General features: G+C 49.7%; 2 protein-coding genes and 1 non-coding gene across 7 annotated transcripts; all 3 read right to left on the reverse strand.

The window, feature by feature from the left end:
• Positions 1 to 20090: 20090 nt before the first annotated feature.
• On the reverse strand, positions 20091 to 47326 carry ATP8B2 (ATPase phospholipid transporting 8B2). Of its 5 annotated transcripts, none has more exons than XM_009182195.4 (28): positions 47224 to 47326; positions 44168 to 44235; positions 41870 to 41928; positions 41395 to 41508; positions 41177 to 41275; positions 40816 to 40877; positions 40643 to 40715; positions 40296 to 40366; positions 39590 to 39669; positions 38041 to 38199; positions 37715 to 37803; positions 34735 to 34931; positions 31142 to 31350; positions 29632 to 29675; positions 29190 to 29355; positions 28850 to 29038; positions 28593 to 28708; positions 28108 to 28272; positions 27911 to 28022; positions 27665 to 27770; positions 27378 to 27522; positions 27007 to 27190; positions 26616 to 26839; positions 26274 to 26357; positions 25690 to 25935; positions 25408 to 25546; positions 22807 to 22937; positions 21718 to 22545 (listed from the first exon to the last, which is right to left on the reverse strand). In XM_009182195.4, exons 2-28 carry the CDS (start codon positions 44196 to 44198, stop codon positions 22267 to 22269), a joined length of 3573 nt encoding a protein of 1190 aa, XP_009180459.1. In that variant the 5' UTR covers positions 44199 to 44235; positions 47224 to 47326; the 3' UTR covers positions 21718 to 22266. The 5 variants fall into 5 exon arrangements, with proteins under 5 accessions (XP_021779945.1, XP_009180443.1, XP_021779947.1 ...); XM_009182186.2 differs by lacking the exon at positions 47224 to 47326 and adding an exon at positions 46642 to 46819; XM_021924253.2 differs by lacking the exon at positions 47224 to 47326 and having other exon boundaries at positions 20091 to 22545.
• On the reverse strand, positions 33471 to 33530 carry LOC116272112. The gene has a single exon (XR_004180824.1). It is a non-coding gene; the product is annotated as a U7 small nuclear RNA (small nuclear RNA).
• Positions 47327 to 47854: 528 nt separating the features above from the next.
• AQP10 (aquaporin 10) lies at positions 47855 to 51090 on the reverse strand. The gene is made up of 6 exons (XM_031653265.1): positions 50809 to 51090; positions 50294 to 50420; positions 49247 to 49384; positions 49007 to 49125; positions 48560 to 48777; positions 47855 to 48084 (listed from the first exon to the last, which is right to left on the reverse strand). Exons 1-6 carry the CDS (start codon positions 50911 to 50913, stop codon positions 47886 to 47888), a joined length of 906 nt encoding a protein of 301 aa, XP_031509125.1. The 5' UTR covers positions 50914 to 51090; the 3' UTR covers positions 47855 to 47885.
• Between the last annotated feature and the right edge of the window lie 18813 nt (positions 51091 to 69903).

The raw sequence follows: 69903 nt of genomic DNA on the forward strand, positions 1-69903 counted from the left end.
CTTAAAGTATAATAATAAAAAAAAGTGTGTGTGTGTGTGTGTGTGTGTGTGTGTGTGTATATATAAATGTATATCCAGTGGAAAAAAATTCTTTTCTATTTTTTTTTTTCTGTTTTTTGATACAGGGTCTTGCTCTGTCATCCAGAATGCAGTACAGTGGTATAATAATAGCTCACTGGCCAGGCATGGTGGCTCACGCATGTAATCCCAGCACTTTGGAAGGCTGAGGTGGGTGGATCACGAGGTCAAGAGATTGAGACCATCCTAGTCAACTTGGTGAAATCCTGTCTCTATTAAAGATACAAAAATTAGCTGGGAGTGGTGGCGGGCACCTGTAGTCCCAGCTACTTGGGAGGCTGAGGCAGGAGAATCGCTTGAACCTGGGAGGTAGAGGTTGCAGTGAGCCCAGATTGTGCCACTGCACTCCAGTCTGGTGACAGAGAAAGACTCCATCTCAAGAAAATAAATAAATAAATAATAAATAAAATAAATATTTATGTTATACAACATGATGTTTTGAAATACGTATGCACTGTGGAATGGCTAAATCAATCTAGCAACTGCATTATCTCACATACTTTTCATTTTTTTGTGATGGGAACATTTAAAAATCTGCTTATTGATTTTCATATACATAATATATATTAAATTCTTTTTTTATACAGACAGGATTTTGCTATGCTGTCCAGGCTGGTCTTGCACTCCTAGGCTCAAGGAGTCTGCCCTCCCTGGTCTCCCAAAGTGCTAGGAATACAGGCATGAGCAAATATGCCGGCCAATAGACATTATTATTAACTACAGTCACCATTTGGCATGATAGATCTCTGTCTTAATTGAAATTTTGAGCCACGGGCAGTGACTCATGCCTATAATCCCAGCACTTTGGGAGGCTGAGGTGGGAGGATCACTTGAGCCCAGGAGTTCTAGGCTGTAGTGAGCCGTGATGATGCCACTGCATCATCATGAGACACAGCAAGACCCTGTTTCAAAAAAAAAACCAAAAAAATTAAAAAGACAAAATAATTATACTAAAAACAAAGATTGTTGAGAACACAATTGGATATCTACATGTAAAAGACTGAAGCTGGGGCTGGGCATGGTGGCTCACTCCTGTAATCCCAGCACTTTGGGAGGCCAAGGCAGGTGATCACTTGAGGTCAGGAGTTCAAGACCAGCCTGGCCCAAACAGTGAATTTTTGTATTTCTACAAAAAATACAAAAATTAGTAGGGCATGGTGTAATCCATGCCTGTAATCCATGCCTGTAATCCCAGCTACTGGGGAGGCTGAGGCAAGATGATTACTTGAGCCTAGGAGTTTGAGACCATAGTGAGCTAGAAATTAAAAAATATATATATATAAAAAATAAATATATATATATATGTTGAGACTGTATCTCTCTGTCAGTCAAGCTAGAGTTCAGGGGCAAAGTCACAGTTCACTGTAAACTTGACCTTCAAGCCATCCTCCCAACTCAGCCTCCTGAGTAACTGGAACCACAGGCAGGCACCACAACACCTGGCTAATTATTTATGTATTTATGTATTTATTTATTTATTTAGAGACAAAATCTCACTCTGTCGCCCAGGCTAGAGTGCAGTGGTGTGATCTCCGCTCACTGCAACTTCTGCCTCCTGCATTCAAATGATTCTCCTGCCTCAACCTCCCCAAGCAGCTGGGACTACAGGCGCCCACCACCATTCCTGGCTAATTTTTGCATTTTTAGTAGAGACAGGATTTCACCACGTTAGCTAGGCTGGTCTCAAAACCCTGACCTCAAGTGATCCACCAGCCTTGGCCTCCCAAAGTGCTGGGATTACAGATGTGAGCTACCATACCCAGCCCATAATAATTATTTTATTTTATTTTATTTATTTTGAGATGGAGTCTCTCTCTGTTGCCCAGGCTGGAGTGCAGTGGCATGATCTTGTCTCACTGCAACCTGTGCCTCCCGGGTTCAAGTGATTCTCATTTCTCAGCCTCCCTAGTAGCTGGGATTACAGGCACCCGCCATCACGCCCTGCTAATTTTTGTTTTTGTTTTTGTTTTTGTGGTGAAACAGAGTTTCGCTCATGTTACCCAGGCTGGAGTGCAGTGAGTGATCTCGGCTCCCTGCAACCTCCGCCTACTGGGTTCAAGCGATTCTTCTGCCTCAGCCTCCCGAGTAGCCTGGATTACATACATGCACCACCACGCCTGACTAATTTTTTTGTATTTTTTAGTAGAGACGTGATTTCTCCATGTTGGTCAAACTGGTCCCAAACTCCCAACCTCAGGTGATCCGCCCGCCTCAGGCTCCCAAAGTGTTGGGATTACAGGCGTGAGCCACCATGCCTGGCCCAATTTTTGTATTTTTAGTTAAGTCGGGGTTTCGCCACATTGGTCAGGCTGGTCTTGCACTCCTGACCTCAGGTGACCCACCCACCTCAGCCTCAAAAAGTGCTGGGATTACGGGTGTGAGCCACCAGGCCTGGTAATAATTTTTTTTTTTTTTTTTTTTTTTTTTTGAGATGCAGTCTTGCTGTCGCCCAGGCTGGAGTGCAGTGGCGCAATCTCGGCTCCCTACAAGCTCCGCCTCCCAGGTTCATGCCATTCTCCTGCCTCAGCCTCCGGAGTAGCTGGAACTACAGGTGCCTACCACCATGCCCGGTTAATTTTTTGTGTTTTTTTTTAGTAGAGATGAGGTTTCACCGTGTTAGCCAGGATGGTCTCGATCTCCTGACCTCGTGATCCGCCCGCCTCGGCCTCCCAAAGTGCTGGGATTACAGGCGTGAGCCACTGCGCCCAGCTGCCAGCAATAATTATTTCAAAAAGGAAAGTAGGCCGGGGAATGGAAAATGAATATGAAATGGTGCAGCTGCTGTGGAAAACAATTTGGCAGTTTCTCAATAAGTTAAACATAGCATTGCCATATGACCAGCAATTTTACTCCTAGTATATAACCAAAATAATTGAAAACAGGTGTTCAAATCAAAACTTGCACAAAAATGTTTTGTTTTGTTTTGTTTTTTGAGACAGAATTTTGCACTTGTTGCCCTGGCTAGAGTGCAATGGCGTGATCTCAGTTCACTGCAATCTCCACCCCCGGGTTCAAGAGATTCTCCTGCTTCAGCCTCCCAAGTAGCTGGGATTACAGGCACCCATCACCACACCTAGCTAAGTTTTGTACTTTTAGTAGAGGTGGGGTTTCACCATTTTGGCCAGGCTAGTCTCAAACTCCAGACCTCAGGTGATCCACCTGCCTCAGCCTCCCAAAGTGCTGGGATTATAGGCTTGAGCCACCGCGCCCGGCAGCACATGAATGTTTATAGCAGCCCTATTCACACTAGCCAAAGGTGGAAACAAAACCAAAAGCAGTGGTGCGCCTGTAGTCCCAGCTATTCAGGAGTTTGAGGAGGGAGGATCGCTTGAGCCCAGTAGTTTCAGGCTGTACGGTATGGTATGATCATGCCTATGAATAGCCATTGCACTCAGCCTGGACAACGTAGCAAGACTGTCTCTAAACAAAATGGTTTTTTGGCTGGGCATGGTGGCTCACACCTGTAATCCCAGCACTTTGGGAGGCCGAGGTGGACAGATTACGAGGTCAGGAGTTTGGGACCAGCCTGGCCAGCATGGTGAAACCCCGTCTCTACTAAAACTACAAAAAATTTGCAGGGCATGGTGGTGTGCACCTGTAATCCCAGCTACTCAGCAGGCTGAGTCAAGAGAATGACTTGAACCCAGGAAGTGGAGGTTGCAGTGAACTGAGATCCTGCCACTGTACCCCTGTACCCCTGTACCCCAGCCTGGGCGATAGAGCGAGACTTTGTCTCAAAAAAAAAAAAAAAAAAGAAAAGAAAAGAAAGAAAAAAAGGCATTTTTTTGGCATAGGATCTGTCTCTGTCACCCAGGCTGGAGTGCAGTGGTGTGAACACACAGCAGCCTGGAACTCCTGGGCTCAAGTGATCCTCCTGCTTAATAGTGTCCTGAGTAGCTGGGACTACAAGCGTGCATCCCCATGCACGGCTAATTTTTCAATTTCTTTCTTTCTTTTTTTTTTTTTTTGTTTGAGACAGAGTCTCGCTTTGTCACCCAGCCTGGAGTGCAGTGGTGCGATCTCGGCTCACTGCAAGCTCTGCCTCCCGGGTTTAAGCTATTCTCCTGCCTCAGCCTCCCGAGTAGCTGGGACTACAGGCACCCGCCACCTCGCCCAGCTAGTTTTTGTATTTTTTAGTAGAGACGAGGTTTCACCACGTTAGCCAGGATGATTTCGATCTCCTGACCTCGTGATCTGCCCGTCTCGGCCTCCCAAAGTGCTGGGATTACAGGCTTGAGCCACCGCACCCGGCCTTTTTTTTTTTTTTGAGATTGAGTTTTACTCTTGTTTCCCAGGCTGGAGTGCAATGGCACGATCTCGGTTCACTACAACCCTACCTCCGCCTACTCAGGAGGCTGAGGCAGAAGAATTGTATTTTCAGTAGAGACGGAGATGGGGTTTCACCATATTGGCCAGCCTGGTCTCGAACTCCTGCCCCAGCCTCCCAAAGTGCTGGGATTACAGGCGTGAGCCACCGCACCCAGCCTCAACCGTTACCATTATCTAAGTCCCAGGGCTCTTTCATTACCCCAAGTAGAAACTTCAAACCTAGTAAGTAGCCACTGCCATGTCCCTCTCCCACCCCAGATCTGGGCAACCACTAATCTGCTTTTTGTTTCTATGGGTTATGCCTGTTATGGAAATTTCATACAAATGGAAATATAATTCTCCTGCCTCAGCCTCCTGAGTAGCTGGGATTACGGGCGCCCGCCACCACACCCAGCTAATTTTTGTATTTTTAGTAGAGATGGGACTTCGCCATGTTGGCCAGGCTGGTCTCCCGACCTCAGGTGATCCACCTGCCTTGGCCTCCCAAAATGCTGGGATTAGAGGCATGAGTCACCGCACCTTGTCTTTTAAAAATTTTTGTAGAGACTAGGTGTTTCCATGTTGCCCAGGGTATTCTCAAACTCTGGGGCTCAAGCCATCCTCCTGTCTTAGCCTCCCAAATTCTGGGATTACAAACTTGAGCCACCATCTTCAGCCTAAAAAAAATTTTTTTTAAGGTAGAAAAAACGTAAGATGTCCATCAGAGGAATGGATAATCAAAATATGGTATATTCATACAATGGAATATTATTTGACCATAGAAAGGATTAAGTAATAGTACATGATAAACTTTGAAATATTATGCTAAGTGAAAGAAGCCAGAGACACAAAAGGTCACATATTATATTTCCATTTGTATGAAATTTCCATAGTAGAAATAACCCACAGAAACAGAAAGCAGATGAGTGGTTGCCGAGATCTGGGGTGGCAGAGGAACATGGGAGGGGCCGTTTTCTAGGTATGAAGTTCCTACTTGGGTAATGAGAGACCTGAGACTTAGATAATGGTAATGGTTGAGGCCAGATGCAGTGGCTCACGCCTGTAATCCCAACACTTTGGGAGGCTGGGAAGGGGGAATCACAAGGTCAGGAGTTCGAGACCAGCCTGGCCAACATGGTGAAACCCCATCTCTACTCAAATACAAAAATTAGCCGGGTGTGGTGGTGCGCGCCTGTAGTACCAGCTACTTGGGAGGCTGAGGCAGAATAATTGCTTGAACCCAGGAGGCAGAGGTTGCATGAGCCAAGATCACGCCACTGCACTCCAGCCTGGGTGACAGAGCGAGACTCCATATCAAAAAAAAAAAAAAAAGCTAACGGTTGAACAACATTATGAATGTACTTAAAGCCACTTTGTTGTACACTTTGAAATGGTTACAATGGTAAATTTTATATTATCTATTTTATCATAATTTTAAAAATATTGAGGACTCCAAAGAGCCTTTGTTTATGTGAGTTATGTCTAAGAATATTTACCATATTAGAAATTAAAAGTGTCCAGGCACAGGCCAGGAGCAGTGGCTCACATCTGTAATTCCAGCACTTTGGGAGGTCAAAGTGATCAGGAGATCAAGATCAGTCTGGCCAACGTGGTGAAACTTTGTCTCTACTAAAAATGCCAAAATTAGCCCGGTGTGGTAGCGTGCGCCTGTAGAACCAGCTGCTCAGGAGGCTAAAGTGGGGAGAATCACTTGAGCCTGGGAGGCGGGGTAGAGATAGGGTTTTTAGTAGAGATAGGGTTTCACCATGTTGGCCAAGCTGGTCTTGGACTCCCGGCCTCAAGTGATCTCCTCTCCTGGGCCACCCAAAGTGCTGGGATTTTAGGCGTGTGCCACTGCGCCCAGACAATTTTTTTTTTTTTTTTTGAGACAGAATCTCTCTCTGTCACCCAGGCTAGAGTGCAGTGGTGAGATCTTGGCTCACTGCAACCTCTGACTCCTAGGTTCAAACGATTCTCCTGCCTCAGCCTCCCAAGTAGCTGGAATTACAGGTACATGCCACCACACCTGTCTAGTTTTTTAGTAGAGACAGGGTTTTGCCGTGTTGGCCAGGCTGCTCTTGAACTCCCAACCTCAGATGATCTGTCCACCTCGGCCTCCCAAAATGCTGGGATTACAGGCATGAGCCACTGTGCCCCACCAAATTTTTGTTTGTTTAAAATAAAGAGAAATAAGAGAGGCATTGTTTTACAATTTTTGCTTTTACTTTAATGTCTGGCTTATAAAAGACAATATGAATTTAATTTTGGCTTCTATATTCACTCTGTTCCTATATGATGGTTTAGTTGAAGTATACAAAGAAAGTTTGGCCCTACATAGATATGTAGCTGGAAAATGGAGAATTTTAATAGCCTTTTCAGATAATTGTGGATTTTCTTTTTTGATGTAAAACTCAACAAGCGGTAGTTTATTTTATTTTACTTTATTTATTTTTAACAAAGTTCTCACTCTATCTTCCAGGCTGGAGTGCAGTTGTATGATCGTGGCTCGCTGTAGCCTCCATCTCCTGGGCTCACATGTTCTGCCTGCCTTAGCCTCCAAGTAGCAAAGGCTCCAGGTATGCACTACCACACCCAATTAATTTTTTTTTTTTTGAGACAGGGTCTCTTTTGCCCAGGCTGGAGTGCAGTGGCTGATCTTGGCTCACTGCAAACTCTGCCTCCCAGGCTCAAGCAATCCTCCTGCCTCAGCACCCCCAAGTATTAATAACTGGGACTACAGGTATGCACCCCTACACCCAGCTAATTTTTTGTATGAGACCAGCTTTTGTCATGTTACCCAGGCAGGCCTCAAACTCTTAGGCTCAAGCGATCTGCCTGCCTTGGCCTTTCATAGTACTAGGATTACAGGCATAAGCCACCTCCCCTGGCCTAATTGTTTTATTTTTTGTAGCGACAGTGCTCTCACTTTGTTGCCCACTCTGGTCTCGAACTCTTGGCCTCAAGCAATCCACCCGCCTCAGACTCCCAAAGTGCTAGGATTACAGGCATGAGTTTGCACACCTGGCCAACAAGTGGTATTTCCTTAAGGACTAGTTGCAATATGGAATCGGAAACCAAATTTCAACTTCATAAAGTTTTCTTTTTTTTTTTTTTTTGAGACGGAGTCTCCTCTGTCTCCCAGGCTGGAGTCCAGTGGCGTGATCTTGGCTCACTGCAACCTCCACCTCCCGGGTTCAAGCGATTCTCCTGCCTCAGCCTCTCGAGTAGCTGGGATTACAGGTGCATGCCACCATGCCCGGCTAATTTTAAATTTTTTTTTAGTAGACACAGGGTTTCACCATATTGGCCAGGCTGTTCTCAAACTCCTGACCTCGTGATCCACCCATCTCAGCCTCCCAAAGTGTTGGGATTACAGGTGTGAGCCACCGCACCCGGCTAAGTTTTCATGTTTTTTGTACATGAAAATCCATTGTTCTGTCTTGCACATTAAGTGTTTTTTTTTAACTATACAAAATTTTGTAACATCATGCATTGGTTATTTGGAAAATACTGGGTCACTAAGTTATAAAGATTGTTGACATAATTCATCATACAATGTCAAAATATCACATTTGTTAATACCACCATTCTCATCAAAAGTCTTTTACATACTGGTAGCCAAGTAATAATGGTGAATACAGTTCAAGTAAATGTGATCAACAGTCTGAGTCTCGTGGAACTAATTTTCATTCTAGTGGTTTTGCATCAGCACGCTGACGTCATGAGGTCACCTACTGCGGAACTGAAATGATCCTAGGAATTCTGAGTCTTGGGTCCTTTGTTTCATTCTGTCCTCTGTGTTCCTAAGGTTATCTTTCTTGGATGTTTCTTCCAGAAGACCCTATTGGGGTCTGTACCATACAGCAAGGGCCCTGAGGCTTGTGTGAGAGGACAGCAAAAACCATCAGCTGATGGCATCCGGAATGACTTAGATTTGTAAACCCAAAATATCCGAGACAGGCCTCAACCAATTTAGAAAGTGTGTTTTGCTGGCTGGGCGTGTTGGCTCGCGCCTGTAATCCCAGCACTTTGGGAGGCCAAGGCAGGCGTATCTTGAGATCAGGAGATGGAGACCATCTTGACTAACATGGTGAAACCCCATCTCTACTAAAAATACAAAAGATTAGCCGAGTGTGGTGGCGAGCACCTGTAGTTCCAGCTACTCGGAAGCCTGAGGCAGGAGAATGGCGTGAACCTGGGAGGTGGAGCTTGCAGTGAGCTGAGATTGCGCCACTGCACTCCAGTCTGGGCAACAGAGTGTGACTCTGTCTCAAGAAAATTATTTTGCCAAGGTTAAGGACACATCCATGACACAGCCTCCGGAGGTCCTGAGGACATGTGCCCAAGGTGGTCGGGATACAGCCTGCTTTCATACATTTTAGGGAGCCATGAGACATCAATCAATATGTGCAAGATGTACACTGGCTCTGTCTGGTAAGGAGGGACAAGTCGAAGTAGGGGGGAGCGCTTCCAGATCATAGGTAGATAAGAGAAAAAAGTTGTATTCTTTTCAGTCCTTGATCAGCCTTTCACAGAGTACACAATTTATTCTGGCTCAGTGAATCTGCATTTTTACATTAACAATAGGGCAGAGGAAGCAATAAGATAAGAATTTGTCTCAAGTCAGCAGAGGGATGACTTTCTGTCCTGTACATGTGAAAATAAGCTAACAGTTTACATTGCCAGGGTGAAATTCAACAGAACTATTTTAGGATAAAGATTTTGAGGCCCACAAGGAATTTCCTTGTGGACAGATTGTGAGGGAGGTATGCAGCTCTTTTATCTTTGTAGCTATCTTATTTAGCAATAAAATGGGAGGCAGGTCTGCCTGATGCAATTCCCAGCTTGACTTTTCCCTTGGCTTAGTGACTCTGGGGTCCTGAGATTTACCTTCCTTTCACAGATAGATGGGTCACAGTGTCTGAAAACATCAGAAGGTCTTTTTATTTTTTATTTTTTGAGACAGGGTCTTGCTCTGTCACCAGGCTGAAGTGCAGCGGCGTAATCATTGCAACCTTGACCTCCTGGGTTCAAGCGATCCTCCCAGCTCAGCCCCACCGCCCGCCCTGCGCCCCCCAGTAGCTGGGACTACCGGCGAGTGCAACCATTCCTGGCTAATTTTTGTATTTTTTCTAGAGACGTGGTCTCACCATGTTGTCCAGGCTGGTCTTGAACTCCTGGGCTCAAGTGATCCTTCCGCCTCAGGCTCCCAAAGTGCTGGGATTACAGGCGTGAGCCACCGTGCCTGGCCAGGATGTCTTTTTATAAAAACATTTATTAGCAGTTATCATTCCATTTAGGTGAGTACAGTTGTTTATACTCTCCTTCTCTGAAATATTTAGTGGAAGTAAAGCAGCTTATCTGACCAGTAAAGCCAGCAAAGGAAATTTAGAAAGTTCAGATTAATTAAACTTTGCAAAAATAAAGTCTTGGATAAACTAATATTATGCAAACAATACTTTCCACACTGTAATAAAATTAGAAGAAGGTAAAAAGCAAGGTTGTGTTTTTTTTCTTCTTCTTCTCTTTTTCTTTTCTTTTTTTCTTTCTTTTTTTGAGACGGAGTTGTTTCACTCATGTCACCCAGGCTGGAGTGCGGTGGTGCAACCTCAGCTCACTGCAATCTCTGCCTCCCAGGTTAAAGCACATCTCCTGCCTCAGCCTCTCAAGTAGCTGGGACCACAGATGTGTACCACCATGCCCAGCTCAAGAGCTGTCCTCTAGGATGATCTAAAGCTATCCAATCAGTCTGTATTAGTCAACTCCAGCTGCTGTAACAAAATACTGGCCGGGGGCCGGGCGCGGTGGCTCAAGCCTGTAATCCCAGCACTTTGGGAGGCCGAGACGGGCGGATCACAGGGTCAGGAGATCGAGACCATCCTGGCTAACACGGTGAAACCCTGTCTCTACTAAAAAAAATACAAAAAACTAGCTGGGTGAAGTGGTGGGCGCCTGTAGTGCCAGCTACTCAGGAGGCTGAGGCAGGAGAATGGCTAAACTTGGGAGGTGGAGCTTGCAGTGAGCTGAGATCCGGCCACTGCACTCCAGCCTGGGCGACAGAGCGAGACTCCGTCTCAAAAAAAAAAAAATACTGGCCAGGAACAGTGGCTCATACCTATAATCCAGCACTTTGGGAGGCCAAGGCAGGCAGACCACTTGAGCTCAGGAATTTGAGATAAGACTGGGCAACATGGCAAGACCTTGTCCCTACAAAAATTACCTGGGCATGGTGGTGTGTGCCTATAGTTCCAGCTACTCAGGAGGCGGATGAAGGAGGATGGTTTGAGCCCCAAAGGCCGAGATTGCAGTCAGCCGAGACTGTGCCACTACACTGCAGCCTGGGTGATAGAGTGAGACTGTCTCAAAATCAAAACAAAATAAACAAACAAAAACAAATACAGTCACATTAGGGGTTATGACTTCAACATATGAATTGAGGGGGGGATACAATTTATTTCATAGCACAGTCTTATTTATCTAAAGATTTATTTTGACACACCTGGTTTACTTGAACTTTGATGCTTGTAACATATTTCTGTATTTATACATCAAATAGTAAAAACCAAATCAAAATTTTGATATCAAAAAGTTTTCAGCCCAGCATGGTAGTACAAACCTATAATCCCAGCTACTCAGGAGGATGAGGTGGGAAGATTGCTTGAGGCCAGGAGTTGGAGAACAGATTGGGCAACATAGCAAGACCCCATCCTGAAAAAAACAACCTTTTTAAATTAAAAAAATAAGAATTAAGCTCTTCTGTCATATAACAGATTTCCTCATTTATGAATACATACCATGCCTTTGATTCCCTTGCCTGTCATTGGCCACTGGCCCAGTGGAGACTTAGCACCATGATATGAGATGATACTTCAGACTTCTTGATAAGTCATGCTAGAATTCCTACGCAGTTCAGGGGTCTACATCCCACTACATCCCTTCATCATGCTGTTACCAGAAAGGGGTCCCAATCTAGACCCCAAGAGAGGGTTCTTAGATCTCGAGAAAGAAAGATTTTGAGGCAAATCAATAAAGTGAAAGCAAGTTTATTAAGAAAGTAAAGGAATAGGCCAGGCACCATGGCTCATGCCTGTAATCCCAGCACTTTGGGAGGCCGAGGCGGGCGGATAGTTTGAGCTCAGGAGTTTGAGATCAGCCTGGGCAACATGGCAAAACCCTGACTCTAGTAAAATACAAAAATTACCCAGGTATAGTGGTTCATGCCTATAATCTCATTTACTTGGGAGGCTGAGGCACGAGAATCTCTTGAACCCAAAAGGCAGAGGTTGCAGTGAGAGGTTGCAGTGAGATCACACCACTGCACTCCAGCCTGGGTGACAGAGTGAGACTCTGTCTCAAAAAAAAAAAAAAAAAAGAAAGAAAGTAAAAGAATAAAAGAATGGCTATTCCATAGGCAGAGCAGTGGCATGGGCTGCTCAACTGATAATATAACTTGGCTGTGTCCCCACCCAAATCTCATCTTGTAGTTCCCATAATCCCCACTTGTTATGGGAGGGACCTGGTGGGAGGTAATTGAATCATGGAGGCAGTTTCCCCCATTCTATTCTCATGATAGTAAGTACACACAAGATCTGATGGTTTTATAAGGGGCTTCCCGCTTCGCGTGGCTCTCATTCTTACCCTGGCTGCCACCATGTGGAGAAGGACATGTTTGCTTCCCCTTCTGCCATAATTGTAAGTCTCCTGAGGCCTCCCCAGCCATGCTGAACTGTGAGTCAATTAAACCTCTTTCCTTTATAAATTACCCAGTCTTGGGTATGTCTTTATTAGCAGCATGAGAACAGACTAATCAAGTAACAATTGATTATACTTATAGTTACTTCTTGATTATGTGCTAAACAGGGAGTGGACTATTCATGAGTTTTCCAGGAAAGAGGTGGGCAATTCCTGGAACTGAGGAGAGTATTACTCCCCCACCCCCCGCTTTTTTTTTTTTAACCATATAGGGTAACTTCCAGACGTTGCCATGGTATTTGTAAACTGTCATGGCACAGGTGGGAGTGTCTTTTAGCATGCTAATAATTAGCATATAATGAGCAGTGAGGACAACCGGAGGTCACTTGTGTCACCATCTTGGTTTTGGTGGGTTTTGGCTGGCTTCTTTACTGCATCCTATTTTATCAGCAAGGTCTTTGTGACCTGTATCTTGTGCTGACCTCCTAGCTCATCCTATAACTAAGAATGTCTAACCTCCTGGAAATGCAGCCCAGTAGGTCTCAGCCCTATTTTACCCAGACCCTATTCAAGATGGACTTGCTCTGGTTCAAACGCCTCTGACAATACCACCCAGACTCAGACAAGAAAGGCTACTGATGCAGGCTGATCTAGAGAGCTCCCCTCACCACCACCACCTCTGGCCATGCCCTTCCCATAAAATGATGAGTCAAAGGGGCCGACTGGACTTGCCCAGTTAGAGCCCACACTGCCTCCTTCTAGACCAGCGCACTCAAATTGTGGTCCTTGAACTACTGCCATTCAACAGACGGCTTATTACTGGACCACAATGAGCCAAGTACAGAAATGAAAAGCAGCAGAGGCTAGGCACCGTGGCTCACGCCTGTAATCCCAGCACTTTGGGAGGCCGAGGCAGGCGGATCACCTGAGGTTGGGAGTTCAAGACCAGCCTGACCAACATGGAGAAACCCTGTCTCTACTAAAAATACAAAAAAAATTAGCCAGGCATGGTGGTGCATGCTTGTAATCCCAGCTACTCAGGAGGCTGAGGCAGGAGAATCGCTTGAACCTGGGAGGCGGAGGTTGCAGTGAGCGGAGATGATGCCATTGCACTCCAGCCTGGGCAACAAGAGTGAAACTCCATCTCAAAAAAAAAAAAAAAAAGAAAGGAAGAAAAGAAAAGCAGTAGGGCACAGTGGCTCACACCTATAATCCCAGCATTTGGGAGGCCGAGGCAGGTGGATCACATGAGGTCAGGAGTTCGAGACCAGCCTGGCCAACATGGCAAAACCCCATCTCTATTAAAAATACAAAAATCAGGCCAGGTGCAGTGGCTTACATCTGTAATCACAGCACTTTGGGAGGCCAAGGCAGGCAGATCACAAAATCAGGAGATCGAGACCATCCTGACTAACACAGTGAAACCCATCTCTACTAAAAATACAAAAAATTAGCTGGGCTTGGTGGCGGGCGCCTGTAGTCCCAGCTACTCGGGAGGCTGAGGCAGAAGAATGGCATGTGCCCAGGAGATGGAGCTTGCAGTGAGCAGAAATTGCGCCACTGCACTCCAGCCTGAGCGACAGAGTGAGACTCCGTCCCAAAAAAAAAAAAAAAAAATTTGTTGGGCGTGCTGGCACCCACCTGTAGTCCCAGCTACTTGGCTACTCGGGAGGCTGAGGCAGGAGAATTGCTTGAACCCAGGAGGTGGAGGTTGCAGTGAGCCAAGATTGTGCCACTGCACTCCAGCCTGGGTGACAAAGTGAGACTCCACCTCAAAAAAAAAAAAAGAAAAGAAAAGAAATGAAAAGCCAAGCATTTAGAAACTTTCATCACAATTTGACTTTGCTGCAACATCCAAGCTCCTGATCATTTTCCATTTTCCAGGAATTTGTTTTCATTGTATTTTATAAAAGTATCAGCCAGCCTATCACAGATTGGAAATTTTATTTATTTATTTTCAAGAAGGGAAAGAAAGACTGGGCACAGTGGCTCACACCTGTAATCCCAGCACTTTGGAAGGCTGAGGTGGGCGGATCACTTGAGGTCAGGAGTTCAAAACCAGCCTGGCAAACATGGTGAAACCCCATCTCTACTAAAAATACAAAAACTAGCCTGGTGTAGTGCCGCACGCCTGTAATCCCAGCTACCTAGGAGGCTGAGGCAAGAGAATTGCTTGAACCCAGGAGGCAGAGGTTGCAGTGAGCCAAGATAGCACTACTACACTCCAGCCTGGGCAACAGAGTGAGACTCCGTCTCAAAAAAGAAAAAAAAAAAAAAAGAAAGGAAAGAAATTTAACAGATTGGAAACTTTAAAAGCTGGTCATTCACCTGAAGCACTGTTCTAGACTCTGGCATTTTTCTACCCAAATGGTGTTGAGTTCATTTCCAAGGTCTCTGCAGCCTTCTGCCTCAGGTATTCTCTGGCAAGCAGACCCGTCTGCCAGTGTGCACACCTGGCTCCAGTAAATGGCCAGGAACAGCTGTTTGCAGGTGTGCAGATGGAGCTTGGACTTGTGTGCTGGGGTGTGCTGCAGGAGCAAGGCCCCTCACAGTGCAGAATGGGACAGGGAGGGAAGTGGAAAGAGGAGGGGCAGGCTGGGAGCTGTAAGGCCAAAGGGGCAGGTTCTAAATTTAAACCTGCCATTCCAAGTTGTTAGCAAGATATATCTGTCAAGGTAGGAGGTCAGAGCATACTTTGATCTCATAACTCCTCTGTACTCAGACATGTGGTATGTGGGCCTCCATTTGCTACTTGCCCTGAGTACCATGAACATTTAGGGCAGGCCTGCCTCAGGCATCCCTAGGTGAACAGCTGAGGAGCCTATTAAACTGCATGCACTTTGTAAAAGTACATGAGCATTTCATCACATGGCTTCACTGGATTTTCAGAGGTGAACCTGAACCAAAAGGATGCAGAACCACAGTCCCAGACATTGCAGAAAATCTGACAGGCAGGGCAAGTTGGCCCGTTCCACTATGCTGGATCCAAAGCCGGGGTCCAAGGCTATCTCACCCACTTCTTTGCGTGAGGGTAGACCTAGAGAACAGCCAGCATCTGGGGGTACTAATGAGGTCTATAGTCTTCTGGTATCCTTTGTACCTCCACAGAATAGACTTTCTGCATTTCTAGAAATCTTCCCTTCCCCTGCAGAGGAGAACCAACCCCCGGGCCCAGACTCCTGCATGTTCGCTCCCATCCCCAGCGGTTCTCCAGGTGTTGTAGAAGCAGCAACTCAGCTGTGCAGCCACCTGCTTCCCGCCCCGGGGGTGTCCCTCCCTGCGTGGGGGGCTCAGGCACAGCAGAAGGCGCCCAGAAGGTTCTGGCAGAAGTGCTGCACCCAAGGTAGTGGGGGACCAGAAAAAGCGGCACCCCCAGCTTGTAGCTGTGCACTGCGGGGCTGCGAGTGAAATGAAGAGCAGCCCGTGAGCAAGGAGTGGGGAGTGAGACATGGTCCTTTCCTTCCACCTGTCACCCCCTCCTCACCTCCTGCATGCCCTTGAGTAAACCTGGGCATCCTCTCCTCCTTGCCCCAGTCCTGGGGCCCACACAAGTCCCTGCTGGGCCCCGGGAGACAGAAAACACGGCTCAGGCCTCCCAGTCCTATTCCCAGTAGCAGGGTGGAAGATTTCTGCAGAATTTCCAGCCCAGGCCAAATGCAGGCTGTGCTAGGCTGGAGGAACTCCCTCTTTCTGTGTCCAAAAACACTCCTTTCTTAAGAGGAGACACTCCATCACGTTTTGGAGAGAGAGAGTGCATGTGTGTGTCTGTGTGTGTGTGTTTTGTTTTGTTTTGTTATTTTATTTTTATAGAAAGGAGTCTTGCTCTGTCGCCCAGGCTGAAGTATAGCAGTGCGATCTCGGCTCACTACAACCTCTGCCTCCTGGGTTCAAGTCACTCTCCTGCCTCAGCCTCCCGAGTAAGTGGGATTACAGGGGCGTGCCAGGACACCCGGCTAATTTTTGTATTTTTAGTAGAGACAGGGTTTCACCATGTTGGCCAGACTGGTCTCGAACTCCTGGCCTCAAGCGATCTGCCTGCCTTGGTCTCCCAAAGTGCTGGAGTTACAGGCATGAGCCACTGTGCTGGGCCACTGTGTGTGTGTTTTTGTTTTGTTGTTGTTGTTGTTGTTGTTGTTTTTAGATGGAGTTTCGCTCTTGTTGCCCAGGCTACAGTGCAATGGCATGAGCTCGGCTCAATGCAACCTCCGCCTCCCAGGTTCAAATGATTCTCCTGCCTCAGCCTCCCGAGTAGCTGGGATTACAGGTGTCTGCCACCATGCCCAGCTAATTTTTTTGTATTTTTCGTATAGACAGGGTTAAGCCGTTTTGGTCAGGCTGGTCTCAAACTCCTGACCTCAGATGATCCACCCGCCTTGGCCTCTCAAAGTGCTGGGATTACAGGCGTGAGCTACAGCGCCCCGCCCAGTGTGTTTTAACAGACTAGTATTGGGAAAGACTTCCCTCTTTCAATCCGGCAAGATAAGTCTACACCCTCCCCAGGCGGGTGCTGGGCAGGGCAGCTCCCAGCAACTCACTGAGAACTGGAAAGTTTCCAGGAAGGGTTGGGAAGGTCAGACAGGTCATGTCTCTCACTGTGGTCAGGACACAGTCCTTCAAGATAGGACACTGGAACAGAGATAAGTGGGAGAACTCAGCTCCTTCCTTCAGTCACAGAGCCCAGTGTTTAGTGCATCTCCGTCAATGGCTTGCTCCCTTTGAAGTAGAGACTACAGTCGGTAGTCCTGGTGCTTTATCAGTGAGTCTCTCCCCCATGTTCTGCGGGGTGGCTACCACGGGACGCTGCAGCTGCCTGCCTGTTAATCTGAGCACTCTGGTCTCTCCAGTTTCTCTTTTGGGACCAAGGAAAGTGATACTGAACCTTCGTGGCAGAATTTCTTTGTGTTTTGAGTCCCAACCTAAATAGCCCCTCTTTGGGGACAGAAATATGGCTGTCGTGACCCTGCCTGGGTCACAATCACTGGGAAACAGTGGCTCAGGACATTGCAGCTTAATCATTTCGTGCTCCACATCAAAGAAGATGAAATATATGATTTACAGTGTTGTGGCCCCAGAGTGTTGTGGCACATGTTTTCTCCAGGACATGTGCGTCTGGCTTTGTTTTAGTGACTGGTGAGATTGTATGCTGCGCACTGAAATAGAGGAGCAACGGGTGTTGGGAAAAACAATGTTCAGTGTGGGGTATGTTGAATATGAGGTGGTGGTGGGTCGTCCTAGTGGAGAGGTCCAATGGATAATTGAATACAGGGTCTGGAGCGTGGAGTGAGAGGAAGAAGTCCAATCTAGAGGTGAACAATGGTGACTCTCCATTTAATTGTTAAATCTTATTTGTTTAAACAAATCTTATTTAAACCATGGATTTGCACGGGGACCTTCAAGGACCCTGAACAGACCAGAAAAGCTTAGAGCCAAGGATGGAGTCCTGGGGCATGGTGGGAAGAAGAACAGAGGAAGGAGCTCCAAGGAAGGAGATGGAAGGATCAACCAGAGAGGCAGCGGTTACCAAGAGAAGGTGGAACAAAGTCAGCAGAGGGCAGAGTTTCAAGGAGAAGGCAGCCAACACAGTCAAATGACTAAGAGATTGCAAGTCAGATCAGACCTGGAAATGCCTTCTGGACTTGGCCAACATGAAGGTCAAAGGTGATTTTAGTGAAAGCATTTCAGGGGCTGGTGAAGGAGACGCCAGATTACAGGCAAGTGGAGGAGATAAGAGAGAGGCTAATGGGAGGGACACAGACCACAACAGAGTTGATAGGGGTTAGGGGTCGGGTGAGGGGGAAGAAAACTGAGCAGGCTAATTTGGGGAAGGAAAGAATCAACGGAGGGGGAAATGAAGGCAAGGTCAAGAGAGGGTCCCGGTGAAGGACAATGGAAGGGGCAGTGGTGGGAGGAGGGGAGGGGCGGGGCCACAGGGAGCAGGTTAGGAGGGCCCAGCCTCCCTAGGCAGGGGAAAGGAAAGGGGAAGGCCGGCGCGCCTGTGCGCAGTGAGATTTGTAGGTGAGAGGAAAGCCGCAGAAGTTATTTTGCCCCGTGAAGTAGGAGGCAGAACCATCTGCTGAGAGCAGGGTGGGAGGTGGTGGCAGGAGTTGAGGGAGGGGCAGGAGAATGAGGTTCCCAGCATCTCCTAACCGTGCAGAGGCGCCTGCAGAGGGAGCCCGTGCAGCTGCCGCTCCTCTTGCTCCGTGGTTGTGTGCTGCCCTTCAGCATTCCACAGCTCACCCTGGGAGACGCTGGGCTGACCCAAGGCTGGAATGTTCCGGGGCAGAGCGACGAGTATCAGACCACGGGCTCCGGACTGGATTGGAAAGCAAGTTCACAAAAGTAAGCAAGCGACCAGGAGGAAAGGGAGGGGCCGTTGTTTGCGCTGGAAGCACAGATGGAAGGGGGAAGAACTGAAGAATATGGATGGCCAAATGCTGAATGAATTGGGAGAGTTCACAGGTGGAGCTCCTCCCGACGGCAGTGGGCGCCCATGGGTGTGTGCTGCTTTAGCGGAGTGGAGAGGAAGGCCTTTGGAGATAAGGAGCTCAGTGGAACAAAGCTGGGGTATCGGACGGACTTCACCTCCACGCACTCAGAAAAGGCACTAGGACGATGGGGCCCTAGGGGCTGGAAGCCACTCCAACAGGAGCCCAAGTGCTCAGTCAGCACAGGGAAGGAAGACCAGGGATGCCTGAGCCAGAGGGGAGAAAACGGGGAGCCGAGTGTCCCGAGCCTCCGTGGAGGCGTGTGTCTATATCGCGACGGAGAAAACGCGTCCCCAAGATGAAAGAAAGTTAAAATGACATTGGCCCTGCCGCTCAGACACACCTAATAGGATCCTGGGTGCAGGAGAGCCCGGGTCAGCGAGAGGAGCCAGGGAAGACATTCCCAGCGGCTGAACAGACCCCCAGCGGGAGGCCAGCGCAGTGCTGAAGACCTGTCTTGGGGGAGGGGTGGAGTTGGGGCTTCACCAGCCTCAAGGGATTAAGGCCTCTTTCTGTTTCGCGGGTGGGGGCGCTGAGGCCGGATGCCACTTGCTGCCCAAAGCTCAGGCTTCCAGACAGACCCCAAAGAAAGGCTGGTGTGGACTGGACAGCCTCTCCTGGGTGGAGGTGGGTGTCAGGTGGTGTTCCTGGGGGTCGGTGGCGGGATTTCCCGCCGGGGGCCGTTTCTCCTGAAGAGGGAAATAGATCTTATCTTCACATCTTTCCCCCACACACCCTCCGCCGCACTCCCCCCCCTTTTTTTTTTTAATACAGGCGGGGTCTCCCCATGTTGCCCAGGCTGGTCTTGAACTGGGCTGGGCTCAAGTGGTCCTCCTGCCTCAGCCTCCCAAAGTGCTTGGATTACAGGCTTTGAGCCACCGCATCCAGTCTACGTTTTTGAGAAGTAAGGATTGTTCTGGCTGGGTCAGGGGGAAATCAGCCTGTGGGTGGGGCTGGATCATGCTGATATTGACCATCAGTGGAGGAAGCCATACTTCTTTCTCCTCAGGCCAGCACTAACCCTAGCCCTGACTCCTAGGACCCCATCCTCATCCGCCCTCCCTTCCCTGGAGGAAAGCTCCCTTTAATGTAAGACTTAGCTTCCTTGATACTCACTTGAGAAGCCAGGAAGATGTAAGGCATGCAGAAAAGCGGGGCGTTAAAAAACAAAACCTTAAAATATTTATCACGTACTTTGCCAACACACACATCCATCTGGCGTGTGTCAGGGATTAGAGGCTGGCCTGTGTTTGGAGAAAGGTAAACAGTTCAAGGTCCTAGGCACCCAGCCAAAGTCCATACGATATGCCGTTCGGTGCCACCCACTGCCCCATCTTCATCTTCAGCTGAAACTCAGATCCCGGGAAGTATGCAAATGAGCGAGGTGCTATCCCCCACCAGTCAGATTCCAGTTTGTCCACGATATCCCAGATCTACCCACTCAATTACATTTAAGAGACAGTTTCTGTCTTTACTTTCACCACCAGCCTTGGTTAAACATCAGAAAAGAGACAAATTACACACTTCTCAGAAATTGAAATTTTATAAAAAGGCATTTTCTCTTATATCCATAAAATGATATAATTTTTGCAAGTATAGAAATGTGTCATAAATTATAATGTTCCTTAATTACAGCTCAATGCAACTTGGTACTTTCTTCCCTCCCTAAAAAACGAGAGAGAACCAAAAAATAATATATATATATAACTGTATATATATATTTATATAATATAGACAAACAAAATATGAAAAAAAATCATTTCCTCTTTGGTATAAAAATCAGACTCTCACCTTGAGAGACACACAGACAGACATGATACTGGGTTTGTAAACTGTGTGGCCAAAAGGGATTTCCCTGCCAAGACTTCCCCTCTCCCATTCCCTGCCCACCCACCCCCACCTCACTGCAGCCCCTCCAGTTCCTTCGGGGCTCCCACATGGAACATTTAAAATCCCCCTACCCACTCCCAGCTTCACACCATTCCTGAAGTATCCCCCGACCCACTACCAAAGAAGAGGAAAGGATTCTTCTCAAGGCTGATTAGGTAGCGACTAACTTGGGAAATACCTTATTTAGGGAATAGCTTCACAGGTGTGGACGAAGTAAAGGACAGGCTGTGGCCAAACTCCGACAGTGTCCCATCCAGACCAAGCCAGGCGCTGGCCTGGGCCTGGTTTTGCCCTTCTCCTCCTCTACTACCTGGCACAAGGACTCCACCACCTCCTGCCAGAGGCTGGGCCTGAGGGGCAGGGCTCCTTGCTTACTGAAGAAGGGAGCAGAGAGGCCGATTCCTGTTCCAGCCTCATCTCAGGTGCACAGTTTCCCCCTGTAGCCCCACCACAGGGCCCTGGGGTGTAGGTGCAAGAAAGTACCAGATGGGGAGGCAAAGGGAGGTCAAAAGGGAGTCTGCCAATAAACTTGGGTTTAAATTTAAAATCAAAGAAAACTACCCCTCCCCTAGCTGGGCATGGTGGCTCACGCCTGTAATCTCAGCACTTTGGGAGGCTGAGGTGGGCAGATCACGAGGTCAGGAGTTTGAGACCACCCTGGCCAACATGGTGAAACCCCATCTCTACTAAAAATACAAAAATTAGCCGAGCGTGGTGGTGTGCGCCTGTAATCTCAGCTACTCAGGAGGTTGAGGCAGGAGAATCGCTTGAACCCGGGAGGCAGAGGTTGCAGTGAGCCGAGATCGTGCCATTGCACTCTTGCCTGGATGACAAGAGTGAGACTCCATCTCAAAAAAAAAAGAAAAAGAAAAAAGAAAAGAAAACTACCCTTCCCCACCGACCAAATTTCAGACCCAGCTTTAGCTCACTAAGGATTTGGGGGCCACTTTCCTAGGCTCCAGCCCAAGGCCAGCAGGACTAAGGAATCCAGGAATTGATATGTATGTGTGTTAGGGGCAGAGGGCAGCACTTTACTCTCAAGGTGAGGAAGCAGACAGGACCAAACCCTCCTTTACACTCTCCCACCACCCTCTGCTGATGGGTACCTCCCTCTCTGGTCAGCTCCTCTGTCCCACAGAGCACTGGTCACTGCAGGGAGAGCTGACATGGATCCTCCCAAACCACCCCACAGCCGGCCAGACTGCGGCATCCCAGTGTGTGCCAGCCTCCTCTTCCCAGGAGAGTTAAGACACCAACCACAACATAAAAGTCACATAAAAGCCTCCTCCACTTGCCAAATAAAAAAGACAAAACCAAACTGGACACAACACAAATCAAGGAGAGACATACACAATGTGAGGGGCCGAGGCCCCCGCAGGTCTCTGGCTTCCCGGCATGGTACATTCTTGTGTAATTCAGGAACAGAGGCACTAGGGCCCCTCTGGGGAGTAGGAGTAAAAAAATAAGGAGATTATAGTCTCCCTGTGGGTCCCAAGCAGGGCAGGGGCAGACGCAATCTCTCACAGTTTTTTCTTGTTTTTGGTTCCACATCTGGTCCCCAACTGGGGCTGGCTCCCCGTGCCTCAGCCTCTGCTCTGCCCTTGGGTCTGCTCCCTCTAGCTCCCCAGCTGATGGAAGGGCCTGCAGCTGGGAACGGATGTCCCAGCCATGTGTGGTGGGACCAGCAGGGCAGAGTCTACCGGGGGGACAGGAGGCAAGGAGTGAGGACCAGCAGTTCCGAGACACTGTTCCCTCAGTGACTGGCCAGCCCTGAGTGCTCTGGTCACTGGCACAGGGCATCCATCTTCGGCCTTCAGCCCTTGAGAGGCTTGTCGGCACCGCCACTGGGGCTACTGGCACTGTCACTCTTTTTCCTGCGCAGGCTCTCAATCCAGCTAGAGCTGGAGCGGGTGGTGAAGCTGGAGAGCGCGAGGGAGCTCAGCCGCATGTTCTTGCCAGACATGATGAGCTCCCCGAAGCCCTCCTGGTGGGAGAAGGCATAGCCAGAGCGCCGGGAGCCCGTGCGGCCAACCCGCCGCATGCAGCGGTGCTGGGCTTTCTGCTTCTTCCTCACCAGCTGCGTGTAGCGGACCTGCAGAGGGGCACAGGGAAGAGCCCTCTGTCATCGTGGAGGTGTCAGACATCGCCAAGGAGAAGGGACCCACAGCACCCAGGACCAGGCTGACGCAGAGGCCTCCGCGGCCAGCTGCACACGGTGTCTGTCCCCAGGAAGAGCAGATAAGCACCAACACACTGAGCAGCCACACGGCCCCACAGAGCCCCCCAGGGTTCACACGAGGCCTTTCGGGACATCCCATCTCTGCCTCCCACAGCAGGTAGCCCAGCTTCTCACCGTGTCAGAGAGATCCGGCTTCAGGTTGAGCCTGAGGAATCTAAAGGCAACCACGGGCATGATGCAGACGACCGTGGTAAGCACGATGGTCAGCCACACCGTGGGCTGGGCCAAGGTGTTCTGGGCATTCCCTGGGGATGGAGAGGAGTCGGTGGCCTTGGGAGTCACAAGGCGGACACTCCCCATTCCCATTTCTGGCAGCTCCACTTCCCCACTCTCAAAGCCTAAGTCACCTCTGGCTTCCCGCTTCTCCAGGCTCACCCTCCAAATGTAGATCTCCAAATTTAGTTCCAAACTCCCTCAGAGCTCCAGACCTGCTGCTTCAATTGCCAGACTTGACATGTCTGTTGAACATCTACCAGGCATCTCGAATTTCCCGTGGCCCAAACTCAACTATTGTTTCCTTCCCTCAAATCTGATGCGGGTCTTTCTCAGCTCAGGAAATGCCACAACGCATTCAGTGGCTCCAACTAAAAACCCCGCAATGGATCTTGATTCATTTCTTTTTAAAATTTTGTTTTGTTTTTTACCTTGATTCATTTTTCTCTCTTCTTTGGACCCCACATTCAATCTGTTGGTTCCATTTTCAAAACATCTCTGGAATCCCACGGCCTTTTACTCTATTCTAAGCCCTCATCAGGCTCTCACCTCCTAACTAGTCTCCCATTTCCACCCTTGCCCCCTACGCTTTATTATCCACAAAACTGTAAGAGTGGCCCTTTAAAAACATTGTAAGCTTATGGTATTTCTCTGCTCAAAACCCTCCAATGGCTTCCTCTCACATTTAGATTAATATTAAAAATTCAAAGTTTTTAATATTTTAATAAACCCATAAGGGCTTAAATAATCCGGAATGATTCCACACCCCCACCCTCCAACTCATTTCCTCCACTCCTCCCCAGCTCCACGTGCAGAAGACCTCCTCCCAGGCCCGGGCTGAAGGCCTTTATATATATTGCTGTTTCCTCTTTTTGGATTGACGGTTCCCAGAGGGCCACATGGCAGGCTCCTTTTCCCTTTATTCAGATTTCTCTGTGCCAGCTGGGCGCGGTGGTTCACATCTGTAATCCCAGCACTTTGGGAGGCCGAGGTGGGTGGATCGCCTGAGGTCAGGAGTTCAAGACCAGCCTGGCCAAAATGGTGAAACCCCATCTCTACTAAAAATACAAAAATGAGCCAGGCGTGGTGGCAGGTACCTGTAATCTCAGCTACTTGGGAGGCTGAAGCAGAAGAACCACTTAAACCCAGGAGGCAGAGGTTGCAATGAGCCAAGATCATGCCACTGCATTCCAGCCTGGGCGACAGAGTGAGACTGTCTCAAAAAAAAAAAGTATCTGTACCAATGTCCCTTCCACAAGAGGTCTTTGCTAACAATGCTTGTCACTCTCTAGCCCACTTGATGTTTCTTAAAGGACTTATTAGTTCCAGACATTATATCCATTCATGTATAAATTATCTGTCTCTCTCATATATAAAATCCAGGAGTGCAACCTCTTCCACCTGTTGGTTAATTGCTGCCCCCCCCCCCGGGCATTCAGAATAACGGGTCACATACTAGGTGCTATAAAATGCTTGTGTGGGCTGGGCACGGTGGCTCACACCTGTAATCCCAGCACTTTGGGAGGCCGAGGCAGGTGGATCATGAGGTCAGGAAATTGAGATCATCCTGGCTAACACGGTGAAACTCCACCTCTACTAAAAATACAAAAATTAGCCAGGTTAGCCAGGCATGTTGGTGGGCGCCTATAGTCCCAGCTACTCAGGAGACTGAGGCAGGAGAATCGCTTGAGACTGGGAGGCGGAATTTGCAGTGAGCAGAGATCGCGCCACTGCATTCCAGCCTGGGCAACAGAGCGAGACTGTCTCAAAAAAAAAAAAAAAAAAAATTGCTCGTGTGATAAATGAACAAACAGATCTGAAGCAAATGCCAAGATCTGTAAATACTTCCTTCACTTCATACCTCCCACCTCTTTGCCACCCACCACGGCCACTGTGGCACCAATTCTGAACCAGTTCACACTTGGTCACTCTGGTAACTTCCTTGCTGGACATCAACACCAGCTTCATCTTTCTCAAGCAGTCTTTTGATGCTGCTCCCTCCTCTTCCTCTAAATAAATGAATCAAGACTCCCAGCAAGTTGGATGCAATCCTGACAGCCTGGCGTTCTGACACCTCAAATGCTCCACCTTTCCAGCCTCTCCCCCGCTGCTTCTCAATGAGCATTCTTGCCCATTCTACCTGGAGCAGTCTCCATTCCCTACAAACACCTCCAGCTCTCCAACTTGGAATCTGACTCCCCAGTCCTGCCTCCACTCACAGCAGCCCCCTCTCTGGAACTGTCCCTGGCTAACTCAACAAAAGCAACTCTCCTGACCGTGAAGCCTGGCCTTCCATGGTCTGGCAGGGCTGTTCTTCACTTTCATGGATAGGGAAGCCCTTTGGGGGCAAGGCCTGGGTCAGATATAACTTGATATTCCCTCAGCACCTCACCGAATACTTGGCACATAAGAAATGTTGAAATGTGCAGATTGGCTGACCGTCCTGTTAGTCCCGGAAAAGCTGTGATTCCTCACTGATTCAAGGAGGCCACGGGGACTTACCCACGAACCGGAACTGGTTGGGAAACATGTCGAAGAGCCCATTGCTGTGCATGGCAAAGAGGATGGCAAAGTAAACAGCAAGGCTGCCCCAGATGAAGAAGTGGTTGATGGCCGTCCAGTAGCCTGTGTCCAGCCCAATCTGCAGAAAGTAGGCATAATCAGGCAGGTGCACCCCCTAAAAACCCCTTCCCCCAGAAACAGAACTGTAGTGCCCACGGCAGCCCCAGGGACAGAAGGCTCACTCCTTCCAGAGAAGCGGGGAGTTCCTGGACGGCCTCATACCTGCACGCTAACCACAATGACCAGGGATGTGGCCACGGTGACTGCAAAGGACTGGTAGTCAGCCAGCTGGGTGCCATCATCCCGGGTGGCATCGGCAAACACCCCGTAGGGAATGAAGAACATGAGCACGGAGGTGTAGATGCCCTGGGCGATGCAGATGAAGAACTCCCGCTTGTTGAAGAGAAGGTTCAGCTGGCCCGGCTCATACAGCTTAGGGTACTCCATGCTCCGCTGCTCAGGGACATCCTGTGTGGGAGGACCATGTAGCATAGGGGGCCTCAGAGGTTGCCATTTTGACTCCATAAGGCCAAGGGCAGACTCTGTCCCTGCCTTCTTCTTTCCAAAGTCTTTGGCAGCTAGAACCAACCTCAAGCCAGGTACCCCCAGTCTAACTTAGTTCAGCAACCCAAGAGAGTTCTAGATCAGCTGCAACCAGGAGGGAGAACCAGTCACACCTTCCCCAGCTGAAAGAACTGCCTTCCCAGTGGCCACAGACAATGGGCACAAGTGTCACACCCGTCTATGTGACTCCTTCAAGCAGTGACCTTCCCCGCATCCCATCTGATCATCAAACTCCCCCATACCTGATCAAAGACCCCCATAGCCAGGACTGGCAGGGAGGTGTACACGATGTTATACAGGGTGATGAAATACTGGTCATAGACGGTCTGGAAGAGAACAGGGAGCAAGGGAGCACGCAACCTTTCTTTGCTACACATCAGGCACAGGAAGACAGCTGATGTCACATACAGAGAACCCTAAGAAATTTTCTCAGGCTCCTTCTCTCCTCCTTTAATAAGCATTTTTAAAAAGTATGTACCAGAAAATAGCTAGGCCCTGGGGGACTGAGTGATAAACAAGACAGATAGAACCTCTGCACTCAGGTTAACAGATTTGCACTACAGTGGACCGGGAACACTTATTACCTGGGCTGAGAAGCCGCAGAAGAAGCCAAACCAGAAGTGGACCATGGTGAAAGCAAAGTTTTTGTAGAAGAAATAGCAAAGAAACTTGCACATTCGCAGGTAGGACCAGCGCCCATGCACCAGCAAAAGGCGCTGCAGGAACTTGAACTGGGAGAAGGAGTAGTCAGAGGCCAAGACAGCCTGGATCCCTTCCTGCCCACTGATGCCCACACCAATGTGAGCCGCTGCAGAGACAAGAGATGACAAGAGGGTGAAGATGGCCACCGGCCACACACTTTAGAGCCTACCAAGTTACAACCCCCTTCCCATCATTCTTCTGCAGTCCAGAGACCCCAGTGGGCCCCTCCCCAGCCTCAAGCCCAACCTACACACCTGCATAGCCCACACTCACTTTTGATCATGCTGACATCATTGGCTCCGTCTCCAATGGCAAGCGTCACAGCCTTCTTGTACTTCTTGACCAGTTCTACCACCTGGGCCTTCTGCAAGGGGGTCACCCGGCAGCAGATGACAGCTTTGCAGGCACATGCTGTCTCCAGAAACTCCAGCTCCATGTCCGCCTCCAGTGCGTGGGCCTGGAGCACAGAGAAACCTGAGAAAGCCAGTCTTTCCAGGAGACACCTGGGAGTCTCAGCTCCTCCCAGTCCCCTTTGAGACCAGAGTCTTCTCTGAAGTCAGGGGAAATTAAAACAAGATATAAAAGCCCTGGACAGAAGTGCTCCCTGAAAAGATACTGCCCAAGCTAAGGACAGCGATGCCTACCAGGCTGTGACCATTGATGACCAGGGCGTACTCCCCAGCAACGGCCTCCAGGACAGAAGTTAGCTTGGAAGAAGAAAGCGTCTCCTGGTAGGTGAAGCCGTTGCCTACGGAGCGGGATGAATCCATCATCTTCTCCCGGGCTTTCCTGTCGAGGTGGAAATGATATGCTTGTGGTCTTTCAGGACGGCAGTGGGGAGCAGGGATTCAAGCCTAAACAGGGTCCAGAAACCCCCGCCTGAGCCCTGAGCACAATGCAGAGCACCGCCTCCCTTAGGCTTCTTGTTTACCTGAGCTCCTCCCGCACCTCCAGGACAGTATGGCCAGTGACTATGAACACCTCGGTCATGTCGTCCGTCAGCATCTTGCAGGAATAGCCGATGTTCACAGCCGTCTCTACCAAGAGAGAACGCAGGAGCTACGGACAGGCACCCAACAAGGTCAGCACACTCGCCTGCCTGATGTCCTCGGCTCCATGCAAGGGTCCAACAGGGCTACTGTCAGTTGCAACTGCCTCTGCCCTGCTGGGCTCTCACCTTGCTTGTCTCCGGTTAGCACCCAAATCTTGATGTTGGCCAGCGTCAGGAGGGCAATGGTCTCTGGAACCCCTTGCTGAAGCTTGTCCTCAATGGCCGTTGCACCCAGTAGCTGAAAATACCACAAGGATTCCTGGCACAAGAGTCGCAGGCATGAGCCCTCCGTGCCCACCCCTGGCCCGTCCCACAGCCCGTACCATCATGTTGTTCTCAACCTCCTCGTAGATGCTAGCCAGCCTGTCCTCCCGGCTGTCCTGGGCCAGGCTGGCCTGGAGGCGTCGCTCAGCCCACTCCTCATAGTACTCTTCATCCAGATCCTTGTAGGCCAGCACCAGGGTCCTCAGCCCTTCCCCTGCGTACTCCTGGAGGCAGAGTGGAAAGGCACACCTGGGTAAGTCTGGAGAGCTAATGGACAGCATGAGGGCGACAATGAATAATCCTGCACTGTAGACTGGGCGTGTGCCACATTCCACAGTTAGGGACCGTCACCACACACACAAAAAGAGGTAACTATGGGAGCTGGCTGATGTGTTAACGTGTCTGATTGTAGTAATTACTTCACTATATATACACATCAAAACATCACGTTGTAGACCTTACATTTACACAATAAAACATACAAGCCGCCTCCCCCACACTAAGAGTAGAACCCCCAGGCTGGCCCTCCTCTCCTCACACCCACATTAAGGTGGTCCGTGGTGGTGCTGAGCAGCTCTTGAGTGGAGTGGTGCAGTCTGTCCAGCAGGATAGTGTCAGCCCCTTTGCAGTAGAGTCGGATCTTCCCCTCTGGATTCCGCACTATGAATGGGGCAGGTAGAGAAAGTGCCAGAGAAATTCAGACAGGCAACCTAAACACATCAAGAGTCACCTGGCACACTTCACCCATTCCAGGCCTTAATGCTGCCCCCAAACGCCCCAGCACCCCAGTCCTGGCCTCACCTATGACTGACATCCGCTTGCGGATATTGTTGAAGTCCAGGATGGCCAGCAGCTGGTAGGTGATGGCTGTGCCCATCTCATGGACGGTGATCGTCTTGGGGGTGCGAGAGCGGAAAACAAAACCAAAGTTCCTGGCTGCAGTGACCAGGGCCCCCTCATCTGGGGACTGAGCTTTGTAGTACAGCTCTCCTGGGTGGGGAGGAAGAATACACGTGATATAAGTGGCCTCTCTCAGCCATGTGCCCCGCCCAGGAAGCCCCAGCCCAGCCACACTGCAGAGGAGAGCAGAGCCCAAGGGCAGAGTCAGGTCGGAAGAGTGCGAGCCGGCTCCTCAGCCCACCTTCGTTCTTTTCTTCTGACATGACAGTATGACACAGGGAAAGGAGGCGGAAGAACTCATGTGTGTGGGGGTCCCCGATCTTGACAGCCTCCAGGAGGCTGGGGTCCCAAAATAAGAACTTCTTGTCAGCCAGAGGATTGAAGGAGAAGTCGACAGGTTCAGGCCTCTGGAACACGTAAGAAAGCTCTTAGGAAAGGCTGGGGTGCCAGGCTGCATCCCGGGGAAGTGTTCATCCCTGCCCTCCCAAGTCTTAGTAGGCTCTTGTCCACGGTGGACCTCAAAATTTCCAATTCTGTCATCATCAGTTCTACCTTAAAACACCCATTTCTCCAAGCAGCTTCCATCTCCTATCCAGACAACACATCACTCCTGACTACACTAACTGTTACTGGCCAGGCACCCTGTTTCACTGGCACATAGAATTAGGGAGACTGAATCTTACCTCTCCCAATTCAGCTTTGTGTCCCAGGACATCAAACACATCACCTACATACAGCCAGGGCAGAAAAAGAAGCAATGTCAGAGCCAGAGAGCTCCAGAGCACAGAAAACACCTCCAACACAGAATCCCCACAGCCACTGAGCCCCTCAACCCTAATCGCTGAGCAGCTGTCACAGTGTGAGTCACTCAGTCACACTACAGACCTTGCGGGATAGGAGACAGCAGGCACCCTAGACCCTAGAACCCCAAGGCCTAGCCATGAAAGAGCCCCGGCACCCACTGCTCACCATCCCTGTCTCCACCCTAGGTGGCACTCCCCTTAGGACAGCTGCAATTCCACACCTCCCAGGCCTCCTTGCACCCATTAGACCTGTGCAGCAGACAAGGCTCAGACACTGACTGAAAGGCATCGGTCAGTACAGAAAGCAGTTACAAGAGGGGTCCACACTCTGCATAAAAGTCAGCCCCACATGCTGCCCCAGGCCATCCCAGCAGCACAGCCACAGGCCACTAAGGCAGGGCCACACTGGGAAGTCCAACCACGGCCACATTCCACAGACTCACAAGGACCCTGAGCAGCAACAGGGGAGAGTGCAGCAGGGTTCCGCCTGGCCAGGATGCCCAGAGGCCAGTGTCTCACTTCAAACAGCCAAGGAGCTCCCTAATTCCTGGAGCTGAGACCAGGGTCAGGGCATCAGGGGAGGACTCTCAGAATCTAATTTTTTTTTTTTTTTTTTTTTTTTGAGATAGAGTTTCACTCTTGTCGCCCAGGCTGGAGTACAATGGCGCAAACTCGGCTCACTGCAACCTCCACCTCCTGGGTTCAAGCAATTCTCCTGCCTCAGCCCCCCAAGTAGCTGGACTTACAGGCACCTGCCACCATGCCCAGCTAATTTTTGTATTTTTAGTAGAGACTGGGTTTCACCGTGTTGGCCAGAATGGTCTCGAACTCTTGACCTCAGGTGATCCACCCGCCTCAGCCTCCCAAAGTGCTGGGATTACAGGCGTGAGCCACTGCGCCCAGCCAGGATCTGCTTCCTGACATGGGACACAGAATGGACCTCTTCTTTGTGTGTGAATTTTCTCAAGAGACGGGGCCTCACTCTGTCATTCAGGCTGGAGTGCAGTAAAAAGATCATGGCTCACTGTAGCCTTGACCTCCCAGGCTCAAGTGATCCTCCCACCTCAGCCTCTTGAGTCACTGGCTGGCTGAGACCACAGGTGCCACCACACCTGGCTAATTTTTAAATTTTTTGTAGGGATGGGGTCTCACTATGTTGCCCAGGCTGGTCTCGCACTCCTGAGCTCAAGCAGTACTCCCACCTCAGCCTCCCAAAGTGCTGTGACTACAAGCATGAGCCACTGTGCCTGGCCAGGATGGACCCTTTCGAGGCCCCTCAGACCCAACTAGGAAGGAAGAAAAAACCAATGTTAAGGAAACTGTGGGGCCCCAGTTCCACTGTCCTTCCAGGCGAGGTGCAAGCCCCCAGTCCCCAGTGGTGCCACCATACCGTAGCTGCGGCCATTGATGGAGCACTTGTTGAAAACCATAATGTTCTGAGTGAGGGTGCCCGTCTTGTCGGAGAAGATGTACTCCACCTGGCCCAGCTCCTCGTTTAGAGTGGTGGTGCGGGCCTCTGCAGGCGTCCGCTTCTTCATGCAGAACATCTTCTTATCCCAGTTGATGAAGTAGCTGTGGCCCAAACGGATGACCTCCACACTGCACAGGGGACAAGAGGTGAAGCTTGGGTCGGGAAGGGGAGGAGGTGCCCCACCCGCATGGGCCTTCGCTGCAGGCCCTCCACCTGGGGAGAGACGAGAACGGAGAAGACACCTGGGCACAGAAACCTGGGTGGGAAAGGGCAAGGAGAACCTGAAGGTGGAGACGGCTGCACACAGCCAGCAGAGGAATGCCCCGACCCGACCCTCCTGACGCTCTCCAGACAAGAAGGGGCAAAGGGCCTGGGTGGGCAGGACAGACAGCAAAGGAGGAGAAGGGGCTGTAGACAAGGCACTCGGCCAGTTCTTACCTCAGTGCTAATAATACAGAAACCATGCAGAGAAAAACAAGTGAAAGTGCCAGAGGGAGGGGAGAGAAAAAAGAGAGAGAAATAATGAGAGTGCTGTGCATGCCACAGCAACGCAGACGCCACCTCAAAGAGGGGCCGCACCAGGGAGGGGAAATGGAGTAGGCTTGAAGCCCACTCCTCACTGTCTCAGCACAGGCAGGTGCACTCCTTCCACCCTGGGCTCGCAGCGCTACATCCCTGATTCTGAACAGGGGGCAGGGCTGAGGTGCTGACTCCAGACAGAGAGGGCCCTAGGCATCTGCAGAACACCACCACTTCACAACGGCACAGCGCTCTGTGGTGGTGGTTGTTAGATCATTTGTTTTTTGAGCTAGGGTCTCTGTCACCCAAGCTGGAGTGCAGTAGCATAATCATAGCTCACTGTAGCCTCAAACTCCTGGGCTCAAGCAATCCTCCCACCTCAGCCTCCCCAGTAGCTGGGACTACAGGTGCACGCCACCACACCTGGCTAATTTTCATTTTTTATAGAGATGGATCTCGCTGTGTTGCTCATGCTGGTGTTGAATTCCTGAACTCAAGAGATCTTCCCACCTTCACCTCCCAAAGTGCTGGGATTATAGGCGACACCCACTGTGCCAGGCCAATATAGTGCCTTTAACATCTCCAGGTCTGTTCATATCCTCTTCTTTGCTAATCATATGCACTGTTAGCATTTCCAGAAAGGGCCATGTTTAGGTCCAGTGCAGCCAAGCCATGGGGCCATATCCGGAGCTCTGCTTCCCACCTGACTAAGGCTCCTATCAGGATCCCATTACCAGGCAAATGGGAATGTCTTCACATTCCGAAGAGCCTTCTCCTCACGCAGCTCTCCAACCCCCTCTGAGTCTCCCCCAAACATACACACTGTGACCTGATGAGACTCAGAAAGAAAACTGTTTTAGCCGCTCCCAAGGGCTTCAAGTGAACTGAGATACAAAACACAGATAGCAAAAGCCCATAGGTGGGAAAACAAAATTAGGTTGTAAGCAAAAAGGCATTTAAATAGTAATACAGAAGGGAGTGGTAACAGTCACGACGAACAGGCTACCACCCAATAACTGTACAGTCATTTAAGTTTAAAATGTTATCTTCTAAGCCAGTATCTTATATCAAGACATCCTATTAAAAGGTGAGACAAGTACTCCTGTTCCTGTTTCACACGGGAAAACTGAGATCAAGTGAGGCCCTGAGTGACTGTGGATTTTCCTGAGGTCACATGGCCACTGAGGAGACAGGACTAAACCCAGAACCTTCTGACTCTCCTTTTCACACCCTAGAAAAGCCTAAACTGTATTCCCTCAGCAGAGAAATGCTATATCTTCTATTTATTATCACCAGCAGTTAAGATTGGAGGCTGGGAACGAGTTGAGGGCTATTTGGGGAATCTGTATGAACAAAAGATGGGAGACAGGACAAGTTTTCAGCACCTCCATAAAACATTTCCTTAAAAACGTCACAGGTTCCCTTATCTCAAGGGCAAGACACTAAGCAAGAAAGTTCATTTCCCCTGGCCGTTCTTCCTGCCTCCTCTTCCTCCTCCTCCCCTTCATTCTCACTGGCCTGTCCCTGCTAACATTCTCTTTACCTCAAACATCCTAGATGTCGCCTTGATCCTATTCATGCTGTACACCACTGCCAGTCAACACTTCCTAAAGCATTCTTTGTTTATTTTTTTATTTTATTTTATTTTATTTTATTTTATTTTATTTTTTTTTTCCTAAAGCATTCTTTAGATTTTTTTTAGAATGCTTTTTTTTTCTTTTTGTGGGGGAGGGGCTCCAGTGAAAACCGGAAAACCTGGTAGAGAAATTCTAAAAGAGCTGTGACACTTGGAATGCATTTTTACAATATAGAATACATTCTTTTCACTTCCTTCAAAAACTTTTGTTTGTTTGTTTGCTTTATTTTGATTTTTGAGACAGAGTTTCGCTCTTGTTGCCCAGGCTGGACTGCAGGGGTGAAATCTTGGCTCACTGCTACCTCCACCTTCTGGTTTCAAGCGATTCTCCTGCCTCAGCCTCCCGAGTAGCTGGGATTACAGGCACCTGCCACCACACCTGGCTGATTTTTGTATTTTAAGTAGAGACAGGGTTTCACCATGTTGGCCAGGATGGTCTCGAATTCCTGACCTCATGATCTGCCCACCTTGGCCTCCCAAAGTGCTGGGATTACAGGCGTGAGCCACTGTGCTTGGTCTCTTTAATAACTTTTAATGGTTAGTAAGTACAAAGTCCACAGGCAAAGATTCAAAAGCCTCCACAATCAGTAGCAAGCTATGTTTCCAGCTCTCGCTCTTGGCCCAAGACCCTGGCCAACTATTTCCATAGGCCATTCCCAGGCCCCCATCTCCACACCTATGCTTCCAGCCCTCTCCTCCCCTCCTCCTCTCCTTTGCGGCTCCACCTTCACCCAGCCCAATCACCACTCAAAGCCCAGAGCAAATGCCATCTCTCCCTCCCTGCCTACCTGCTTAGGGAGCGACACCCTCCCAGCCCCCGGCACCCTGTGCCTCCCACATGGTATCTCAGTCTGACACTGTCTAGATCTCCCCTCCTCGACCCATCCATCTGCTGCTGCTGAAGGCAGAGGCCACCTAATACATCTCTGTATCCCCTTACTTCACACAGAAGACTCTAGGTCAAGTTCTACAGCACTGGTCCCTATTTTGTTTTATAATGTGTTTAGATTTTCCTTCCTTTACTAGATGTAAGCACCTAGAAGGAAGGAGATCCATTCCTAATTCATCTTTTATGTGTGATGGCACCTAGCACACTTCTTTGTACACAGGAGGCATGTAATAAACAGGTGCGGAATAAATCAATATTTTTTTTTCTCTAATACAGTTCCAAGTACCAGGAAACTGTGGTAAAAAGTTTGCTCTGCCCACAAAGATAAACAGATAACATCAAATGTTTACGGTACAGGAAGAAGAGGACTTCAAGTTACTTCTCAAGGACTTCATCTTCATAGAAAAGAAAAGTTCTATGGGACCACCTGACTCCCTGGAGAAACCCCAGGGCAGAGAAGGCACATACCTGACGTAGAGTGAAATGGGCACAACGGTGTTGAGGATGATGATGTAGGACCAGAAGGAGAGGAAGCCAGAGAAGAAGGCACTGTCCACTGCCTCATCCCACGGCAGGTAGACCTGGAAGCGCATCCCCACCTCGTGCTCCCAGATGGCATTGCCAATGGCCAGGATCACCCCCATGCAAACCAGGAATCCAAAAATCTGGGGAGGAATGAGAAACACAGGTGAGGCTGACATGTAGGAAGCCCTCAAAACCAAGTGCATCTGTGATGTACTCATCCCTTGAGCCCTCAAAAGCTCAGATGCTCTAGTGCAAGCTTGTCCGACCCGTGGTCTCTGGGCCACATGTGGCCCAACACAGATTCATAAGCTTTCTTAAAACCCTATGAAAGGCCAGGCGCGGTGGCTCACGCCTGTAATCCCAGCACTTTGGGAGGCTGAGGCGGGCAGATCATGAGGTCAGAAGATCGAGACCATCCTGGCTAACACGGTGAAACCCCGTCTCTACTAAAAATACAAAAAAATTAGCCGGGCATGGTGGTGGGCGCCTACAGTCCCAGCTACTCGGGAGGCTGAGGCAGGAGAATGGCGTGAACCCGGGAGGCGGAGCTCGCGGTGAGCCAAGATTGCGCCACTGCACTCCAGCCTGGGTGACAGAGCGAGACTTCGTCTCAAAAAAACCAAAACAAAACAAAACAAAAAAAAAAACCTGTGAGATTTTGGTAACAGCTGAATGTTAAAAGAAAAATAATTTTAAAAAACCAAAAAAAAAAAAAAAACGATTATGGGCTGGGCGCAGTGGCTTATGCCTGTAATCCCAGCACTTTGGGAGGCTGAGGCGGATGGATCACCTGAGGTCAGGAGTTTGAGACCAGCCTGGCCAACATGGTGAAACTCCATCCCTACTAAAAATACAAAAGAATTAGCCAGGCCTGGTGGCACTTGCCTGTAGTCCCAGCTACTCAGGAGTCCAAGCCATGAGAATTGCTTGAACCCGAGAGGCAGAGGTTGCAGTGAGTCAAGATCGCACCACTGCACCCCAGCCTGGGCAACAAAGCAAGACCCTGTCTCAAAAAACAAACAAACAAACAAAGGCCAAGTGCGGTGACTCACGCCTTTGGGAGGCCAAGGCGGGCAGATCATGAGGTCAGGAGTTCAATACCAGTCTGGCCAACATAGTGAAACCCCATCTCTCATCTCTACTAAAAATACAAAAAATTAGCCAGGTATGGTGGCGGGAACCTGTAATCCCAGCTACTAGGGAGGCTGAGGCAGGAGAATCACGTGAATCCAAGAGGCAGAGGTTGCAGTGAGCCGAGATCATGACATTGCACTACACTCCAGCCTGGTGACAGAGTAAGACTCCGTCTCAATAAATAAATAAATAAATAAATAAATAAATAGTTATTTTTTGCAATTATTTTTTCTAAGCTCATCAGCTATTGTTAGTGTTAGTGTATTTTATGTGTGGCCCAAGACAATTCTTCTTCCAATGTAGCCCAGGGAGGTCAAAATATTGGAAACCCCTGCTCTAGTGGAAAAAGCTCAGAATTGGTGACAGGTTCTAGTCTGTCACCAATTATCACGTGGCCTTCTGTCTGACCATTATTTCATCTATATGATGAAGAAACTGAAATAGTTGATTAGCTCCCAGTCTGGCACCTTGAAACCTTCCAGAGTCCTCAAAGTTGGTAAGAGTGGGTATGAGCTACTTTTAACATACCACAAAACTTACTGTAAATCATCTATTCACCTGGGCTAGGCCTCCACAAGCCAACAAAAATGCCAAGCCACAATAATGTTCACTATCTCACATAGATTGCCTTTTTAAAAAAAAACTTGGGAAACAAACTATACCTTCATAAACGTAGATTTCTCTTTTTTTGAAACAGGGTCTTGCTTTGTTGCCCAGGCTGGAGTGCAGTGGCATGATCCTAGCTCAGTGCAGCCTCAATCTCCCGGGAAAGCAATCCCCCCACCTCAGCCTCCAGACTAACTGGGACCACAGGTGCATGCTACCAAACCTGGCTAATTTTTCAATTTTTTGTAGAGATAGGGTCTCACTATGGTATCCATGCTGGTCTCGAACTCCTAGGCTCAAATGATCCTCCCACCTTGGCCTCCCAAAGTGCTGGGATTACATGTGTGAGCCACCACCCCGGTCTAGATTTCTTGATTAGTCAAAAATCTTATAAATTTTGGAGTCTCTGGAGAGACTGGTAAAAAACCAGACCACTGTCCAATTTCCTACATCTATTTCCAAAGCTGCCTCCACTGTTGAGGCTTTGAAACAAAATAGGAGATTGGTGCCCAATGACCACCAGGGGGCGACTGGAGCCCCCTATGTGATAGACAACCACGCCCACCAGGCTGGGTTTCTGCACATCCTTTAAAGCCAGAGCGGAAACCAGCTCACCAGAGGCTGGCCCCAGCCTTTGCAAGCTGGCATGTAGGGGGCAGGCAGCAGACAGTCAGGGCGCAGGAAGGGGAGGAGAGCCCAACAAGGAGTTCAGATTTCTAGCTAAACAAGAGAAGGATTCAGGAATTGCCAAAAACCAAAACAGAAACTTTTCCTTTGGGATCCTTCGTTCTTAGAAGTTGGGGGGAAAAGACCCTGCCAACCTCTTCCAAATGGAAATTTTTCTTTTAATTCCCTCTCCATCCCCATGAAGGCCTCCTTGTCCCTGGCAAAAGCAAACAGAAGGTCACATGCTTTACAAAGTCATCATCAGAACTGGAATCAGAGAAGGGATGATTTGTTTTAGCTTTAAGTTGTTGATTCATGCACGTTCCTAAAGTTTTTTTAAATAACATCTTCCAACTAAAAGGAGCCTAAAATAAACACTGCCTTTGTGTAGCTGACCTGCTAGTGGCTTTAAAGCCAAATTTGAAGACTACTGCCCAAAGAAGAGAGAGGAAAGGAAAAGGAGCCACCCAGGGAGAAGCCGAGGGCAGGGGCAGGGACCAGATGTGGGGCGCCTTACCCAGAGCACCAGGGTATTCATTAGGCGATCAATACTCGTTCTTTTGAACTTTGTTCTGCCGCTGTTTTGCATCAACTTAGTGTCAGGACCTGGAAAAAAATGGGAAGGACTGGGAAAGCCAAATAACACATCTGCCTCTGGGCTTCTGCCCTGATCCCCAGACTGCAGGACACCAAGGGGGAATAGAGACACTGGCTGGATAAAAGGCCTGTATACAGAGCTGGAGGTTTTTTACCTTAGGTATTCTCCCACCTCATCCCATACTCCTGAGGGAGGGCTGGCTGGGTCCCTCTTACCCTTCTTTCTTTGGATGCTAGGAGGCTCACCTGCAAAGATGACCAGCCCGAAGCACCACTCGGTGTTTCGCAGCACACAGCCCCGCAGCAGCATGTTCTGGTTGCTCAGGGGGAACTTGTTTTCCTTCCAGTAGAGGGTTCCGCTGAATTTGTCCAGTTTGTTGTTGGGAGGTTCACAGATCACTTCACCTGAACAGGAGACAAAAATTCCACTGCTCAAGGTCCAGTCTACAGCCTGACCACAAGACAATAAAACAAAGAGAAAATGCACTGAGGGAAGAGGATGCAAGAACAAGGGCCCATCCACACCCTGCTGATGGGAGTGTGAGCTGATGCAGCTCTTCAGGAAAATAATGAAGCAGGCCAGGCACGGTAGCTCAGGCCTGTAATCTCAGCACTCTGGGAGGCCAAGATGGGCAGATCATTTGAGGTCAGGAGTTCGATACCAGCCTGGCCAGCATGGCGAAACCCTGTCTCTACTAAAAATGCAAAAATTAGCCAGGCGTGGTGGCGGGCACCTGTAATTCTAGCTAATCAGGAGGCTGAGGTACGAGAATCGCTTGAACCTGGGAGGCAGAGGTTGCAGTGAGCCAAGATTGCACGACTGCACTCCAGTCTGGGCAACAGAGTGTTTCAAAAAAAAAAGCAGCAGCATGACCTAATATTTGTTTGTACAAACATGTATGAAAAGTGTGGATGAACACACACTGACTGTCAGTGTGGCTATCTGAGCAGGGTAGAAGAAGGAAGAGCTATTTTCTTTTTTTTTTTTTTTTTGCTTTTTTTTGAGACAGAGTCTTGCTGTGTTGCCCAGGCTGGAGTGCAGTGGCATGATCTCGGCTCACTGCAACCTCCACTTCCTTAGTTCAAGCAACTCTCATGCCTCAGCCTCTCGAGTGGCTGGGACAACAGATGCGCGCCACGCCACCTGGCTAATTTTTCTATGTTTTTTTTTTTCTTTTTGAGATGGAGTTTCGTTCTTGTCACCCAGGCTGGAGTGCAGTGGCACGATGTCGGCTCACTGCAACCTCCGCCTCCCAGGTTCAAGCAATTCACCCGCCTCAGCCTCCCGAATAGTTCGGATTACAGGCACGCACCACCACACCCAGCTAATAATTTTTGTATTTTTAATAGAGACAGGGTTTCACCATGTTGACCAGACTGGTCTCGAACTCCTGGTCTCAAGAAATCTGCCCACCTCGGCCTCCCAAAGTGTTGGGATTACAGGCGTGAGCCATGGTACTGATCTTCATTCACTTTTTCTTATACACTTTGTATGGTTTGTCTTATAAGGGACATATATTATTATTCCGAGCTAATAAGCAAAAAGAATATGCTGAATTTCTCTCAACATGCATAGCAAGTGGGGAGCTATCAGCCACAAAGTTCCCTTGAAATAATTATCAACTCACAATCAAGAGGGAGCCAAATGACATTACCAACACTCCCCTCCCCAAAACAGTCCAGGAAGTTGCATAACAACAACAAAAAGTCCAAATGAAAAGGTATAATTTAACACCCCCAAGCAAAACCCAACGCCCCTCCTCTACCTTCAGGCTGCTCCCCCAAAATTACTCACCATCAAACTTGGCAAGCTTACTGATGTCTCCCAATTCTGAGGTGACTGGAATCGCCTGACGTACTTTCATGTTGGTCTCACTAGAAGGACAGTATCCCTGAGTCCCCGATCCCTCCTCATCCTCTAAATATTTTTTTTTCATAGATGGGGTCTTGCTCTGCTGCCCAGGCTGGAGTGCAGTGGCACAATCATAGCTCACTAAGGCCTCGAACTCCTGGGCTCAAACGATCCTCCCGCCTCAGCCTCCCAAGTGGCTGGGATTACAGGCGTTAAAACCACCATACCCAGCTAATTTTTAAAATGATTTATTTTTTATTTATTTATTTTGTGTGTGTGTGTGTGTGTGTGTGTGTGTGTGTGTGTAGAGACGAGGTCTCACCATCTTGCCCAGGCTGATCTCAAACTCCTGGCCTCAAGCAATCCTCCCACATTGGCCTCCCAAAGTGCTAGGATTTACAGGAGTGAGTCACCATACCCACCTTTCCCCATCCTCTAAATTCTACCTGGTGACACCTAAGCATGGTGTATAACTGCTTAGCCCAGCAAATACCGGCCGAATAACACTTTGCACATCCCATCCAGAGCTTTTCTTACCCTAATTTTTCCAAATTCAGACAGAGCCCAGGCCTGAGAACCTCATTCAAAGACAATCTTTTTACCTCCAAAGAGACAGAAGGAGAGGGCTGACACTGAGCATGCCACTTACCCATCAAGTTCTGCTGTCTCTATGTAACACAGCCCATGGGGCTCACTGCTGGAAAGGAGGAGGAGATCCGCCTAGAGAGAAAAACTAATGAGAAGTCCAAATATGCAAACCTCCACCCCCAGTGGGCTGTGATGGTGGCTCCTTCATCCAAGCATTCTCGGTTTGCTTAGTTCCAGATGCATAAATGGCTAGTCCCAGGCATATCAGCATGACACAGAAGCCTCTGATGTGAGAAAGTTTCCTGCCATGGGTGTTTACGAGGCAACAGTAAATCAGGAAAGATTCATCCCTTTTTGACAAAGAAGAGGAAGAACCCTACCAGCCTAGAGGGGTACCCTGTCCCTTACCGCCACAAACTGGTTATTTTCTAGCTTGATAATATCACCAACGCAGACATTCATCCACTGCTCCTGCTGGAGGCTGAGGCAACAAGAAGACAGTGAAGAGGCTGTCAGGAGCTAAAGAGGTTCCTAGGGGACCCCGTTCCTCCCCAGAGCTCTTGTCTCCAACAGGCACTCACATTCCATTGATCAGCACCTGAGACTGGCGGTTATTCACCTGGTTATCACTCTTGTGGCGGAACTGAAAAGAAGAAAACTGTGAAAGGTAAGACACTTTCCCTCGCTTCGAAGGAATTCGTTAATCAGCAGAACTCAGAGCATGCTGGGTAACACCTCATATATACCCCATCACAAACCAATTCACTCCCTGACTCCCCCTCCCCACCCTCAGCAAAAAGACATCAGAGATCCAGCCGGACCGGGTAAGGGATGTCAAAGTCACCAAGAAATTGTGCTGGGTGAAGGTGGCTGTGAGTTGGGGGTGGGGGTTGGAGTAGGGGTGGGTGACTGGGACAAAATAGAGGAATAAAACCAACTCACATAGTCATCAGTGGCATCTTTAACAGCTGTGATGGTGAGGACAAGAACCAAAGGCACAATGGTGGTGAACCAGGACAGGGAAGAGATCTGTGGGATCAACTGAAAAAAAAAAAGAGAAGTATGCCTCTGAGGCCCCATCTGATGCCTTCATTCCCTTTCCTCTTCCTTGGCTTTATTCAGTTTGGGGAGCTGCAAAAAATCTACTGTGGGTCACCTACCTGCAGAATAAGGAGGAACAGGAAGTAAGTGTTGGCAACTTCCTGGAACTGCTCAAAGAGGTTGACAGGCAGGAAGGTGAGAATATTGTACTTGGAGGTCTTGATGCAGTTACTCTATGGCAGTAGGAGAGAAGATAATGAGCAGCCTCCAGCCCCAACCCAGAACCAGACTGAGGCTGCCTCCCCCATCTTTATACTTCCCCAGACCTCTACCCCAAAAGCCAGCAAACACAGGTGTGGGAGCAGGAAAGGGGAGGAGAGAAGGGAGTCTCAAGGGGGTCAATGTATTCTGCTTCACTGACAGGTGAAGGCATGAAAAATTCAGCACCGTAGCAGATTGAGAGTGGCTGAGGAGCTTGCCTTCCCCTCCCCCAAGCACTCTTCCCAGGTAGCCCTCAGTCCCAAGGGTAGGTTGTCCTTGCCCCTTTCCCCTCTCCAAACAGAGACAGGGAACGGGTGGTCTAGAGTCACTTACCGCATACTGGAATTTCTCATTGTATTCTCGGTCATTAGCCCGCGCCCTCCTTTCTTCTTCTGCAACAAAATGATGCTGCAGTCAGGAGGAGCAAATTGAGGTCTGGACCAACACTTTGTGGGGGTTCCCTGTTTTTTTCCACAGAACATCATTTTAAGGAGTTAGCTCCACAACTGAGGGGGGTCATCAAATTCTTCCCTCCAGTCCACCTCTCACCAGCAGCCTGACCACACGGCTCTCTCCAGATTACATTCACAGGATAGGATATGTTCTCTTTTCCTCACCACCAACCTTCACAGTCTTCCACTGGGAGCACCCAGTTTGTCTCCCCCACCCCCACTGCAGAGGAATCTTAGCCACTGACAGTCCTGGGATTCCCCAGCCCCTTTTGCTGCTATTATTAATGCATATATCGTCATAATCAAGGAGTAGCGCTGAAAACGTAAAGTTTCCTTCCCCCAGGGACCACTGCAGATCTAGTAGCAGTACTGCTGTCTCCCTAATTTGGAGGGTTGGGTAGGTGGCAAGAAGGAGGCTCACTGTGCCCTGGAGCTGCTCTGCGGCAGCATCCCAGCCCCACGTGCAGTCCCCCCTACAGGAGCCTCTGCTTGTCACATGTCACCAGCAGCTGCTTCTGACTGGCCCACAATGACATCATCTTATTTCAAAGCTCATCTTCAAGTAGAAAAGTGGGAGGGGGGGCGTTTCAGGGATATGGGTCATGCAGACTGAGATAGAGATGGAGGTGGGAGGAATGAAATGTAATGGAAACAGCTGCGCTCTAACTGGACTTTCCTTGTACCATCTGCACGCATTTCCCTTTAAAGGGCTCATTTGTCACTCAGTTAGTGACACCCGTCTAGGTAAACCTATCCCAAACCTTTGCAGGTCTGGGACTGCAGGCACCAAATTCATGTCCCAGAGTAAGGAGCTGTTCTATAATAGATTCCCCAGCCCATCTCCCTGGAGGTCACCATGACCTCATGCTGCAAAAAGGGGTAATTTGGTGGCAGCAAACCTAATTCCTTAAACCTGTCCAGGAGCCCAAGGCAGCATTCCAGAACCCTTTCTACACACCCCAGGACCCCTGCAGAGCACACTGCAGTAACAAAACCCCAGGCCACAGTGCCCCCTGCCTACCAAGCCACTTCACTCCCATAAACTTCCCTAGAGGGGCTCCCTTGGGCTGAGTCCCCTGCGCAATCACCAAAGACCATGCAAAGGAAGAAGGTAGGGACTGGATCCTTCGGAGCCAGGATCTCTGGGTCTGGAAAGAGGATCAGGGGAGGGTAGGGGAAGGCTGGGGACAAATGAATGTAGGGATTGGAGGGGGGAAATAATGGGTGCGGGAGAGCTGCCAGGTGCTGCCTCCAGTTACCTGTCCCCCAGGAGGGCTTCTTTCGGCTCCAAGAGGGAGGCGCCTGGGCCCGGGCCCACTTCTCGGGCATCTCCTTGGGGACCGTCATGATCCCGGTGTGAGTGGGGGCGGGCAGACCGTCTATACGTCCTTGGCCTTAGCGGCATCGACCGGGCGGCCCCCCGGGGAGGTGCAGGAGCCACGGCAGCTCAGAGGGAAGCCCCGGCTGTCGGGCACGCGCCCCACCCGCAGCCCAGGCCATCCTCCCGGCCGCCGGCGCTCAGGGACACCGCGAGCTCAGCTGCGCCGCCGCCGCCGCCCCCCATTCCCCCTGGCGGATGCCAGCGTGCGCTGAGTGGCCCCGGACACGCCGAGCACGCCCAGGGCTCCGCCCCCGCCCGCTCCCCGACTGCAGGAGCCGCAGCCTGCCAACGCGCCGCGTAGGCGAAAGCTCGCGCGCGAGCCCCGCCTCCCCTCCCACCCCCGGGCCCGGCCAATGCGGGGGCCCGGCCAATGCGGGTGAGCGGACTGCCGGCGTTGTTGGGGGCAACCGCTTTCACGCACACACACCCCCGCCCGCGGAAAAACCGGGAGGACTGGTAGATGAAAAAATGAGGGGAGCAGGGAGGGGGTGAGAGGACCAAGCAGAGATGAGAACACAGCTCCCTGGGCCAGAGAGCAGGAGCTGCAGGTGCCCCACGATAAGACTGCAGGTGTTTCGGGGCGTAGGGCTGGTGCTCAGCGCCGTCCTGGCACATAACCCAGCTTTGGGATCAAGCGGAAGAATTCGGTTTCCTAGGTTCCCCCTAAGCTTGGTAGAGACTGCTGTAAGCTACCCTCCCTCAGACCCATACCAGTTGTCCCTTTTCCTTTTGCTCCCTGAGCCATAACAACACCCACTCTTGATGGTTCCCGGGATCTCCCCTCCTTGCCTGTCTTACCTGGGGGGCGCTTTTTTGCACACAGTGCCATCTCACCCAGCAAGGTCCCAGCAATCCCATGGGAGACCCTGCAAGAAGTGACAGACGAATGAGGTCAGGAAGCTGAGGGTAACCCTTCCCTCCCCTCATGAGACCTCTTTTGAAGACCCTCTTCTCCAGCTCTGACCCTGCCCCTCCCCCAGCCTCCTCTTCCCAGTCTCTCCTCTTACTGCCATGATGGGTCTCTGGGAAAGAGGGGACTTCCCCCACCACCTCCCATCATGCCCCTCCCTTGGGTGACATGGGGGACTGATACTTTACAGAAGCCCATGCCTGTAGGGAAAGGAGAAGAGGCCAGATATTGAAAAAAGGGGCGCAGCTCTCAAGGTATCCATCCCAGGGACAATGGAGGTTCTCATGTGTTCTGTGGCAATGAGTAGTGCTTGTGCTTACTAGAAAGCAGTTTCCCCAAAGGGTGGGGTGGAGGGAACATAAGCCAGGAAACACCTGGCAGGGCATCAGGAAATAGGGTGGGCAGGCTCCACCCTTCTCGAAAGGCTTATAAGTTCCCTGCCATCCCCACCCCCCATTACTAGGGCTTCCATCATCACCTCCTCCAGGGGAGCTCACATTAGAGGCATGGCCCTCACTCTCTGCACAGTCCCCAAACAGCTTCCCTTCAGCCCGGGTCAGCCACCCTTCTGGGCTGCCAGAGGGGTCTTCCCAACCCTGGTGGGGAGTTTGCCCCTCCCTCCATCCCACTCCAAGCCTAGTCCAGTCAGTATGGCACAGGATGCAGGTTCAGGGAGCACCAGTGAGACAGGCCTCTGCCTGCTTCCACCTTCCCATGTCCTTTCTTTCTCCCAAAAGGTTCAAGGCCTGGCCTTACAAGGCAGAGCCTCATCCTTACTCCCCAGCCTGGCCCAAAGAAAACTGCCAGCCAGTCACCTCCTCTTTCCTTTTCTGGGTGGAAAGCCTTTCACCTCCTCATCCTCTTTGGTTCCCTTTGCCTCTAGCCTACCAGGCATACCCCACCAGCCTGTCAGCCCCAAGAGATACTAACTGCCTGTCTGGCCAACCTCTGTAATTACAGACTCTGCCCATGGCCTAGTCACCCACACCAGTTCTCCCTGCGCTAGCTCAGATCCCGCCCTTACACCAGGTCAGGCAATCCTGAAAACCAGAAGTCCTTTGCATCCCTGACCTTCTCCAACTATGGCAGGCCAGGGTGCCTGGCTCAGGAAGAAAAACCTCATCCATATTTTAGAGATGCCAAGCCCTCCTCCAGGGCCCCCAGCCAGGGTCTCCACCCAGTCTGAGTATGAGTCACGGGAGGGTGGGGAGCACAGGGAGAGGTTAAAGGATGCAAGGGTGGACATCACAAGTTCCACAGGCAGCCCCGCCCTTGGGGAGGAAGGGATCAAGAAACACTATCAGCCTAAAGATCTGAGTTTGAGTCCCATGAAAGAGTTAATGTAAGAGCTGCACACGCCATCAGGAGTCAGGAGTCTGGATATGGACCAGGAAAGTTGTTTTACCTCTGAGACCCTGGGGAGACTGGAAGCAGGCTTGGCCCCAGACCTCATCCCCTCTGCGGGGGCCATCATTCCAAGGGGAAGGGAGGAGAAACCTGGGAACAGGGATCCCCTCTCACTTTTCCTTCTCAAATCTCACACAGCCTGGGTTTTTTCTGAGCAGGTCAGGCCCATTAGCCACGTTGCCCGGTCACCCAGCCCCAGCCCCCTCTCGGCCACATTTGGGATAAAAATAGCCAGCCCCGGCAAGCAGGCAATGCTCCATGGAGGAAAACAGCTCCTCCTATAGGTCCGATCCCTGCTCCCTTCCAAGCAAGAGCCCCAAAGGTTGGCCACTTCTTTCAGAGGAGGCTGGCAGGTCAGGGAAACAGGAGGAACTGGAACTCGAGACCCCCAGCTCACTGGCCACCAACACGAGCTCGGGCCACCTTCCCTCACCAAGGACAGAACTCAGAGCTCCCAGCACAGCTATCATGTCCCAGAGCTACCGCCCCACCTGACACCCTCAGTTTTCCTTAGGCAGAGACCTCCACCTTACTGAGACAAAGCCTACCAGCCCAAACTCCCTTCTCCAGGCACCAAACCCTCGGGTCCCGTTTACTCCTCTCGCCCAACAACTCTCTGGGCGGGTCTCCCCTGGCCGAGGCTGCACGAGCTTCTCCTTGGCACTCGCGCCGCTCTCCTGCTCTCCACGCGCCCCTTCGGCACCCCATCCTCCCATCCTGCACACACAGCCCCCCGCTCTACCCCGTCCCCGGGCACCCGACAGCCCCTCCTCTCCAGTCGGCCGCCACCTCCGTCCCGTCTGGCCGCAGCTCCCGACTCTCGGCCCCTGGTGCTCCCCTGTCTACACCCGCTCCCGGGCCCCTCCAGCCCCGCGGCTGCGGCCGCATCTCCCTCTGCCCTCCCGGCCCCGCGCTCCCGGGCGCCCCCGCCTTGCCTCGCCTCGCCTCGCCTCACCTCAGCGCTCAGCGCTCGGCGCCCGCCCCGGCGGCCCCGTACTGCCCATGCCGGGAGCTGGGGCGGGGGGCGCTCGGCTCGGCTCCCCGCGGGCTCCCGCCCCCCCAGCTGCGGCCCCGCTCCCCCGGGGCCTCGGCCCGCTACTTTGTGTCAGTTTCGGCCACGGCGGGGCGGAAGTGACGGAGCCGGCGACGGGGACCGGGGGGCGGGAGGGGGTTTTGGGGAGGGGAGAAGCAGCGGGGAAGAGGGAGCAGCCATCTTTGTGCGGGGCAGGGGGAGGGTCTTAGCCCTTCCGAGGCTCGGCGTGGCCGGGCTGCGAACTCGCCACACGTACTACCATCCGCATCTTAAAAGAAAAAACAATTCGGGAGGCTACATCGTTCTGAGGGTTTGTTTTTTTTTTTAATTCGGAAGAAGGGAATAGAGGAACACTGCCTTCTCTGCAAAACAAGCATCCTCTGCAGGGAGCGGCAGGAGAGCTGTAGAAGTGGTGAACAACCAGAATTTTCCCCAGCGCTAGGTTGCCTTCAGCCCCAGACTTTCGCACCTCGGAGCCGTCCGCCCTCGGTTCCTTCACCTTACCTCCTCGCCCTGGCTCATTTCACTGTTTCTCAACTCTCTTTGAATGAACGACACAGCACCGAGATTTCTAGGAATGGTGCCTCAGTTTCCCCGCCTTGCTCTCTGTCTCTCTGCTCCGCCGCCCTCTCGCCCTCCCTCCGCCCCCACCACGCCCCCTGGGTGGAGGCGGCTTCCCTACACCTAACACGCCCCCCACACCCTCTGGGGGAGGCGCCCCTGAGGGGGTGAAAGTGGGAGGCGCCGAGGCGATGCGAGCTGGGAGTCGGCAGTCGGGACAGGCTACGGAGGGCAGTCCCCAGGGTTGTGCCCTACACTGGATGGGGGCCCCCTCCACCCTGCAGATGCCCGCAGCAGTCCCCATCCAGCGGCCAGGTGTGCACCCTCTAGCGGCTACCTCGAGCAACTACTTTAGGAGAGGCCTTGAGGGTCAGAAAACCGCTTTGCGGAAGGAGGGAATGAGAAGCCTGAGTCCTGGTACCTTATCCTCCTCCACTTCTCCCTGTCCAGGATCCTTCTTAGTTTAGGAAGAAGGGATGCCAAATGGGTAAACAGAGAAGGCTCCCAGGTTCTGGCACATTAACAAAGAGGAAGAATAACTGTTGCTCCCAGGCGGGGTCAGTGGCTGGCTCCAGGGTCCATGAGTGAAGTAAGGGTTGTCCTAATCATAGCTTACACTCCAGCATCTGAGCTGAGGCAGGAGTTTCCAACTCTGAGGCTTTGTGTTGGGCAGACACCAGATCCTGAGCTGGCTCTGGGTCCTCAGGGTGGTGCAGAGCCACCAATAGCTGGTAAGTGGCTGTGCCAAGGGTGGCCCCCACCAGAGGGGCCACCACAGGCACCCACCACCAGCCATTACCAGCACTGCAAAAGAAGGACAATGGGAAGGTATCAGGAGTGACTCCCTTTGCCTCCCCCTCTCCAAGGACAGGGGGTAGTAACAAGAGAGTGCCCTAAAGTTGTTCCCAGGGTGGTAGACACCAGGAAGAGGATTGCCTTGGCACCAAAGCATAGTATTTAGAAGACGGAACCCCAGGAGAGCTTGGTCCAGCCTCTTGCCTTAGGGAATTATCTGAATATATTAATTTTGCTGATGAAGTCACTAATGTGCACGGAGGTAATCTGGCATGCCTAAGAACACAACCTCTAAATCTTAACTGTTTCAGTGAAAAGTTGGGAGGGAAGCAAGGGAGAAAGGGGGAGCATGTGACTTGGAGAAAGAACACTGTCCGAAGAGGCCAAGAGAGCTATTTAAAGGCTGAGTGCTGTGGACCCAGGGACAGAGCCCTTAGCAGAGGAAGGTGAGTGGAGGCCAGCACCAGGGGAGGCTATCTCCCACCTGAAGACTTCAGGACCCCAGCCAGCCACGTAGGTGAAGAGACGTGGGCCCAAGTCCCGGGCAGGGTTGAGTGGAAACCCACAGTTGGCACCCATGGATAACCCGATGGCCAGGATCAGCATCCCCACCACCACAGGCTCCAGACCCGCAGGGACTCCCTTGTTCCGTCTGTCCAGGATGGCTAAGAGCCCCACCATCAGCATACCGGTGCCCAGAACCTTGGAGTCAACAGAGGCAGAGGGTTCCCTGTCAGCTGCCAAGTGCTCCGTCTGCCCTCTCTCATCCAAATATTCCATGTCATCTGGCTTTGTGCAACACAGGCGGTTGGGGATGGTGGGGGGCGCCAAGATAGACCCAAACCACACTCCACCCAGAGACTGAACAATAGGCTGGGGTCCCGAGGAATGGGGCGAAAGTTGTGTCCCCAGGTCTCCCCCTCACACCTACCTGATCCAGGAAGCCATTGTTCAGGGACAGATAGGGGGCAGGATAGGTGGCAAAAATGGAGGCTGTTTCCTTGGGGCCAGTCACTGTCAGGTTCCCACCTGTATAGTTCTGTAGGGCATCTGTGGAGGAGGGGAACACCCAGGATTTCCCTCTTTGCTCATTCATCCAAAACCATTCTGAGGCACCCCTGGCCACCCACAGGTGCTCCCAAGGCACGGATCCCTCTGTTCCCTCTGTCACCATAGTAGAGAACATAGGTGGCTCCCGAAGCACAGAAAGCAGACAGCAACTGCACTAAGATGTAAATGGGGAGCTTGACCCAGGGGAGGCGTCCAACGATGCACATGGCCAGGGAGAAGGCTGGATTCAGGTGGGCCCCTTCAAGGATCAAGGAAAGAAAAACAGCATCTATCAAGTGTCACTGCCAGGCATTGTCACCAGACAACACTGCTGCTCCTTCCTACAGCTCTTAAGGCAGATAGTATAATTCCCATCACACAGCTTAGCAAATTGAGGCTCCAGGATGTTAAGCGACTTAGCAAAGTCACACTGTGGGCTGGGCACAGTGGCTCACACCTGTAATCCCAGCACTTTGGGAGGCTGAGGCGGTGGATCACTTGAGGTCAGGAATTCCAGACCAGCCTGGCCACATGGTGAAACCCCATTTCCTCTAAAAACACAAATATTAGCCAGGCGTGGTGGCAGGCACCTGCAAAATCAGCTATTCGGGATGCTGAGGCAGGAGAATCGCGTGAACTCAGAGGGCCGAGGTTGCAGTGAACAGAGACCACATCACTGCTCTCCAGCCTGGGGAACAGAGTGAAACTCCATCTCAAAAAAAAAAAAAAAAGAAGAAGAAGAAGAAGACACTGTGAATCCAAGGTTGGAACCTAGGTCTGTCTGCTTTTTCCACAGCAACACACTATGTCTCAAGGCTCCAGCCAGGCACACCGATGCAGTGTGTATCTGGGGAACAAACGAGAGGTCCTGAACAGAGATGAGCCCCCAGAGGAATTCAGGTGGGGGACACAAGAGGATAGCACCTGCCCTTCGTGCCCTGCCATTGATTTCTGTCTAGGTGAGCCAAGCATTAGTGTGAGGAAACAGGATGGAGAGATACAGAAAGGGGACGGGCTGGTGGGGCTAAAAGCTTATCTCAGTCTGGGGCACTAGTCAAGGAGATAATGTCCACAAGTCACAGAAGGATTTGCGTTTCCACCATCACCAGACAGACACGCTCGCACGCACGTCCCACCTGCTCTGATGACCAGACCCCACCCTCCTCACCTGAAACGTTACCACCCACGTAGATGGCTATCACAACGGCCAGAGAGCCAGCCAGAAACATGGTGAAGAAGTTGCCTTTGGTTTCTCCACTGGTGACAGCCTGGGCCACAGCTCCTTGGGTGAGGAGCTGGTGAAAAGAGGAGAGATGAGGAACAGGGAGCCCAGGAGACCAACAGGGAGAAAGGTTGGGAAGGCCAGGGGAGAAGCCAAGAACACGAATGGGCACGGAAGACAAACAAGGGAGGGAGAAAAGCAGAAGGAGGGAAGGGAAAAGAAATGGGGAAAGTGGAGGAAGAAGAAAGGGAAAGAATGTGGGAAAAAAAGAAGAAAAGTGACAAGAATAAAAAGGATGAAGAAGGAGAGGAAAGGAGATTAGGAGAGAGGAGAGGATAAAAACGAAAACGGATAGGGAGTTGGGAGGAAGGGGGACACCAAGAGAAAGAGATAAGGACACCAGAAGGAGTCAGGAACTTTTGCCCACCCGCTTCTTTCCTTTCCCCAGTGACCCTACGTACCATGAGCACAAATACACCCAGAAACTCTGCCAGGCACTGCCGGGCCAGGAGGCTGCGGATCCGGAGGTGGCCCCTGATTCCAGCCGGGGCCTGAGTGATGACCATGGTGGAAACACCCTATTGCTGTTCACTGCTCCCTCTGTCTGCACAGGCACACTGCCACTGCACAGCTACTGCCTGCCCCAGCAAAGACAAGGAACAGACTTTAAAACCATTAGCTCAGTTGTGCGCATCGGTTCACACCTGTAATCCCAGCACTTTGGGAGGTCGAGGTGGGCGGATCACGTGAGGTCAGGAGTTTGAGACCAGTCTGACTAACATGCTGAAACCCTGTCTCTACTAAAAATACAAAAGTTAGTTGGGCGTGGTGGTGGGCACCTGTAATCCCAGCTACTCAGGAGACTGAGGCAGGAGAATCGCTTGAACCCGGCAGGTGGAGGTTGCAGTGAGCTGTGATCGTACCATTGCACTCCAGCCTAGGTGATGGAACGAGACTCCATCTCAAAACAAACAAGCAAAAACCCATTAGCTCAATTCCTGAACAGCAGCTACTGTCTGTGCCCGTGTGTAGGCTAGGAAACAGAGAGATAACAGGAGAATGTCCGGGAGCAGGCTATGAGCACAGAGCCTGGGGTTTGCCCAACCTCTGTCTCTTCTATCATTCATTCCCGTTCATCACAGGACTAGCCTCCCCCAACCTGACAAATCGAAGGAAGGACCCTGCTTCATATACATTAGATCTCTTGGTCCTAAAGTCAGTTCTGCAAAGTAGTATTGTTGTTTCCATTCTACAGATGAGGCTAGTGGGCCTCAGATCTCCTCAGATCATACAAATTTTTGTTTCTCTTTTGTTTTGTTTTGTTTTGTTTTGTTTTTGAGACAGTCTTGCTGTGTCGCCCAGGCAAGAGTGCAGTGGCATCATCTCAGCTCACTACAGCCTCCATCTCCCAGGTTCAAACGATTCTCCTGCCTCAGCCTCCTGAGTAGCTGGGACTACTGGTGTGCACCAGCATGCCCAGCTAATTTTTATATTTTTTAGCAAAAACGGGGTTTCACCGTGCTGGCCAGGCTGGTCTCAAACTCCTGGCCTCTAGTGATTCACCCACCTAGGCCTCCCAAACTGCTGGGATTACAAGCAAGAGCCACTGTGCCCGGCCCAGGATCACACAACTATTTCAAATCCTGAGTGAATTCAAATCCACATCTTCTGACTCTCCATCTGGTAACCCACAAAGCCTCTCATTTAGAACCTGAAGCCTTTCCCCAAACCATTTGGATGCTTGAAGAACTCAACAGGCATCTGGAGAGACTGGGCTAAAGACCATAGACTGTAGGAATGAAACCACACACTGAGTGCTTGTACTGCCCTTATGCCGAGTCTCACATAGGTTAGAGAATGCTCCATCTTTGCGTCCCCTGACATGGCTCGACATGAGGCCTTCACACTCCTACTTCTTCATATCTCAAGCCTCCAATTGAATGCATTCAGAGAATCTACTTCTAGACACTGGAGAAACAGTGGTGAACAAAACATAGTCTCTGCCCTCCTAGAGCTTATGTTCTAGTAGGTGGAAACAGACAATATGCAGTTTTTTGTTTTTTTTTTCTTGAGACGGAGTTTCACTGTCGTTGCTCAGGCTGGAGTGCAGTGACGTGATCTCGGCTCACCACAACCTCTGCCTCCTGGGTTCAAGTGCTTCTCCCGTCTCAGCCTCCCAAGTAGCTGGGATTACAGGCATGTGCCACCACACCCGGCTAATTTTGTATTTAGTAGAGACAGGATTTCTCCATGTTGGTCAGGCTGGTCTTGAACTCCCAAACTCAGGTGATCTGCCAGCTTCGGCCTCCCAAAGTGCTGGGATTACAGGTGTGAGCCACTGTGCCCAGCCAATATGCAGTTTTAAAAAATACCATGTACAGGCCAGGCACGGTGGCTCAAGCCTGTAAATCTAGCACTTTGGGAGGCTGAGGCAGGTGGATCATTTTTAGTCAGCCTGGCTACTCTGGAGGCTGAGGCAGGAGAATCACTCAAACCCAGGAGGCAGAGGTTGCAGTGAGCAGAGATCGTGCCTGTACACTCCAGCCTAGGTGACAAGAGCAAGACTCCCTCAAAACAAAACAAAACAAAACAAAACAAAAAAACTAATCACCACATCAAGGCAGACTACGAAAGCCATCAGGCCTTTTTGACAGCATTTAAGGAAAACCTAATCCCCTGTATCCACTGGGCATTAGAGTGAAGGAGCAGCTCAAGTGTTAATTATATAAGTAGTAGGTCTTTAGAGAATGTTGAAGTCTCAGCCCCTGTAGATCTCCTATGCGAAGGTTAGGGTCAAAAAAGAAAAACCGTAGGATCTTGAGACTTGGGTTAGAGACATCTAGGTAGATACAACAGAATCTTGAGTCCCCAGATTCCTCTGAAACCTCTGTCCAAGCCTGCAGAGTTTTCTCAGTATATATATATTTTGAGACAGTTTCTGTATTAGTCCATTTTCACACTGCCAGTAAAAACATACCAAGACTGGGTAATTTATTACAGGAAAAAGGTTTAATGGACTCACAGCTCCACATGGCTGGGGATGCCTCACAAACATGGCAGAAGGCAAGGAGGAGCAAGTCACATCTTACATGGATAGCAGCAAGCAAAGAGAGCTTGTGCAGGGAAACTCCTTCTTATAAAACCATCAGATCTCAGGCCAGGGGTGGTGGCTCACGCCTGTAATCGCAACACTTTGGGAGGCGTAGGCGGGCAGATCACCTGAGGCCAGGAGTTCAAGACCAGCCTGACCAACATGGCAAAACCCTGTCTCTACTAAAAATACAAAAAATTAGCCAGGCATGGTGGCAGACGCCTGTAGTCCCAGCTACTTGGGAGGCTGAGGCAGGAGGATCTCTTGAACCCCGGGAGGCAGAGGCTGCAGCAAGCCTAGATGGCACCATTGCACTCCAGCCTGAGCAACAAGACCAAAACTCCGTCTCAAAAAAAAAAAAAGAAAACCATCAGATCTCGTGAGACTTACTATCACAAGAACAGCATGGGAAAGACCTACCCCCACGATTTAATTACCTCCCACCAGGTCACTCCCACAGCATAAGGGAATTCAAGATGAGATTCGGATGGGGACACAGCCAAACCTTATCAGGGTCTCACTCTGTTGCCCAGGCTGGAGTGCAATCTTGGCTCACTGCAGCCTCCATCTCCTGGGTTCAAGCAATTCTCGTGCCTCAACCTCCAGAGTAGCTGAGACTACAGGCATGTGCCACCATGCCCAGCTGGCTCACTCTTCACTTGCAAAATGATCATACAAAGGCTTCAAAGGAAGCAGGTGCTTTACAAGATGATACTCATCCTCTCCAGGATCTATCACCACCTCCTCTCCTGGCAACAAGACAAATAACAAGGATTGAATTCTAGCAAAGACCCAAAGAGAATGTTCTGGTCTACTAAGAGAAGGGAGAAAATACATGGTAAAGGAACTTCAGGATCTGGCTAATACGTACCTGCAGAATTTGGTAGAGACACATGGAACTGGATACTGAGAATGTTGGATCAAGGGAGGTGGAACACAAAGTTAGATATGGAAGATGTAGATATGGAAGATTTATTGATATGAGAGCACTCGCCTGTGACATAGGATTTAACACCTTTGTGTAACCACCCAATGGGTTCACCTTGCCCACTGCCTAGACAGAGATGATTTATCAAGGCAGGGGAATTCCAATAGAGAAAGAGTAATTCACACAGAACTGGCTGTGCAGGAGACCAGAGTTTTGTTATTACTCAAATCAGTCTCCCCAAACATGAGAGGATCAGAGTTTTTAAGGGCATCTTAGTGAGTGGGGGAAGTCAGTGAGCCAAGAGTGCTGATTGGTCAGGTCAGAGAAGATATCATAGGGAGTCGAAGCTGTCTTCTTGTGCTGAGTCAGTTCCTGGGTGGGGGCCACAAGATCAGATGAGCCAGTTTATCGATCTGGGAGGGGCCAGCTGATCCATCAAGTGCAGGGTCTGCAAAATATCTCAAGTACTGATCTTAGGAGCAGTTTAGAGAGGGTCAGAATCTTGTAGGCTCCAGCTGCATGACTCCTAAACCATAATTGCTAATCTGTTTTTTTGTTTTTGTTTTTGGTTTTTGGAGTCTTGCTCTGTCATCCAGGCTGGAGTGCAGTGGGGCAATTTCAGCTAAATGCAACCTCCACCTCCTGGGTTCAAGCGATTCTCCTGCCTCACCTCCTGTAAAAATTGGTTAGATCATGGCAGATGGCAGCAGTGTACCATAAACTTAACCAAACAACAACCCCAATTGCAGTTGCTGTATCCCACATGGTAACTTTGTAAAACAGTTTTTTTTTTTTTTTTTTTTAAAGTCTCACTCTGTCCCCCAGGCTGGAGTACAGTGGCATGATCTCTGCTCACTGCAAAGTCTGCCTCCTGGGTTCATGCCATTCTCCTGCCTCAGCCACCCGAGTAGTGGGACTACAGGTGCCTGCCACTACGCCCGGCTAATTTTTTTTGTATTTTTAATAGAGATGGGGTTTCATCGTGTTAGCCAGGATGGTCACGATCTCCTGACCTCGTGATCCACCTTCCTCGGCCTCCCAAAGTGCTGGGATTACAGGTGTGAGCCACCACGGCCAGCCGTAAAACAGTTTAACATAGCCTCTGGGTGTTGGTGTATAGCCATTAATTTGGTTGGTGAATGTTATTTTCCATCCCAAATGGATCAGAAAGGAGAATCAGAAGCAGGATCATTTGCATCCACATGGGAAGGACAACAATATTTATGGGCTTGTCCCAAGATTATGTTTTTTTGTTGTTTGTTTTTGTTTGTTTGTTTTGTTTTTGAGATAGTCTCACTCTGTCGCCCAGCCTGGAGTGCAGTGGCGCAATCTCAGCTCACTGCAATCTCCACTTCCTGGGTTCAAGCGATTCTCCTGCCTCAGTGTCTTGAGTAGGTGGGATAAGAGGTGCATGCCACTACACCTGGCTAATTTTTGTAATTTTAGTAGAGATAGGGTTTAGCCATGTTGGCCAGGCCGGTCTCAAACTCCTAACCTCGAGTGATCTGCCCACCTCAGCCTCCCAAAGTGCTGGGATTATAGGTGTGAGCCACCGTGTCTAGCCAGTTCTGCCTTCTTAACATTTTTTGTGTTCTGTTTTTGAGACGGAGTTTTGCTCTTGTTGCCCAGACAGGAGTGCAATGGCGCAATCTCAGCTCACTGCAACCTCTGCCTCCCAGGTTCAAGTGATTCTCCTGCTTCAGCCTCCCAAGTAGCTAGGATCACAGTGTATACCACCATGCCCAGCTAATTTTGTATTTTTAGTAGAGACAAGTTTTCACCATGTTGGTCAGGCTGGTCTCAAACTCCTGACCTCAAAAGATCTGCCTGCCTCGGCGTCCCAAAGTGCTGGGATTACAGGCGTGAGCCACGGTGCCCGACTCCAGGATTATGTTAATTCTCTGGCCCTCTGTCATAATATACTCTGAAGGCATCTTGACTATATGAACATTCTGAAGAACATCATATTAGCTCCAAAGCAAGCTTCAAAGCAAGTGGCCCAGTCCACTATACATATGACATCATGCTAGTCATACCAGAAGAGCAAGAAGTATATTGGAGGCCTTGGAAAGATACATGTATTCAGACAGTAGGAAATAAAACCCCACAAAGATTCAGGAAATTGCTACATTGGTTAAGTTTTTAGAGGTATGGTGATCTGAGACATGCTGGGATATCTACCCAAAGTCAAGGTCAGATATTGCATCTCATGCCTCCCACCACTAAGGAAAAAAAAGAAGTACAATATCAATCTTCTTAGGACTCTGGAGCAATATTTCACAGTTAGGAATACAACCCTGGCCAAGTTACTAGCTGACACTGAAGGACGTCAACTTTGAGTGGGGCCAAAACAGAAAAGGCCTCTGCAGCCTTCTGACCTAGCAGAACCTAAGAGACTGGAATATTGGTGGTTGAAGAAGATGTTGGTTTTGGTTTGGCAAGCTCTCATAGGAGAATCATAATGTAGGCCCCTGGAGCTCTGGAGCTCTGGAGCAAATCCATGCCATCTGCAGCAGGAAAATGCCCACCATTTGAAAAGCAGCTCTTGAAATGCTCCTGGGCTCCGGTTCATCAAGTGACCAAGTGGCCAGAACTAACCAGAGCTGGGCTCTGTCAGATCCTCCACGTCATTAGGAAGAGTGGGCCCAGCAAGAACATATTGTGGCGACAGAGTTAGACCCTGTCTCAAAAAACAAAACAACAGGCCGGGCGTGGTGGCTCACGCCTGTAATCCCAGCACTTTGGGAGGCCGAGACAGGCGGATCATGAGGTCAGGAGATCGAGACCATCCTGGCTAACACGGTGAAACCCCGTCTCTACTAAAAAAATACAAAAAACTAGCCGGGCGAGGTGGCAGGCGCCTGTAGTCCCAGCTACTCGGGAGGCTGAGGCAGGAGAATGGTGTGAACCCAGGAGGCGGAGCTTGCAGTGAGCCGAGATCGCGCCACTGCACTCTAGCCTGGGCGACAGAGCGAGTCTCAAAAAAAAAACAAAACCAAAAAAACAAAACAAAACAAAAAACAACAACAACAATAACAAAAACATTTTAAGATAGAAGTGGCATCTTTGATATCAGGCATAAGCACGATCAGAGGGCAAAGCAAGCTTCAAAGCAAGTGGCCCAGACTCCCAGGTCACTCAGCAGTGTTGCACTGACATCTCTCATCACCTCCCACCTATGGCCCCGTCAGGATCCCTGTGACTCGCTGACAGGGAAGGCAAAAGCCCAAGCTTCACTCACAGATGGATTGGCATGGTAAATGGGGAAAAGCTAAAAACGAGAATCCTCCTGCATTGCAGCCTCACTCAGAAGCAGCTCCACTCAGAAGCAGCTCTGGAAGATAGTGGTGAAGGGAAATCCTTCCAGGGACAAAGATTTGGACAGTATATCTGGTCATCCCCTTTGTGTGGAAAGAGAAGTAGCCCTACGTGAGAATATTCACATGGGCGGAATATTCACACAGTCACATAGTCAGTGGCAAATGCCCCAGTTGGTTGGTCAGGAGCTTGAGAAGAAAGATTGAAAGATCAAGGACAAAAAGGTCTGAGAGCCAGGCCATGGTGGCGCACGCCTGTGGTCCAGCGTGGGAGGCTGAGGTGAGAGGATCGCTTGAGCCCAGGAACTCAAGGCTGCAATGAGCTGTGATTGCCCCACTGCACTCCAGTCTGGGCAACAGGGTGAGACTCTGTAACGATGGGAGTGGACTTGGAGTGTAAGGATCTTTGTACAACATGTTAATGCCCACCAGAGAGCATCCATTATAAAGGAGGCATTGAACACAAGGAGACAGAATGACTCAGCCATTGTCATCAGCCACCCCAGCTCTGAACAATGGGTACAATGAATGGAGTAACTGGTCGTAGAGATAGAGGTGATGCATTGGCCCACCTCCATGAGCTCTGTGATGATTAATTTTAGGTGTCAACTTGACTGGATTGAGGGACGCCTTCATGGCTGGTGAAGCATTGTTTCTGGGTGTGTCTGTGAGGGTGTTTCCAGGGGAGATTGACATATGAGTCAGTGGACTGAGCTTAAAAATCCCCTCTTCTCTCTCTCTCTCTCTCTCCAGCATATCCTATTGGTTCTGTCTCTCTGGAGAACTCTGACTAATACAAACTCCTACTCACCAAGGCTGAAATAGCTACGGCTGCTGCCAGTGTTCAATCTGTCATTAATAAACGCCAGGGCTAAGCCCCCATATGGCTCTATCCCATGAGGAGAACAAGCAGCCATTCAGGGATAAGTTGATGACAGTACACCCCACCACCTTTGATTGAAATTGACCCGTATTCTGAGTATAGGTTTGCCTTTCCTGCCCATAACTGGTACCACCCTCCAAGGACTTACAGTGTGTTTGATCCATCAAAATGAAGTCCGACCGGGCACGATGGCTCACACCTGTAATCCCAGCACTTTGGGAGGCTGAGGCGGTTGGATCACTTGAGGCTAAGAATTTGAGATCAGCCTGGCCAATGTGGTGAAACCCTGTCTCTACTAAAAATACAAAAATTAACAGGGCATCGTGGTGCACACCTGTAATCCCAGCTACTTGGGAGGTTGAGGCAGGAGAATTACTTGAACCTGGGAATTGGAGGTTGCAGGGAGCTGAGATCATGCCAATGCACTCCAACCGGGGCCACACAGTGAGACTTCAACAACAATAACAAAAATAAAAATAAAATAAAAAAACATGAAATCTGAATTACATTACTTTACCCTAAAAGATCAACATTACAGCAATTGGGATATGGCAGTGGGCATGTGACAAAAGGATCTACTGATCTGGTTTTTTTTTTTTCTTTTGAGATAGAGTCTCACTCTGTTGCCCAGGCTGGAGTGCAGTGGCACAATCTCAGCTGACTGCTACCTCTGCCTCCTAGGTTCAAACAATTCTCCTGCCTCAGCCTCTCAAGTGGCTTCGATTACAGGCCTCCCAGGTTCACGCCATTCTCCTGCCTCAGCCTCCTGAGTAGCTGGGACTACAGGCACCCGCCACCACGCCCAAGTAATTTTTGTATTTTTAGTAGAGACAGGGTTTCACCATGTTGGCGAGGCTGGTCTTGAACTCTTGACCTCAGGTGATCTGCCCGCCCCCAAAATGCTGGGATTACAGGCATGAGCCACTGTGCCCAGCCAAGTTTTTTTTTGTTTGTTTGTTTTGTTTTGTTTTGTTTTTTTGAGACAGAGTCTCTCTGTCACCCAGGCTGGAGTGCAATGGCGTGATCTTGGCTCACTGCAACCTCCGTCTCCTGGGTTTAAGTGATTCTCCTGCCTCACCCTCCCGAGTAGGTGAGATAACAGGTGCATGCCACCATGCTTGGCTAATTTTTGTATTTTTTTTTTTTTTTGAGACGGAGTCTCGCTATGTTCCCCTGGCTGGAGTGCAGTGGCGCGATCTCGGCTCACTGCAAGCTCCGCCTCCTGGGTTCCTGCCATTCTCCTGCCTCAGCCTCCCAAGTAGCTGGGACTACAGGCGCCCGCCACTGCGCCCAGCTAATTTTTTTGTATTTTTAGTAGAGACGGGGTTTCACTGTGGTCTCGAACTCCTGACCTTGTGATCCGCCCGCCTCGGCCTCCCAAAGTGCTGGGATTACAGGCGCGGAGCCACCGCTACCGCCTAATTTTTGTATTTTTAATAGAGATAGTGTTTCACCATGTTGGCCAGGCTGGTCTTGAACTCCTGACCTCAACATCCACCTGCCCCAGCCTCCCAAAGTGTTGGGATTACAGGTGAGCCATCATGCCGCCTTTTTTTTTTGAGTTGGAGTTTTTCCTTGTTGCCCAGGCTGAGTGCAGTGGCATGATCTTGGCTCACTGCAATCTCCACCTCCCGGGTTCAAGGGATTCTCCTGCCTTAGCCTCCTGAGTAGCTGAGATTACAGGAGCACGCCACCGTGCACAGCTAATTTTTTGTATTTTTAGTAGAGATGGGGTTTCATCATGCTGGCCAGGCTGGTCTCGAACTCCTGACCTCAGGTGGTCTACCCACCTCAGCCTCCCAAAGTGCAAGGATTACAGGTGTGAGCCACTGCACCCAGCCTTGTTTTCTTAAATTAAAGACAGAGTCTTGCTCTGTAACCCAGGCTAGACTGCAGTGGCGTGATCATAGCTCACTGCAAGCTCAACCTCTTGGGCTCAAGCAATCCTCCTGTCTCAGTCTCCTAAAGTGCTGGTATTACAGGCGTGAACCCCCATGCCTGGCCAGGAGGAATACTTTGGCATTCAGGTCATCCACTGGGATGCCTCTTGGTGCTACTGTGATCAATTCTAACAGTAAATAGAAAAGTATAGCAGCCAGCCAGGCGCGGTGGCTCATGCCTGTAATCCCAGCACTTTGGGAGGCCGAGGCGGGTGGATCACAAGGTCAAGAGTTCGAGACCCCGGTGAAACCCTGTCTCTACTAAAAATACAAAAAATTAGCCGGGCACGGTGGCGGGTGCCTGTAGTCCCAGCTACTCAGGAGGCTGAGGCAGGAGAATGGCATGAACCCGGGAGGCGGAGCTTGCAGTGAGCCGAGATCACGCCACTGCACTCTAGCCTGGGCGACAGAGCAAGACTCCGTTTCAAAAAAAAAAAAAAAGAAAAGTATAGTAGCCACATGGTAACCAAAGGCACTCTCAGCATTTAGGTTCTGGGTCACCCTGCTACCCAGCTGTCTAGATCACCCTGCTACCCAGCTGTCTAGACCAGCAGAAGTGCTAGCCAAAGGTGAGGAGAATCTGGAATTAGTGGTACAGGAGGGGATAATGAGAAGTTCTTAGAGCCTCAAAACCAATTGCAGCAGTAAAAAGGCTATAAACTTTTCCACTTAATCCTTCTCTCAAAGTTCCCCCAGGAAATGAAACCAATCAGAATGCTACAGATGCCTTTCCCCAACAGGGCAAACTAACTATAAAAGGAATGAAATGGGTCGGGCGCGATGACTCACACCTGTAATCCCAGCACATTGGGAGGCCGAGGCAGGTGGATCACCTGAGGTCAGGAGTTCAAGACCAGCCTGGCCAACACGGTGAAACCCCATCTCTACTAAAAATACAAAATTTGGCTGGGTGCGGTGGCTCACGCCTGTAATCCCAGCACTTTGGGAGGCCGAGGCGGGCGGATCACCTGAGGTCAGGAGTTTAAGATCAGCCTGACCAATATGGTGAAACACCATCTCTACTAAAAATACAAAAAAAAAAAATTAGCTGGGCATTGTGGCTCATGCCTGTAATCCCAGCTACTCAGGAGGCTGAGGCAGGAGAATCACTTGAACCCAGGAGGTGGAGGTTGCAGTGAGCCGAGATTGCACCGCTGCACTCCAGCCTGGGCGAAAAGAGCGAAACTCTGTCTCAAAAAAAAAAGATTTAGCTGGGCATAGTGATGCATACCTGTAATCCCAGCTACTCGGAAAGCTGAGGCAGGAAAATCGCTTGAACCCGGAAGGCAAAGGTTGCAGTGAGCGGAGATTGTGCCACTATACTCCAGCCTGGACGGCAGAGTGAAACACTGTCTCAAAAAACAAAAAACAACAACAAAAAGAAGAATGAATCACGCGGTGGCTCACGCCTGTAATTCCAGCACTTTTGGAAGCTGAGACATGTGGATCATGAGGTCAGGAGTTCAAAACCAGCCTGGCCAAGATGGTGAAACCCCGTCTCTACTAAAAATACAAAAAAAATTTAGCCGAATGTGGTGGTGGGTGCCTGTAATCCCAGCTACTTGGGAGGCTGAGGTGGAGATTAGCTTGAACCCAGGAGGCAGAGGTTGCAGTGAGCCAAGATTGCCCCACTCCACTCTGTCTCAAAAATAAACAAACAAAAAAGGATAAACTGTAGAAAACACCAGTGTTTCACCCAGATTCCCTTTCTAGGATCATGAGCCTATTCCCCAGCTGCTAGGAATATCAGCCACTGATGGCCCACTGCTGCCTCCCTCACTGGACATTACCATCAGCCACAGGAAATTGTCTTGACCTTTCTTTCCTGCAGCCAATGATTGGCTAATGCAGCGACACAAAGTCATGGTCCCTTTGCCTTCATCTGGGACGACTCTGAAATATTATCTTCTTTCCAGAGCTCCCTGTAAAATCTGAGGATCAGTTTAATGTTCTGTTGCAACCACATTGTGTGTCAACTACTCCCTCTGCTCAATTCTGCCTTCTTAACTTTAAAAAATTTTTTTTTTCTGCTGGGTGCAGTGGCTCACGCCTGTAATTCCAGCACTTTGGGAGGGCGAGGTGGGTGGATCATTTGAGGTCAGGAGTTCGAGACTAGCCTGACCAGCATAGTGAAACCCTGTCTCTAATAAAAATACAAAATTAGCCAGGCGTGGTGGCATATACACCTGTAATCCCAACTACTCAGGAGGCTGAGGCAGGAGAATCACTTGAACTCAGGAGGCAGAGGTTGCACTGAGCCGAGATTGCACCATTGCACTCCAGCCTGGGTGACAGAGCATGACTATCCCCCACTGCAAAAAAAAAAATTAATATTTTCTTCCCTCAGAGATCCCTGTTCTGAATGTTTTTATGTATGTATGTATGTATGTAGGTATTTGGTAGATATGGGGGGGTCTCACTATGTTGCCCAGGCTGGTCTTGAACTCCTGGTCTCAAGTGATCCTCCCACCTCAGCCTCTCAAAGTATTGGGATTACAGGCATGAGCTGCCACACCCAGTCTGTCTTTTGATATTCTTCAACCTGAAAGACTCAAGGAGGGTGGCTAATGGTATGAAGTGTGTGGGTTGGTAAAACTAAATGTCTTAGATTGGATCTCCCTGGAAAGACTCTGATATGGAGAGTTCCACGTAGAAGGTTTATCTGGGAGTGATCTTCAGAGATACACTTGTAAAGAAGTAAAGTGGCTGGGCGCGGTGGTTCATGCCTTCCATCCCAGCACTTTGAGAGGCCAAGCCCAGGCATGAGAATCACTTGAGCCCAGGAGTTCGAGACCAGCCTGGTCAACATAGTGAGACATACCCCCATCCAGGCCTGGCTCTTTTATTCTTCTTTTTCTGGTGAAGGAATAAAAGAATGGCTACTCCATAGGCAGAGCAGCCCCAGCTCTTTAACAAAACACAACAAACACATTTAGGGCTGAGTGTGGTGGCTCAAGCCTGTAATCTCCACACTTTGGGAGGCTGAGGTGGGAGGATCGCTTGAGGCCAGGAGTTTGAGACCAGCTGCCTGGACAGCATACTAAGACCCCCATCGCTACAAAAAAAAAAAAAAAATCAAAAGAAAAAAAAAGAGTATCAAAAGTCACCATATGCAGCTGGGTGCTGTGACTCACGCCTATAATCCTAGCATTTTGGGAAGCCAAGGTGGGTAGATTGCTTGAACTCAGGGGTTTGAGACCAGCCTGGGCAACATGATGAAACCCGTCTCCACAAAAAATACAAAAAATTAGCCAGGCATGGTGGCACATGCCTGTAGTTCCAGCTACCAGGAGAGCTGAGATGGGAGGATCACTTGAGCCCAGGAGGTCGAGGCTGCAGTGAGCCAAGATCTTGGCCACTGTACTCCAGCCTAGGTGACAAAGTGAGATCCTGTCTCAAAAAAAAAAAACAAACAAAGTCACCATATCCTCCATCTCTCTCCCCTGTCACTTTATAAAAGAAGAAAAAATTGGTTTTATTTTCATAGTTTCTAAAGTAATATGTGCTCATTATCCTTATTGTTTGGGTGAAGGAGAAAGGACAAGATGGAGGAAGGTGAACAAGAAGGCATAACTATGCTAAGCTTCCGGGTTCTTTCCCTCACTCAACTTTCCCACAAGACGTGGAAGATGTAGATCAACCGAAAGCATGCTCCAGGTGATGTCAATCCCAAGAGATCAAAACTTACCCGCCATGCCTAAGTGGAGATGCCCCCTATCACGCCTCTTATCCTGCCCACTGCCCTCCCCCTTCCAGTGCACCAATGCATAAAAGTCTGCCACTGGCAGGAGCCAGTGTGACTTCTTCGCCCTCGCATTTGTGGACCGGAGAACATCACCTCGAGAGTCATGACTTCCCTGGCTCCCCCACACCTGAGGACCTGTGAGAAATTGCCCCGAGAGTGTATATGCATATTTGCAATAAAAGACTGCCACTTCTTTTATGTGTACTTTGGCCTCATGTTTAATTACTTAGCTCTCCTAAATTAAGTTACATTAAATTAAATCAAAACAGTTAGTGCCAAATTAAATTAAATTAAAACACTTATACCACATACTCATGTTTCCAGGTAGAAAAATTTCTATTAGACCCCTCTTTTTTTGAGACACAGTCTTGCTCTGTCACCCAAACTGGAGTGCAATGGCATGATCTCAGTTCACTGCAACCTCTGCTTCCTAGGTTCAAGCAATTCTGCCTCAGCCTCCCAAGTAGCTGGGATTACAGGCGCCCACCACCATGCCCAGCTAATTTTTTTTTTTTTTTTTTTTTTGTATTTTTAGTAGAGACGGGATTTCACCACGTTGGCCAGGCTGGTCTCCTGACCTCAGGGTTGCAGTAGCAGGCGCCCAGGTCCCAAGCATTGGGAGGCTGAGGCAGGAGAATGGCGTGAACCTGAGACAGTGAGTCGAGATTGCCACTGACTGGGCGACAGAGAAGCAAGACTCATCTCAGAAAAAAAAAAAAAAAAAAAGTATATGATCTCAGAATGTGACTCTTTCTTTGTATACAAACATGAAGCATTTTTTAGGAGATTTTTTTTCTTTTTTTTTTGAGATGGAGTCTCACTCTGTCACCCAGGTTGGAGTGCAGTGGTGCAATCTCAGCTCACTGCAACCTCTGCCTCACGGGTTCAAGTGATTTTCCTGCCTCAGCCTCCTGAGTAGCTGGAATTACAGGTGCCCATCACCATACCTGGCTAATTTTTATAATTTTAGTACAAATTTAGTAATTTTCGCCATGTTGGCCAGCCTGGTCTCAAACTCCTGACCTCAGGTGATCTGCTTGATTCAGCCTCCCAAAGTACTGGGATTATAGTCATGAGCCACCTCGCCTGGCCCTAATTTTAAAATGTTTTTGTGGAGGCGGGGGTCTCCTTATGTTGTCCAAGCTGGTCTTGAACTTCTGAGCTCAAGTGATCCGCCTACCTCAGCCTCCCAAAGTTCTGGGATTACAGGCGTGAGCCACCGTGCCTGGTCTCTCTTTATCCTCTTATTTTGCTTTTTTTTCTTTTCTTTTTCTTTTTTGTTTGTTTTTGTTTTTGTTTGTTTGTTTTGAGACAGAGTCTTGCCCTGTTGCCCAGGCTGGAGTGCAGTGGTGCGATCTTGGCTTACTGCAACATCTACCTTCCAGGTTCAAGCAATTCTCCTGCTCCAGCCTTCCAAGTAGCTGGGATTACAGGTGTGAGCCACCACACTTTGCTAATTTTTGTATTTTTAGTAGAGACAGGGTTTCACCATGTTGGCCAGGCTGGTCTTGAATTCATGACCTCAGGTGATCCACCCGCCTCTGCCTCCCAAAGTGCTGGGATTACAAGCGTTAGCCACCGTACCCGGCCTGTTCTTTAAGTGTTGATATAATTTAGTAATAAAGCATCTGGGCCTGGGCATTTTCTTGTGGGACGATTTTAAATCCAAATTATTTTCCTTTTACTTGGTATAGGTCTATTTGGATTTTCTTTTATTCTTTCTTTAGTTAGCTTTTCTAATTTGTCTCTTTCTAGGGTTTTCTCCATATCACTTAAATTCTCGACAATCTGAGCCATTTGATCAGGAAAAAAAAATCCAAAAAATGGTAAATTCCCTAACTTGTTGGCATACATATACATTCATAATATTTCTTTATTATCCTTTTAATTTCTATGGTCTAAAGAGATGTCTCCTTCCTTCCTTCCTTCCTTGCTTCCTTCCTCCCTCCCTCCCTCCCTCCCTCCCTCCCTTCCATACTTCCTTCCTTTCTTTTTTTTGACGGAGTCTCGCTCTGCCGCCCAGGCTATAGTGCAGTGGCACAATCTTAGCTCACCGCAGACGCCACCTCCTGGGTTCAGGTGATTCTCCTGCCTCAGCCTCCTGAGTAACTGGGACTGCAAGCATTCGCCACCATGTCTGGCTACTTTTTTTGTGTTTTTAACAGAGACAGGGTTTCCCCATGTTGACCAGGCTCATCTCAAACCCCTGACCTCAGTTGATCTGCCCGCTTTGGCCTCCCAAAGTGCTGGGATTACAGGCATGACCCACCACACTCAGACAAGATGTCCCTTCTTTCATTCTTGATTTTGGTAATTTGTATGTTCTTTCCTCTTTTCTTGGGCAATCTTGCTAAAGATATGTCTGTTTTGTTGATCTTTCCAAAGAACCAAGTTTTTGTTTAATTGCTTTTCTCTAAAGTTTTTGTTTTCTATTTCATGGATTTTTCAGTCTGGCATTTATTATGTTCTTTCTTCTATTTACTTTATGTTTGATTTACTCTTATTTTTCTAGCTTCTTGAAGTGAAAGTTTAGATTTTTTATTTTATTTTATTTTATTTATTTATTTATTTATTTATTGAGATAGAGTCTTGCTCTGTCGTATTTATTTATTTATTTATTTATTGAGATAGAGTCTTGCTCTGTCGCCCAGGCTGGAATGCAGCGGTGCAATGTTGGCCAGCTGTAACCTCTGCCTCCCAAGTTCAAGCAATTCTCCTGTCTCAGCCTCCCGAGTAGCTGGGATTACAGGTGTGTGCTACTGCACCCAGCTAGTTTTTGTATTTTTAGTAAAGACAGGGTTTCGTCATGTTGGCCTGGCTGGTCTCAAACCCCTGACCTCAGGTAATCCACCCGCCTCAGCCTCACAAAGTGCTGGGATTACAGGCGTGAGCCACCATGCCCAACCTAGATTATTGATGGTAGACCTTTTTTCTTTCTTTCTTTCTACTAAAGGCATTTAAGCTACAAATCTTCTAAGCATTGCTTTAGCTTTATCCCTGAAGGGGTGGCCTGCCCCTCCACACCTGTGGGTGTTTCTCGTTAGGTGGAACGAGAGACTTGAGAAAAGAAATAAGACACAGAGACAAAGTATAGAGATGGAAAAGCAGGGGCCCAGGGGACCGGCGCTCAGCTTACAGAGGACCCACGCTGGCACCGGCCTCTGAGTTCCCTTAGTATTTATAGATAATTATCTTTACCATCTTAAAGATAAGGGAGTGGCAGGACAATAGGATCGTTTTTAGGGAGGAAATTAGCAGTAAGACATAAGAACAAGGATCTCTGTGACATGAATAAGTTTAAAGGAAAATCCTGTGCCTTGAGATAAACCTTTAGCAACATTGTTTCATCCTATCACATGGGGATAAACCTTGGACAATACCTAGCTTTTCTAGGAACAAAGACACACCCTGCACGCCCAAAATCATTAAACCTTGAGTTACCACAGCACATGTCTCTTGCAAGGACAAGGTTGGGGGTAGGGTCACAGATTAACAGCATCTCAAATACAGAACAAAATGGAGTCTCTTACGTCTACTTCTTTCTATATAGACACAGTAACAGGCTGATCTCTTTCTTTTCCCCACAATCCCTTACAACTTTTTTTTTTTTTTTTTTGAGGCAGAGTCTCAGTCTGTCACCCAGGCTGGAGGCTGGAGTGCAGTGGTGCCATCCTGGCTCACTACAACCTCCGCCTCCTGGGTTTAAGTAATTCTCATACCTCAGGCTCCCAAGTAGCTGGGACTATAGGCACGCACCATCATGCCCAGTTAATTTTTTGTATTTTGTTACGTATTTATTTAGAGATGGAGTCTCCCTCTGTGTGGGGAAAAGGAAGGTCAGACTATTACCATGTCTATATAGAAAGAAGAAGACATAAGAGACTCCATTTTGTTCTGTATTTGAGATGCTGTTAATCTGTGACCCTACCCCCAACCCTGTCCTTGCAAGAGACATGTGCTGTGGTGACTCAAGGTTTAAAGGATTTTGGGCTGTGCAGGATGTGCTTTGTTAAACAAGTGACTGAAGGCACTATGCTGGTTAAAAGTCATCACCATTCTCTTAATCTCAAGTACCCAGGGACACGTACACTGCCAAAGGTCACAGGGACCTCTGCCTAGGAAAGCTAGGTATCGTCCAAGGTTTCTCCCCATGTGATAGTCTGAAATATGGCCTCGTGGGAAGGGAAAGACCTGATCGTCCCGCAGCCTGACACCCGTGAAGGGTCTGTGCTGAGGAGTATTAATATAAGAGGAAACAAGGCCTCTCGGCAGTTGAGATAGAGAAAAGCATCTGTCTCCTGCCCGTCCCTGGGCAATGGAACATCTCGGTGTAAAACCCGATTGTATGTTCTGTTTACTGAGAAAGGAGAAAACCGCCTTAGGGCGAAAGGCAGGACTTGCTAGCACAATGCTGCTCTTTATGCACTAAAAAGGTTTATGGAGATGTTTGCATATGCATATCAAGGCACAGCATTTCCTTAAACTTATGTCACAGAGGTGTTTATTCATATGTCTTACTGCTGACTTTCTCCCTAGGATGATCCTATTATCCTGCTACTTCCCTTTTTCTAAGATGGTAAAGATAATGATCAATGGCCGGGTGCGGTGGCTCACGCCTGTAGTCCCAGCACTTTGGGAGGCCGAGATGGGCGGATCACGAGGTCAGCAGATCGAGACCATCCTGACTAACACGGTGAAACCTTGTCTCTACTAAAAAAAATACAAAAAACTAGCGGGGCGAGGTGGCGGGCGCCTGTGGTCCCAGCTACTCGGGAGGCTGAGGCGGGAGAATGGCGTGAACCCAGGAGGCGGAGCTTGCAGTGAGCTGAGATCCGGCCACTGCACTCCAGCCTGGGCGACCAAGCGAGACTCCGTCTCAAAAAAAAAAAAAAAAAGATAATGATCAATAAATACTGAGGGAACTCAGAGACCGGTTCCGGCGTGGGTCCACTGTAGGCTGAGCACCAGTCCCCTGGGCCCACTTTTCTCTCTATGCTTTGTCTCTGTGTCTCATTTCTTTTCTCAAGTCTCTTGTTCCACCTAACGAGAAATGCCCACAGGTGTGGAGAGGCAGGCCACCCCTTCACCTCTGTCACCCAGGCTGGAGTGCAGTGGCGTGATCTTAGCTCATTGCAAGCTCAACCTCCCGGGTTCACGCCATTCTCCTGCCTCAGCCTCCCAAGCAGCTGGGACTGTAGGGGCCTGCTACCACGCCCGGCTAATTTTTTTTTTTTTTTTTTGAGGCCGGAGTCTCAGCTGTAATCACCCAGGCTGGAGTGCAGTGGCAATCTCGGCTCACTGCAAGCTCCGCCTCCCAGGTTCAGGCCATTCTCCTGCCTCAGCCTCCGAGTAGCTGGGACTGGCCGCCACCGCAGCCGGCTAGTTTTTGCTATTTTGTGAGGCGGGGTTTCACCATGTTAGCCAGGATGGTCTCGATCTCCTGACCTCGTGATCCAGCCGCCTCGGCCTCCCAAAGTGCTGGGATTACAGGCTTGAGCCACCCGGCGCCCGGCGGCTAATTTTTTTAATTTTTAGTAGTGACAGGGGACTTCCTGGTAGCCAGGATGGTCTCGATCTCCTGACCTTGTGATCTGCCCACTTCAGCCTCCAAAAGTGCTGGGATTACAGGCGTGAGCCACCATGCCCGGCCTT

This window comes from Papio anubis, chromosome 1, assembly GCF_008728515.1.
Source record: "Papio anubis isolate 15944 chromosome 1, Panubis1.0, whole genome shotgun sequence".
Lineage (NCBI taxonomy): Eukaryota > Metazoa > Chordata > Mammalia > Primates > Cercopithecidae > Papio > Papio anubis.

Bases quoted from the DNA above. Each gene is read 5' to 3' on its own strand.
- AQP10 (XM_031653265.1), bottom strand. From the start codon at position 50,913: ATGGTCATCACTCAGGCCCCGGCTGGAATCAGGGGCCACCTCCGGATC. The intron at 49,126-49,246 runs GTGACAGAGGGA...CCTCCTCCACAG, and splicing joins CACCTATGTTCTCTACTATG to ATGCCCTACAGAACTATACA. The intron at 48,778-49,006 runs GTAGGTGTGAGG...GTTGACTCCAAG, and splicing joins ACAATGGCTTCCTGGATCAG to GTTCTGGGCACCGGTATGCT.
- ATP8B2 (XM_009182179.3), bottom strand. From the start codon at position 43,335: ATGACGGTCCCCAAGGAGATGCCCGAGAAGTGGGCCCGGGCCCAGGCG. The intron at 41,929-43,247 runs GTAACTGGAGGC...ATTTTGTTGCAG, and splicing joins GAAGCCCTCCTGGGGGACAG to AAGAAGAAAGGAGGGCGCGG. The intron at 28,023-28,107 runs GTACGGGCTGTG...TGGTATTTTCAG, and splicing joins AGGTTGAGAACAACATGATG to CTACTGGGTGCAACGGCCAT.